Source organism: Quercus robur, chromosome 1, assembly GCF_932294415.1.
Source record: "Quercus robur chromosome 1, dhQueRobu3.1, whole genome shotgun sequence".
Lineage (NCBI taxonomy): Eukaryota > Viridiplantae > Streptophyta > Magnoliopsida > Fagales > Fagaceae > Quercus > Quercus robur.
Genome location: NC_065534.1, coordinates 36,199,090 through 36,266,103, shown reverse-complemented (window position 1 = coordinate 36,266,103; position 67,014 = coordinate 36,199,090). Strand labels below are relative to the sequence as shown.

Here is a 67,014-nt window from a genome sequence, read left to right as displayed (position 1 = left end):
TTTTTTATTTTAATTTCGGACTAATTTATCTTTAAGTTTAAGAAGAATCCGTATACAAAAAATTGTCTAATTTCAATGAGGATTAATTGTTAATTGATTATCCAAAAAAAAAAGTGAAGAAAAAAAGGTTGCATGTTTTGTTAAAACAATCTGATAAGAAAAAATAAACTTTATATATATATATATATATATATATATATATATATCTAAAAAATTACTGCAATTTGATGAACTAACTTGGCACAATTACAACTTCTAAACTTTTACTGCAATTCAGTGAAGCCAACTCAGCCAATAAATTTTCAATTTTCATAATTTGTTGATGTTGCAAATTATGAATAAACATTATTGCAACATTAATGTTGCATGGGACCAATATTGACCTTTTGACATTGATGATGTGTAAATTGTCAGTCCTATAGGTTCGTCAAGATGGAGCCGAATCCTTGTCACTATTCCTACAAAAGCAGGCCAAAGGCTCTTCTAAGGTGGTCATCGGTGTGGTGCATGCCACAACATCTCCGATGCCAAAGTTAGTGTATAGAAGCTTTTTAAGAGAAATAAGAAAGTTTAGAATATCAGAGATATCTGTGTAAGAGTGTTTTTGGGTGAATCTATGTACCTTCTTTGCCTCTGATGAGTGTCTATATATAGTTTCATAGTTTCTAGCCATTAGGGCCTTAATTCTGGCTTTAGTGCTCTTTCCATAACGCCTTAGGGTTTATCAACACGAGTTTTGATGAGCCTTCAATGGTCTGCCAACTAATTGGTAACTGTCCGAGGCATTTAATCTTCTTATTAATGACTCGCTTGCCTTCATCCATGTCGTGCCAAGGTGGACGAGTATATTTGATGAGGTCGTCTAAGAAAAGAGAGTTCGTCGGTCCCATCAGACACCACTCAGGGACGGAGCCAAGACTTGGAGTTAGGGGGGGCGATTCTGTTGCTAGCTGTGTGCGGGGGCTCCAGCCTTTGAGTCTACTGCTTTATTACTAAGGATTTTTGTTTAAAATTTTTTAAATGGCCAAGTTGTTTGTTCTGGGTAAAATTGATTGATTAGGCTTAATTTTTTTAGTTTTATTATTGGTAATTTTTGTTGTTGGGCTAATTTTTTTGGGTTTGTATATTTTGTTTTAGATTTAATCTATAATTTTTTATGTCCTTTAAAAGGTGAAAAATGCTAAAACTACAATTTTTTTTTTTTACAAATTACTAATATGGTGAATAGTTATTGATAAGTAAAAAGTGATGCAAGTATACGAATCAATAATAATTTTCTACCTTAATAGTTTGTATGTTTGTGGCTATAACATTACTCTCAAAAGAATTGATGGTGTAAGGTCACGGTTTAGGGCCTAGCCCCAACAGGTATGGGGTTCTGACCCAAGGAGCCCGAAACAATGAATTTATAGAGAGTGGGCTACAGAACTAGGCCTTAACGAAGTGTATTCTAACTAAAATTGGGCCATGCAACAATTGAAAGTAAGGAAATCCCCTTCGTGTCCATTAAGTGTTCAGTCTGAGGAGACGTGGAGAATGTATATCAGTCCCTGCTCAAAGGTTATGGCTCTAACACTGTTTTTCTGCTCTAAGTTTACTCCCTCTCTTCATGGGGACTCCTCTCTCTTATATAGCCCTCTTGAAGTCATCATGACTCTACACTTGTTGATCATCTGGACCTTCACGTGCCTGTCCCATCGGACATCCCTCACACCCCCCCCCCCCCATCTTTCTATGAGTTGAGGTAGCCAAGGCAACATTGTTCACAATTCCTCTCCACATTAATGCAGCCAGAAAAATAGCTGACATGCATTTAATGTGGCAGCTGCAGCCTCACCCTTGGCATCCTACGCTTTCTTCCTTCTTACGGGCTTGTGGGACTCATCCTTGTTACTAAGGCTCGTTGAGGTGGATCCTTCTAGCAAGCAGAGTGCACGTTTGAGCCACATTTGGTACGTCCGAGGAAACATTTCCCCTCAGAACGCCTTTTAAACATCTTCAGGCCCACAAGAATTGGGCCGGGAGCCCTTTTTGGCACCCACGCCTTCTCCTCGGCCGTGGTCGAATTCTCCATACGGGACCCAAGGCCCATTGTATGATCTTGGGCCTTTGCCCTTACAGATGGCATTATTAAGAGGGACAAAGTGTAATTTTATTGAACAAAATTGCTAAAATTAATACTTATTAATATATAGTAATATTTTTTTTAAAAAAATTTGGGGCGGGGGGAGGGGGGCTCCGCCCATGACATCACTTTTGCTTTTTTGGATGAATAAAAGAAAAGAACAACTACAAGAAAAAGGGGCATCTCCCCTAATAAGACTCAAAATAAGGGGGTAGATGCCTAAAGCAAAGGAACCAAAAGCATTGCACTTTAACAACCATTTAGCTAACGAGTGGGCCAGCCTGCAGGCAGACATATACATTAGGAGAATTGGACAAAAGATTTTGCATATCAATGCAAATGGTCCTTATCGTCAATAAGGGGGAGTCGAGCTTGGGTTAGCAAGAGTTTCATGGCAGTTCTTAGAATCTGTCTCAATGGAAATAAATCCGGCCTTTAGACTACATGACAAAATCAAGACCCATTTAACTTTTATTGTATCAATTATAACTTGTCACCTCAACATTTGTAAAAAGTTTTGTATCCTTAGACTTATTAATAATTACATGCGAACTTTATGTTGATTTGTGTAATTGTGTAGTAAGTTATAGGAAAATTCTGTCCTTATTGTTATAAACATAATTTCTTTCAAAAACATTCTTACAATCCATTATCTGACAACTCAAACTAGTTTTAATCATGTGAATTACTTAGTAGTTATGTCTTATGTGACTCCATTAAATGACTACATAAATCACATCATTATAATACATGTAAATGATTTTATAAATCACATTAAGTATATCTTTATATTCCTTTAACCAGATTTGAAAACTTTATATCTTTATTGTCATTGTTAGTTATTATTGTAATACTTTTCTTCACTGAGAAGAAATGAAAAGGATGAGTAGAAATTGGCAATGGAATCTACCTGTTTGCCAACGTAGCCATTGATTCTGGCACTCGACATAATATTTGAGAAAATTCGATGGAGAAATAGAATTCGTTTTGTTTGAATTCATAGAAAAGGTCTTTTAATGATTTAGAACAATTGATGAAATCATTTTTAGTAAAATTTGCACCAGTACTTTTGTCTTGAGTAAGTTATAATTTGTTGGAATGATTTGCAGTATTTTTTTCCCCTTTCAAAATTGAAGTCCAAAGCTAGTAACAAAAGTTAACAAAGAAAAAGTTGTGGAATATTTTTTGTTCTCGTATTTTATATATCCTGGCTAGATTAAGTTTATTATCGTCTTCCTTGTTCTGGTATTTCCTCCAAACAAATACAAATAATATACCACCAGGCACCAGCTATCATTTAATTGTCAAGAATCTATATACAAACATATATACCATACCCTCTACTGTTCCACTTTCAGAATATACTAGAGGATCACATTTTAGATGCAATGAATGGTAAAATTGTTTAATTTTACAATTCATTACCCTCTTAGCTTTGCCAGGGATTGGACAGGACTCACAGGAGTTAGCTCTGTAAATGTGTAGGTTTAGAGCCAACTGTAGTGTGGTGTAGGAGGCTACATTTTGTTTATCGTAAAATATTTTTAGCTGAAAATATTTATGACAAAACAATTCATTTCACAGTGTTTAGTTGGTGGGGAAAATGCGGCCGAAAACACTAACACCATAACCAAAATGTATCATAGACAACAAGAAGTTACACATAACAACAAAAATTTTGTCAAAACCGCAAGAGGGTGGATTTGTGAGAGAGCTTGGGTCGCACGAGACAAGTGGGTGGATCAAAGAGAGAGAGAGTTGTGTGCAATGGGAAAGGTTGTGCGATGGTGGTGTGTCGCATGACGGGAGTGGGTGGATTGTGAGAAAGATTGACAGCCAAGGGAGAGATAGAGGTTGGGTCGCAATTGGTCTTGTCTTGTCACTTGTGTGGTGGTCGCCGGAGTGGTGATGTGGGTTGTGGCTTGGTCAAAGGTTGCCAAGGGTGGGTTGCAGTGGTAAGGGAGGTGAGAGGAGGAGGAGGGGTGAGAGAGAGGTTGGGTTTTGAGGCGTCAATTATTTTACTCTTGAGAGTGGGTTATTTTACAGCTAACTTGAAATATTTTCAAGTTGACTACTATTTTCAACTGAACTAAACACCCAGAAATAAGAAAAATATTTTCCATCGAAATAAACACAACATAATAAATTAAATTCAACTATTTGATTTTATTGACCAATAGGTGACATGTTAAATTTAGTTGTCTTTGAAAAATATTATATTAGGAGAGAGGTTAGGTTGTGAGGCTTGTTTTACTCGTGCGAGAGGGTTATTTAATTTTATGGTTAACCTGAAAATAAATTTCAATTGGCTACTATTTTCAGCTAAACCAAATAACCAAAAATAAAAAATTATTTTCCATCAAAATAACGCAGCATAACTATTGACAATAATTTACACGTTAAATTTAATTGTCATTAAAAATATAAGTCATTAAAAAGTATTACAGTGCTCTTATTACACTGCTCTTTTTTTTAGAGAGATCTTATTATTACACTGCTCTTATGATACCTTATAAAACTTTATAGATATAATAAAGTCTATAGATAGGATAAGATTTAAACTTATATTTATTTGAGTTTTGATAGATATAATATAATATCTGCTTCATTCTAAGACTTAGATTGTATACGCATACGTCATGGATAATAGAATGGCTTGAGGACATTTTATGATGACATTTTAGAGCCAAATGTATTTTATTTGAGTCCAAATCTTCTGTCTCACTTTCTCTACTCCATTCTATACTCCACAAATAAAAACTTGCCACATGTCTATCTACTTAATTAAATCCTAATTTTGTGGCTTTATTATTTCAGTTACCAAAATTAAATAAATAAAGAAAATAAGAAAAATCCAAAAGTCAACACATCCACCATTGTTCGCTGGAGCCATCAACACCTTCAGTCACAGCCATCCATTGGAACCGGAAAATTTTGGTCGTGATTTTCCTCATCACAAAGAGCACCTCAAAATATAGGGTTTGATATGACAAGTTTTTATTTCTCAAGAACCAAAGGTCGAAAAGATATAACGTTGTACAATTAGAAAGACAATAAAATAAAGAGTAGTTTTATTTGAAAACTATTATAGATTTTACATCACCCACCCAGCCACCCACTTTTAACTGATTGAATCAACCATATTACTGAGAAAGCCGAGAAAAGGAATGACAGAACATTAGACTTCGTTGGAGTTTGAAGGTCCGAGATTTGGCTTGGCTTTGTTTAGAGTTCCAAGATGGTACCTTACTTGGATGGCTGTGACTAGAGTAGTTGGTGGCTCCGGTGAATGAAGGTGGTGTTACTAGTGGTGAGATGTGTTGAATGTTGAGTTTTTCTTATTTTCTTTATTTATTTAATTTAGGTAAGTGAAATAAAGAAGCCACAAAATTAGGATTAATTAAGTAGATAGACATTTGGCAAGTTTTTATTTGTGGAGTATAGAGTGGAGTAGAGAAAGTGAGGCAGAAAATTTGGACTCATTTTATTTGAAGAGATTTTAGGATGACATTTAAGAGTCTGTATTTTAATTTTTAATTGAGGACATTTTAGAGTCGATATATTTTAATTAGTCACAGACAGTGATAATGAAAACCTTGGTGGTAACTCAACTAAAAAAGATAAGGCCATTTCGGATGTATTAAATTTCTTTAAGACCTTCTCGTCTCTCTACTCTCCATGTGTGTAAAAATAATTAGTATTCTACAAAAAAAAAAAAAAAAAAAAAAAAAAAAAAAAAAACTAAAAAAGGATATATACTTTCTTGTGTTCTAATCTATATATATATATAAAACCGAAGCCTCTGCTGGCACCACATTTTTCCACGTCAGTACAATATTTAAAAAATAAAAAATAAAAACATTATAACACTTTAAAACCCTAGCAACCTTACTCCTCTCTCAAGTTAAGAAATATAAAGCTATAGTTTCTACAAACTCTCTCTCTCCAAACATAAATATCAAATTCAACCCCTTTAATTTCTCTTTATATTTTGAGGCTTCTATAGAGTTATAGTGAGTTATGCTGATTTTGTTTTTTTTTTTGTGTGTGTGTATAGATGGTCATAATACTCCGGTATTCCAAGAGAAGTTTGTATTTTCGTTAATTGAAGGCCTTAGAGAGATAAGTGTTGCAGTTTGGAACAACAATACAAAAGACGATTTCATTGGCAGCATAAAGTAATTACTTTGTCTCATATTTTTGTTTTTGAATTGATTTTGTGTGCTTTTTAGACCCTTTTGGATCAATTTTGTTAATTGGGTGTTTTTTTTTTTTTTGATAGGGTCCAATTGGGGAAGGTTCTTTCAAAGGGTTATGACGACCGCACTTGGTGTCTGTATACTAAGAGTGGGGGGTAAGTGCTATAAATTACTAACCCTTTTAAGTGTATAATATGTTTCTAAAATTATCTATAATATTTTGTCCTCCGAAAATTTTATCTCTTTAATTTTAGTATATTGTGTTTCTTAAGCTATAGATAGATTTTCTTTGTTTCTTATTTTCAATAATAAATCATTTTATTGCAATACCGGTAATTGTTTGAGAAATCCAATATGTTCATATCTCTATAGAATAGAGAATAGTAGAAGCCAATTTTATTACAACTACTTAAATTAAGTTGACTTAATTCCGTACAATTACAAAGTATAGCATGAAAGATAATGGAATTAATTGTTGCAATTTTTATTTTCTTTCCATGTTTTGAATTTCCATGTTTTTATTGTTGATGAGAAATTAAGGCTCAGTTGCACAATATGTATAAATTCTTCAAAAGGCTACTGTAGGGACACGATTATTGGACGGCCCAAGAATGACGTTGGGGTCGTACATAAAAGATCCCTCACAATGTGATTTGTAGAGAGTGGGCTTAAAAGGCTTGCCTTTGGTCGTTGGGCAACGGTCTGGTCCTGATTTCAGGAGGGCTCATGTAGAAGGGAGTTCGGTCTGAACATCCAAGCCCTACGACGATGTAGCCTGAAGGGTTGGACTCCTCAGAATTAATCCGAGGAGTATTAAGTTCTTCGCCGTTCTTCTCCTCTTTTTTTCGCCTCCTCTCCTCTCTGAGGGATTCCACTACATTATATAGGTCTTTCGATCTTATCTGAGCCTTACACTTGTTGATCATCTAAGCCCCCACTTGAGCACCTGTCCTATCAGACATCTTTATCATCACCTTGTGAGTTGCAGTGGCCAAGACAGCACTGTTCAGGGGTCTTTTCCTCATTAATGCGGTCAGGAGAATGGTTGTGACTCATTTAATGTGGTGGCGGCAGCTTTCTATGAGATATTTTGGGTTTTATTCATTTTTATATGCTTGGAGGGTGAATTGTAATGGCTGGGGTGAGCTCTTGATCCAGACTTCGTAATGTCCGAGGAGGAGTTTCTCCTCGGACAGGTCTTCTTTACCGTAATTGGGCTCGAACGATGCTTGGACTATGACCTCTCCTCGGACAGGATGCTTCACGGACGGGCCCGTAATTTGACTAGCCCATCATTTTGGGCCAGGCCCCACAGCTACTTTAAATAGTAAGTTAATGTATCTCTTACATTTGGGTATTAGTTAGAATTATTTTCAAATGATTGTATCAATAAAAGTGAATGTGTATAAATTTTGTTTAACTATCCCGTGCATCGCACGGGTTAGCGACTAGTGATTCTAATGAAGAAAACTAAAAAAAGGATATATACTTTCTTGTGTTTCTAAAGATTCTAATGTTTCTAATGATTCTAATGGAGACATTCAGATAAATCCATTCTCCTGAGAATTGAATCATTGGAAAGAATATATATTCGGTATTAAGTTCATCCTAGCAACTAGGTTTGATTGGCGCAAGCTACATATGAATGTGTACATTGCTCAAATTTCTGAAGGCTCTGCTCTTTGATACTGTTGTTTCTGTTTTGGGCATTGGAATAACCAAAACTAAAGATTAGGGAATAATTGCCTGATAGAAGCCTTTCATAATCCATACATCCATGAAGGTCAAATTTTCAGAGAGCAAATACTTTCCCTTATTCACAAGGAAAGAACAGAAGTGGATCTTATTCACGACTCAAGATATAACTCCTGAACAAACCCTGATGAACAGAAACGAAGAGAAAAAAACGAAGAGTGGAATTAAACAACCAAAAAACTAAAACTAAAAGCTGGACAGATAAAAAGCTTCCAGCTAGCCATAGCTGGCCTTCTAATCAAACCATAACCATATCATTCCCAAAAGCTCTTGATGACCTTTGGCTCCCTCGCATGCTCATCTTCCCTTCTCTTAGTCTTGGTGTCCGGAGGTAGAGGTTCCTCCCTTCTCTTAGTCTTTGTATCCGGAGGTAGTATAACCCCGAAGGGCTGAGCATTATCTATGTCTTGCAACCTTTCTAAAGTAATGCCGAATGAAGCCGCCAGCTCAGGGCCCATCATTGCCCGGATCAGTGAGTTGGACCCAGCCAAGAACTGTGGTCGGTTCCTGTGTGCCGATGTTGTGAACCCAAAGAACTCAAGCGGACCAGATCTTGATGCAATTTGGCAGAATGGGAAGTATCTGGGCACAAAAAACACATCCCCTTCTGCAATCTCAGAACTCATAGCATTGGTTCCGTTTGGAAACACAATCTGTATTGTCCCACTTCCTCTTAGCACAATCCCATACTCTGTCGCAGTTGGATTCACATGCGGTGCCATCATCGCTCCCTGTCGCAAAGGTGTTCCACCATGTACACACATCAAAATTAAGATCCAGGTTTGCATGAATAACATATGAAGCTAATATAATCAAATATGCTACATGTGTTACAAGACATGATGCGTATGGGGCTAGGTAGTGTGAAGTATGTTTTACAGACAAAAAACTTAAAAGAGCATAGTTTCTTCGATTGAAATCTGATGCAATACCCACCGTGTGCAATTGCTCTCAACCGTTGATTGCTCTCAATGGTTGAGATTGAAAGTTGAGAAAGTAACATTCCTTCTCATCCATTAAATAAATATAAAAAAGTTAAAAAGGGAAGAAATTTAAAATTAAAAAAAAAAAAAAACTGTAAGAGAAATGAGAATAATTGCCTGAGATGACTGATTATAGTTTCTTATGTATGGTATTGCACAAGATCCTAACTGAATATAATTTCTTATATGTTAAAATTCAATAGGGTAAAACTTATATACATTATTTTGGATGCAATACATTAAGTTCCTCATTAAGTTCTTCAACTGCATTCAAACACTTAATTTGTTTTAAATTTAATTATTCTTGAAAAAAATAACACTATTCTTTATCTTATTGATCAATGCAACTAAATTTTTGAAGCCAAATGTTTGAATTGTTTAAATCAATTAAAGAACTTAATATATTGTACCTAAGGTATTATATCTAAGTTTTACCCATCCAACAACAATGTAACTACATTGATCAAATAACACCTTTTTATGTTGGGCAGACCAATACAACCACAACCACCCCATAATTGAGTGAATTTAATTGAGAACCTAAAGTACAATTCATAAGGAATTGCCATGCCTCTAGAGCCTGCCAAGTGAATTTTGTGTATTGTATGTGACATGATAACTAGGCAACCATATGCATGTCAAATTAGATTGTATAAAATGTAGTAGAAAACATGAAATATATATGGTTTTTGTAATGAATAAAGTTTTTAAACGGAAGAGAAGCAGAAGAAATTGGTTACCGCAGTGAGATTGACAAGATAAATGCCAATGCCAGAGTGTTTGAGAGGGCTATAATCATGTTTATCGAGAGCAACGCTCCATCCATAGTCGTTGCTGAAGTCAGGGTGTCTGTCGTAGAGGTTGTATGAGTCTGGGGTTTTGCCGTTTCCCTTGTCGCTTGTTCCCCTGTCGTCCCTTTTTTTGTTTTCGGTTTCCATTCCCAACATAGAATTCAAAAGCTTCCTCCATGACCAAGTTTGCTCTTCTTTTTGGGCAGGTTCTTCATGGGAGTCCATCAATTTCTTGAGGTGTTGTAGTCTGGCATGCCCTTTCATTTGCATGATTTTTGGCCATGGACTTGATGAGTGAGAATCGTTCAGGTATATGATGGGACCCCTTTTTAGCCCGAAGAGGTCTCTTAGTTCTGCGTATGATACCTGTGATGAATGTTTTGTAAGTAGCAGGCTTTAAGTAAATATAGTTCTATGAAGTGTTTGTCACGTGGTAATGTGTTATTGCAATCTAATTGCTGCTAATGAAGTAGTTTCCTTACGTTAAATGCACGTGAAAGTGTTTCAGGTTCAAATCCAGCAAGAACAGATTGTGGATAGGTTCCTCCACCAATGAAGAAAGACTGCAAAGTGAAAACTAAACAATGTTAGAGATCATAAAGAAAAAGAGGAAAAATTGAAACACAAACCATTAATTTACCATATATATATCTTGTTTGCTCAAATTCAATATTTTCATTTCAGAGTAGTTGTCAGTCACTTTGATACATGATGCATGTTTAACGGAGCAAGAAAGTCTGCTACGATCAAAACAAGCACTACTAAGTATAAAGTAGCTAGCTGATGATGTTACAGTCCTTGTACTTCAAATGGAAAATTGGTAAAAGGGCCAAATCAATCATCCATGGACCACCTAATTCCGTACTAAATCCATATCAAGGACTTCGGAAACTTAATTAGCATCAGCAAAACCTTAAATCCCTATCCAATTACCTGGAAAGTACCCACGCCCAAGCCCTCAGAAGGGTCAATGCTGCAAATAATGTGAAGCTTCTGCCCCTCCGCTGTGTTTACCAAGTAAAATGCAGAGCCAGCTGGAATATAGAACACATCCCCAGTTTTCAACCACCTCTCCCCCAGTTCATCTTCGTATATCAACCCAATCTTTGCTTCCCCTGCAAGAAAATATACATACAAATCCATCATCATCCAATTATCAAACACCCATCAAGGGGAAAAAGATCCCATTTGCTTCTGAAAATGATAGACATGGGAGAGTGCATTTCTTGGTAAAGATTTTGTAAACAAATGTACAAAATCTCCCCATTTTTTTGTAAGAATCTTGTAGTTAACAAATATACAAGAAATGGTCGCTAGAAAGAACTTTAAAATTTTAATTTTAAACAAGTTATCATTTCTTCATAAAGTCAAATAGAAATAAACAGATGGATTTGTTTTGCTGGAAAAATGTTTTCCCAATTCCAAGTACAGCTAAAAATGCTTTTCAAACACCCCCTCCCCCCCCCCAAAAAAAAAAAACATAGCCAGGATACTAGGGGTGTTTGGTACATGTGTTTGAAAACATGTGTTTTGTTGTTTGAAAATATGTGTGAAAATATGTGTGAGTAAAAAAATGTGTGGAAATACGTGTAATATTGTTTAAAAACTGAAAACATATATTAGAGTTTGTCTACCAAACAGCTCCTAGGGAGCTCTTAGGAGACGAACCCACCACGACTTAGTGAGATGAATCCATGGCCACCGCCCACTGACAACAATTAATCCCAATACCCTCCAACGTTTTTTTGTTTTTTTTTTAAATTTCAATTTAATTAAGTAGATTTTGATTATATTTTGTGAAATCATAAGAGATTTGATATTATAGATTTATTGGCATTATGGATTTTGTGAAATTATATTGTTAGTAGGGTGAATTTTGTGTTAATGAAAAATTTGTGATTCCAAGAAAATATTTTCCATTTTCTAAAAGCTATTTTTAGTGGCATTTGGTAACAAATTAAAAAACTGGCTTATTTTACTATTCAGCTTATTTATGTTACTATTCATTGTCCCATTGTACTTTTTGGTACTATTTATGAGTCCTACTATACTATTTCAGCTAATTTTTAGCTACATATATAGTACTTTCAGCAAAAAATTTTCAATTTCAATAAAATAAGCGGAACCTAAACAAACCCTTAGTGGAAAATATTAATTTTACCTTCAAACAAACATATAGAATTATAAAATTTTAAAAGGTGTGACATTATGTCCATCTTAAATCCATGGAGGAGTCAAAATAGGAGGATCTTGATCCCATCAGGTTATTACATTTATTTGTTCATCATTTTGAATGCGTCAGCTTATTTTGAAACCTGAAACCCATGCTATTTTTGCTAACAAAACATTAAACCAAGGCTTCCAAAATGCTAACCATGCTTATCAAAAAAAAAATGCTAACCATGCAACCCGTACAAAAAAGAAAACCATGCATGTGACACCTAGATTGCAAGAGCTGCAAAAGAAATTAGTGAAGGCAAAAAAAAAAAACATGCAACAGTTTTGGCCAATAGTTTATCATACACAGTACAATCCCTTAGAACTGTTACAGGCTAAGAGAAAGAAAGAAATGAATTTATGAAAAGTAATACCTCTGCGGATGAAGATGACCAAACTAGAGTCAAGATACTGAGGGATGAAGAGGGTCTTAGGCTCCATGGTGATAAACCCAATATGCAAAGGCCTATCCACAATTTTCCCAACAAAGCTCCTCACCACCTCCATCTCCCCTGCATCAGTTTTCACTACACGCTTTGAGTTTTGCAACAAAAACCCCTCTTCTGTACTCCACTCCTCTCTCTTTTCTCTCTCTCTCCTCCAGTCTTCTTCTTCTCCTTCTCCCTCTCTCCTCCAGTCTTTTCTTCCTTCTCCTTCTCTCTCCCTCCTCCCGTCATCTTCCCTTCCTTCTCGTTCCCTCTCCCTCCTCCTGTCTTCCCTTCCTTCGCTTTCCCCCCTCCAGTCTTCATCTTCAACAAAACTTACGACCATCGCCAAGCCATAGCAGAGTACAAGGACTAAGGCCAAAAGGGCCACTTTGTTTCCCATTTTTTTCATCGTGTCTCACACACACACGTACACACACTCTCAGTGAGTTTCACGGACTTTCTCTTTGTGATTTCTTAGACTGCTGGGGTAGCTGATGGGGTTTAAGAAGAGAGGAGGGAGAGAATCGTTAGGGACACGTGTTATCCATGCAGAGTTTGTGGGCTCGCTGGCGGGTTTTGGTTTAGACAACAGTTGAGATACGGGGGAGAAGTATCCGATCAGGGACAAAGTCTCTGCTGAATGTCTCAAACCCAAAAGCCAAAGTTATTGTAGTTTTTACTCCAAAAATAAATTAGAGACGTATTCCAATTTCTTATCTTTTCTTTTTTCCTCCCAAAGGGAGTCCAAATATGATTCCACGTTTTCAATCTCCAAAGCGAGTACGGATGTTCATCATTCCAATTTTAAAAATATACAAATTTTCATAACAATTTCATTACAAATTTTAATTAGTAACATGTGTTACACACTTACATGTTGTAATTTGAGTTCACCATCAAATTTTCTTTTTTAACCACCAATAATAGTCATTAACAACTTGCCACTTAGAATTTATTGTAAAATTGTTATAGATTTCTCTATATTTATTATATTAAAATCTAAATATAATCAGAATTTAAATAGAATCTAAATTAGTTTTTAATTTTACTTTAATTTTGTGTCCCTTGTCTAATTTAATTTTATTAATTTTGGTGTTAAAATAACCACCTCACTCACTTAAGTAAAAGATCATGTGAATCGTACCTAAGCACATGTTATAACCTAATTTTTCAATCATTTTTTCGTCCAAAAGCCAACGCAAATATATATTTCACTTTTTTTTTTTCCCTAGATTTCATTTTTTTTTTCCTCTCCTCTCTTCCAACATCTAAATCCACATTTGTTGATGAAAGTATGAAACTCATGGTAGTGCTAGCATAAATATATCCCATGTGGGGCCACAAGCTAGTTTTATATGAATTAAGAAAATAGAAAATCAACTAAGAAATTTAATTAATTCCAAATAATATTATCATCAAAATTAACATAGCAAAATATTAATTACGCAAAAAAACATAAAGATTTATATAGAAAACCCTTTCTCATTGAAGTAAAAAGTCAGGGTACCAATTCCGAATAAATTCACTGTTATTAAGTCAAATACAATATATATCCAAGTTTATGCTTAATTTGAGATTTACACCAAATATTATAATATATTCTCTATAGGAATTAATATGAACTCACATAAGATCTTCACTTACTTTGGATACAACAACTCAATATTTCTTTCTTCTTCTTCTTCTTCTTCTTCTTCTTCTTAATATGAACTCACATAAGATCTTCACTTACTTTGGATACAACAACTCAATATTCTTCTTCTTCTTCTTCTTCTTCTTTAGAATGTCTCATGGCTAAAGAATTAACCGTTTACTTTTTTTTTTGGTTACTCTTAGTGCCCGTTTGCTTTGGACGTTTTGTTGCTGAAGTGCGTCTGCGTTTTGGGCATGGGACCCATGCTACAGTAACACAGTAAACGCGTCCCCTTTTTTTTTTTTTTTTTTTTTGTTTTCTCGCGTTTCACTACTGTTCAGCCGTATATGTTGACTTTTCAACTGTGAACAGTGCATTTGTGCACTGTTCACGGACCCACAAATTCCACTTTTCACAATTTTTTTATTAAAAATGGGTCCCACGGTACTATTCACACATTTAAAAAATATTTTGCTACAGTGTTTTCAGTTTCAGTTTTCAGTTTCAGCAAAAATAAGCTCAATCCAAACGGACCCTTAGTCTTTTTTTTCTCTCTTGACGGCACTGCTCTCTCCTTTTTGCCAATAACTATTTATGTTTGCTTTAAGAAATGAAAACCTTTCTTGTTCCATCCATCTTCAAGTCAGGAAATGTAAGGTTGTTTGGGCCACTGCTGTTCGCCTTTTTTTGTTTAACTGGATAATATTTCTTGTTTTTTGCACAACAGGAAGGGGAATCCATCTCCATCGACGGATCCTTCTACTAAGCGAACAGGAAGTATATCCGAGATGGCGATAGCTCCCACCCTGTTACATTAGACATCCAATTGAGTTATAGAATGGGCTACATTCAAAATTCAATTGTCTAAAGACAAGAGACATTCCAATTACTACAGGTAGTTAAACAACAAGGATTTGGAACATGAAAAACTTGAGCAAGAATTTGCACAGCTGTTCACCATGGTTGGCTTGAGAATAAATGAATAATGCAAGAATTCACAAAGAAAATGTTGGAACAAATGAAGAACTTGTGCAACCAATGGTATCTAATGTTAGATATAGATTTTTTATTGGTGTAAAATTATAAAGAATATAATTCTAATTCCCATTTTTTGTGTTTGATACTTTGATTCTTGTTAATCACTCTTGATTGTAGCTGAGATTTTGTTGTCTGCAGCCAACTACTATTGGTTGATCAATAAAATTCTTTCAATGGTTTCATTTTTTAAATTCTTGAAACAAGTATCATAATTAACCTAAACCAACGCCATTCGATGATAAGTGAATCAAAATATTAGAAAAGATAAAGCATAATTCTGATACCATGTTGGAAAATAACAAAACATAACCTTTTTTTTTATGAACAAAACTTAACTTTGATACTACAATAAAGTGTATGGAAAAATATATATAATAAAATAAAGATAAGAGAGAGATAGGGAGTAGGGAATTAATATGGTTTGTTTTTAAAGGCCTACAACCATGATGACTCAAGGTTCTTAAATATAAATATTGTACGAGGCAGAGAATCAACTCGAGGAATGAAGCTAATCTCCCAAGCTCCCCTACTTGGAAAGGTATGAAGATAGGTGAGGATACTTTCAAGAAAGGGTTAAAGTGGATCCCAGGACACGAGAGCAACCTCAATTTTTGGGCTGATTGCTGGTCTAATCTTGGCTCCATTAGAGCCCTCATTCAGGGTCCTCTCCCTCTAGACTCGTCCACCCTCAAGCTTAAGGATGTGATATCTATGGGAAGATGGGATTGGTCGAAGATCCCTTTCAACCTCCCTTTAGGGATTAGAGAGGAAATCCAAGCAACCCCGATTCCCCTTCTAGCAAGGAGCAATGATAAGTTGGCATGGAAATTTTCTCCAAAAGGGAGTTTTGACATGGGGAGTGCTTATCTTATTGCCTCAAATCTTATGGAAGTAGAATCTTTTGCTGGATCTTGGATTTGGAAACTCCAAACGCTGCCTAGAATTCAGATGTTCATTTGGAGATGCATGCACAATAGTATTGCAGTCAAGGAGGTTATAGCAAAAAGAGGAATCCTTATTGATACTTCCTGCCCGATGTGCCATTCTGAAGCTGAAACTTTAACTCATGCCCTCCGGGATTGTAACATGGTGAAACCGATTTGGCTTAAACTTGAAACCAGCTGTCTGTGTCCTTCTTTCTTCTCCCAAGGCATTAAAGATTGGTTGATTTCTAATTCCAGCCTCAAGTCCTCCCAGAATGCAGCTGGTCTTCCTTGGAACATTCTCTTCCCTTATGCGATATGGATGATATGGAAGCAGAGAAACAATGTTTGTTTTTCCAACAAAAGGCCCAATCCGAATATTGATAAGGTGGTAACTAAATTAGCTACTGAGTTCTTGCTTTGTGGTGCGAAACCAAATCGTAACATTCATATGGTGGTTAAGCAAGTCAAATGGGAAAAACCAGATTTGGGTTGGTTTAAACTCAATACAGACGGTGCAGCAAATGGCTCGGCAGGTAATGCAGCTGGTGGTGGATTGATAAGGGATGACCGTGGCAATTGGGTGATGGGTTTTTCTAGGAAGATTGGAAGAGCTGACAGCTTTGTGGCTGAAATTTGGGCTTTCCGGGATGGTCTCCAGCTTTGCCATCATCTGAACATTGGTGCTGTTGTGATTGAACTTGATGCAAAGTCGCTGGTGGACGTTCTAAATAAGTCTTCTTGCTGCAATACTGTGATTTCTCCCCTGCTGGATGATTGCAAGCTCTTAATCGATCAATTCCCTTAGGTTCGTGTTGAGCATATTTTCTGGGAAGCCAACAAATGTGCGGATCGATTAGCTAAGTTTGGTCTGGCTCAATCTTTGGTTTTTTCTGTTCATTCTTTTTCCCCTCAAGAGCTGATCCCTCTGGTTGAGGCTGACTCCTTGGGTGTTTTCTGTAACAGGCTTTGTCCTGGCTCTGGTTTTTCCAGTTAGTTTTAATATAATTTCCTTTTGACCAAAAAAAAAAAAACATATTTATTATTAAAATTTATATTTTACAATGAATCTATTGAAAAATATTTCTAGTAGAAATCTTAGATAAACTTATAGTTACACTACCTGCACTACGAGTAAGATTATGATTACTTTACTTATATACTCTAAGTAAGATTAAATGTAATGAACATAAACTAGAGTAATATAATAGACTTGGGTTTTCACTAGGATTAATTGGATCTTGATATCTCTAAAATCTCCCTCAAACTTAAGGTGGAAGTTTGAGACAACTTGAGACTGGACAGAAAGTGAGACCTTGTAGGAAATTGTGATTGAATAGGATGTGGAGTAGAACAAGCAAAACCAAATTAAATGAAGCATAAACGACAAATTGGAACAAAGGTAGGACTCATGCAATGATTGAGGCTTGAATGTTGTTGAGTGTTATTGATTAGTGAAGTTGTATGAAATTTTTTTGTGTGAAGATGATAGAGAGACTCGTGAATAGAAAGAAAAACAACTAAGACTACTAATCAAAGGTTTAGTTTGAGTAACGCAACCTAAATATGATAAAGATGTATGACTAGAAAGAAAGATAACAGAGGATGCTATATCAATCATACTTGACCAAGATGGTTCAGAACACGTGATTAAAGGAAAGCTAAAGACCATGTGTAGAAGAAAGATGCACATGCCTATTGAGTGTAGTTGAGATTGTCAAGATTGTCCCGTTAAAAAATATCGAATACGAGAAATGCATATATGAGATTGGCATGACATTGTTCACTATAGAAAATAAATTGAGAGAAGCCTATATAGTGGCTTATAGCAATGGTGTGTGAGAGAACCTTAGCTTTGTCACAACAAAGAATATATTAGGATGAGCCTACAAAGTGACTAGTAGTAGTGGTGATAGATAAAACCTAGATCTAGTTATTAAAGATAGGGATTACTATAGGCTAGATACATTCGACTTTGATATCATATTAAAAAAAGATAAAACATAACTTTGATACAATGATAAAAGTGTATGAAAATTATAAATAATAAAAGTAAAGATGATAGAGGACATACAAATTAATATTGTTTCTTTATAATAAAAGCGGCTATGCTGCTACAGTGCTTCGGCACTATGCATCCAGAATGTTGGCACTATGCAGAACGGTAGCTGCAACAGTGCTTTGGTTTTTTTTTTTTTTTTTCCTTTTAAATATTGATGTAACCTAACATTTATATTGTAATACTAACACAATAAACTTCACAATATTTTCACAATTATTGACGTGATAATTTCTTACAAGTCGAAATAAAATAATAAAATATGAGACTGTAGCCAACCACAACTGAAAATAAATGTTTTATAATAAAAGCGGCTATGCCACTACAATGCTTCGGCACTGTGCATTCAAAGTGTTGGCACTATGCAGCAATGTAGCTCCAACAGTGCTTTGGTTTCGTGAGTCTTTTTTTATTTTATTTTAAATATTGATGTAAGCTGGCATTTATATTGTTATACTGACACAATAAATTTCACAATATTTTCACAATTATTGACGTGTCAATTTCTTATAAATCGAAATAAAATAATAAAATATGAGACTGTAGCCAACCATAACTGAAAATAAATGTTTAAAAAAAATGTTACAACACTTATTGTTATCACAATATTTTCACAATTGTTAAAATCTCAGTTTCTTATATATCAAATAAAAAAAATGCTAAATCCACAACATTTTAACATTAATTTCACAACAAATCATAAGTAAACTATTATTGATGGATAGCACTAGAGCTACAGTACTTTTAGTTTATTCAACTGGCACGGTAGCTACAATGCCTAAAGTTTTTTTTTTTTTTTTTTTTTTTTTTCAATAATCGGTTTGTGTTTTTTTTTTCTTTGAAATATTTATGTAAGCTGGCATATATATTGTTATACTGACACAACAAATTTCACAATATTTTCACAATTATTGACGTGCTAGTTTCTTATAAGTCAAAATAAAATAATAAAATATGAGACTATGACTAACCACAACTGAAAATAAATGTTTTGAGAAAGTGTTACAACACTTATTATTATCACAATATTTTCACAATTGTTGAGATCTCAGTTTCTTATAGATAAAAAAAAAAAAAAAAAAAATGCTAAGTCCACAACATTTTAACATTAATTTCTACCGTGCCTAAAGTTTTTTTTTTTTTTTTTCCTAGTAATCGGTTTGTGTTTTTTTTTTTTTTTTTTTTTTTTTTTAAATATTTATGTAAGCTGACATATATATTGTTATACCAACACAACAAATTTCACAATATTTTTACAAATATTGAAGTATCAATTTCTTACCAGTCGAAATAAAATAATAAAATATGACACTGTGACCAACCACAATTGAAAATAAATGTTTTGAGAATAACAATAACAATGTTATCAGTTTAAAACCAATAATAACTTGTCATTTAGAATTTGTTCTAAAAATGTTATGAATGTATCATTTCTCTCAAATAAAATAAAAAAATATCTATTCGGATCCTAAAAATGAAGATATTATGAAAATATTGTGATATTTTGTTGTATTCTTAGAGCATTTGCAGCAGTGTAGTTATAATGCTAAAATTTAGCTCCACAAACACAAAAATCTTGCTGCAACAGTGGAGCTAAATCTAAAAAATTTAGCTCCACTGCTACAGTGCACATCTAAAAATAGATGTGCACTGTTCATGAGGAGCAAAAAAAAATTTATTATTTTAATCATCCGGATGATTAAAATAATGCCTCTCCCTCTCTTTCACATTCACTCTCTCTCTCTCTCTCTCTCTCTCTCTCTCTCTCTCTCTCATCTTTGAAGTCTAAACATCACTCTCCCTCAATCCGGTCTCTCAGTCCCTCTCCGGTCTCACTCCCTCACTCCAGTCTCTCACTCTCGCACTCCGGCCGGCCTCTCACTCCCTCACTCCGGGCAACCTCTCACTCTCCCTCTCTCAACTCCGATTAGCCAAACCGCCGCTCTGTCACTCCGATCTCTCACTCTCTCAACTCCGATTGCCCAAGCCGCCGATCCACCGCTTCTGCCAACCCAGCTCGCTAATGTGATCGGTGCTTGCTCGTTGTGGGTTTTTTTTTTTTTTTTTTTTTTCTGTGGACTGGTAGTGGTGGTGGTGGTGTTGGTGGTGGTGGTGGTGGTGGCTGTGGTTGTGGCCGTGGCTAAGGAAAAAGAAGATTGGAGGTTTGGGTTTTTTTTTTTTTTTTTTTTTTTCCTGCTGTGGACTGGTGGCCGGTGGTGGTTGTGGATTTGTGGGTTCGATTTGGGTTGGTGTTTTTTTCTCTTGCTATGGACTGGTGGCCGGTGGTGGTGGAGGTGGTGGTTGTGGATTTGTGGGTTCGATTTGGGTTGGTGTTTTTTTTTTTTTTTCTTCTTTCTTGCTGTGGACTGGTGGCCGGTGGTGGTGGTGGAGGATGTTTGTGCTGTGTGGGGGTGGTGGAGGATGTTTGTGCTGTGGTGGTGGTGGTGATATATAATTTTATTATAGTAGAAATATTATTATTTTATTGAAGTAGAAATATTATTTTATTGTGATGAATATATTATTTTATTGTGTTGAAAGGTAAAATAGATCCACTGCTGCGGCATGTGTGTAGATAAAATAGATAAAGTAACTTTTGGTGGAGCTAAATTGCTAAAAATTTAGTTCCACTATTGTGGATGCTCTTAGACTTCTTTTTTAATATAATCAAATTGGGTGAGCCAAAGTTCACGGTTTTACACACAAAATTTATATTAATTTTCTTACTACTGGGGCTGCATGTGCAACACGTGCAGCCAATGCTAGTAATGTTAAAAATCTAAATCTACAGGGAAAGCCTTGATAGCTACGTATTTACCATTAAGGTTTTTGTTTCACTATTGTATTTACGAAGCCAATAAGCCCTTATGCGTACTTGCACTCAAGGGACATAAATGTACTCTTGTAAAGCGCAAGATACATAACCGGATGTGAAAGTAGCTTGAAATAAATATAATACTAATATTTACAAAGCCCAAGCCCAAGAAGTCCATATATGGTATGTGGCAGCAAATTTCAAGTGAGAGAGAAAATTGCAGCCTCTGCTTCCTTCTTGAGCTTAGCTTGTCCCGTAAGGAATATGCCATGCCCTGATATGGGTTTCGTTCAGCTTCTTCTAATTGCTTATTTCATGTGCTTAGCTTGCATTTTCAAATTGCTTGACATATAGATCTTCCCCGTTTGGTTAATGTTCGATGAATGGTCCCACGACAAACTGAGTGTCTCATCATAGTAAAGCATCCTTTCAATCGACATTCTAAAATTGAAAACAGTTTATTTCAAATTTCAATGGGAATACTAAAATTAAATTAACTAGTCGCTAACCCGTGCGATGCACGGGAAAACTATTAGAAAATAATAAAGCATGCATATATTAAAAGACAATTTAAGTTTATGTGTGCTTGCAAGGGATACATACCTAAATAGTTCTTGCAGTAGAAATAAAAGTCTTATCTTTGAGATAAAGAACTGATGTAAACAAACTAACCTTACATAAAACAAATTAAAAAAAAAAAAAAAAAAAAAAAAAAACATAAAACTGATGTCACAGGAAATTCAGCCACATAGTAGTAATATATAAATCTCTTAAAACCTAAACCTAAACCTAAACATAAGGACTAAATATATAAACAAACTAACCTTACAAAAGCTGAACTTTATAAGCTAAAATCTATACCGTGAGTTGTAGATCTTGAATGCTATACCGTGCGTTTAGAGCTTCCTACATCTGGAGAGAGAGAGAGTTTGCAGAAACCAAAGAAAATCTCTCTATAACTTAAGAAACACAATATACTAAAATCAAAGAGATAAAATTTTCAAAGGACAAAATATTATAGATCATTTAAAAGAATTTTGGTTTAATTCTTGAACACCGCAACTCCATAAAATTGGAAATTGATTATATGAGTATTCAATGGTGAACAAAGTACTATGTATTAATTAATATATAAACAAAACTAACCTTACAAAAGCTGAACTTTATAAGCTAAAATCTATATCGTGCATTGTAGATCTTGAATGCTTTAAGGCTTCCTACGTCTGGAGAGAGAGAGTTTGCAGAAACCGTGGCTTTATATTTCTTAACTTGAGAGAGGGGTAAGGTTGCTAGGGTTTTGTAGATCTTGAATGCTTTAGGGCTTCCTACGTCTGGAGAAAGAGAGAGTTTGCACAAACCGTGGCTTTATATTTCTTAACTTGAGAGATGGGTAAGGTTGCTAGGGTTTTGAGGAGTTATAATTTTTATTTATTTTTTATTTTTTATTTTACTAAAATCAAAGAGATAAAATTTTCAAAGGACAAAATATTATAGATCATTTAAAAGAATTTTGGTTTAATTCTTGAACACCGCAACTCCATAAAATTGGAAATTGATTATATGAGTATTCAATGGTGAACAAAGTACTATGTATTAATTAATATATAAACAAAACTAACCTTACAAAAGCTGAACTTTATAAGCTAAAATCTATATCGTGCATTGTAGATCTTGAATGCTTTAAGGCTTCCTACGTCTGGAGAGAGAGAGTTTGTAGAAACCGTGGCTTTATATTTCTTAACTTGAGAGAGGGGTAAGGTTGCTAGGGTTTTGTAGATCTTGAATGCTTTAGGACTTCCTACGTCTGGAGAAAGAGAGAGTTTACACAAACCGTGGCTTTATATTTCTTAACTTGAGAGATGGGTAAGGTTGCTAGGGTTTTGAGGAGTTATAATTTTTATTTATTTTTTATTTTTTAAATATTGTGCTGACGTGGAAAATTGTGGTGCCAGCAAAGGTTTCGGTTTTATATATATATATAGATTATCATTTTTTTTTCAAATGATGTTATGATTATTACCAACTTACTATATAAACCTTATCAATTGTTATGTCATCTTTTAAATATAAAAAAACAATAAAGTTGTAGGGACACGACTCTCAAACGGCCCAACAACGACGATGGGCTCGCGCGTGAAAGATCCCCCACAATAATATTTGTAGAGAGTGGGCTTGAAAGGCTAACGTTGGGTCACGGGGCGTTGGTATAGGCCGGACTTTAGGTGAACCAAGACAAGAAAAGGCTTTAATCTGGATACTCAGGCCTTACCCCTTTATGACTTGAGGGATTTGGCTCCTCGGATCATGTCCGAGGAGCACTAATGTTTTCTCCGGTTACCCGTCGATGGGTTCTCCATGGTGGAGTGCGTATACTATCCGGGCATTCTCATTCCTGGAGTTTTTTCCAAGAAGTGAGATGGGGATCCCCCCTTATTAGTTTACCTTTCCTTTTATACTAGCCTACGTTTGTTGTCCCTCGTCCACGTGTAGGGTCGATCTTTCCAGGACAGATATTTGTCCCATCAATCTAATCCCGAAATTGTTTGAGATGATCCATAAAGCCTAAAAATCCGGCTCTGTTAGGTGCAGTGTCATATCAGTGAAGGGTATTAAGGACAACTTCCCCCAAGATATTTTCTGATCTTTTAAGTTTGCTTGTATTCCACTTTCGTCAATGGGATTTTGGGTCTTCCGAGGACTGAGCGGTCCTCGGACGTATCTTCGGGCCACTTTGAGCTCACTATTTTTGGGCTTGGGCCCTGGTCTCCTTCAGTTAGGGGTTTGTGAACTCCCCATAAGCGAGCGGGCCGAACCCACAAACTATTGGACCCCACATTAGCCCCTCAAAACCCGGCTGTCCAACATCTTGGTTGGAAAGGTGGGTTTTGGTAATACCGAGCCTTTATTGTGGCTCATTTAATTCGGCCCTTGATCAACGTTGGCGACTCTTCACCTCCCCGAGGAATGCGCCGATCTACAAGATGTTTCCCTCGATTTACGCGTGATGCGCTTATTCCGTTTGGTTATCCGTAGCGTGCCTTTAATATCTTCCTTTTACGAGACATCCCAAATCTAACGGTTACTGATAGCGTGGGGGAACGAAACGGATGCACACTTATTCGCAGATTTCCTTGGGAACCAGAACATGTTACGTACCCTTGTCTTCCTCCCCTATATAAAGAGAGAAGACAAAAGGTGATTCTCTCATATCTGAACTCCTCAGGCCCTTCTCAGAGTTCACTTCTTCCATCTGGTTATTCCTTATCCAATAATACATCCACCATAGTAGTCCGCCATGAATAAATCATTCCTTTCTCAGAAACGCCATGCCCTAACAAAGCTTGAGATGGCTCGGTCGGGGCAGGGATCGCGGAGACTCAAGATTTGCCTCCCTCCTCTTTTAGCCAAAATCCGAAGCAGGGACTCGTCACATCCCACTTTCGGTGTGACTGAGTCGAAAACCTCCCTTGTCATCTCCATCCGCTCTCTCATGAGCATACCTAATATGACTCCCCTTTTCCCTCTTTTGCTCCTTTCTTATTTTCTTCATCTCTTCTCTCTTCTTCTCCTCCTTCTTGCTCATGTCCTCCATCTTCTTTTCCTTTTGTTTCCCTCAGCGGCAAGAGCTTGTTGAAGTGTTTCCATGTGTTCCAATTCTTCTTCCTTCCTCTTCTCCTTTTCTATACAAAGTTCTTCTGATATGAACAGTACTGAGACAAAGATTTTAGAGAGACTTTGAAGGCGAGTTTAAAGGACACCTGGCGGTTTACTTATCTGTATTACGGATGTGATTACTGCTTCGGCAGTTCATTTTTTGTATAGGCTTGCTTAAGCCCTTCTTTGTACGTTGTAATAACTTTTTTATATTAATAAAAGTTACTGTTATTCTATTTCGCATGTTTTGTTTATATGTTTTAATAAATTTGCAAGTTCTGCCCGGCACAGTAGTATAGCATTTGAAACAATGACAACTAAGGCCAAAATACTTGCTAATAAAAAGACGCCATAATAACTTTAACAAAATTATTATTCGACATAACAATCCGACCAGTGAGGAACGAGATTTACCTTAAAATTAGTCGAGATGGGGACTAAGTGTTCGATAAGGTGTAAGAAGTAGTCATCCGAGGACATGTCACCTTCCCAATGAACAATTTCCTTAGGCTAACGATCATCAGTTCGTTTCGCCATCTTCTTAACACACTGGCCTTAACTTTTTCTCGTATTTGAGCCGAGAAACTTCTCCATCCGAGCAGTTGATTTCCCAAAAGGCCTGAGTCCGAGGACTTCGCAAAGCCTGGGTTTTGTTTCGGACTTATACTTTTTCTTTTAGGTGCTTGGTTTCCCCATAGGCTTGAGTCCGAGGACCATGCAAGTCCTAGGTTCTGTCCAAGACTTATAAGATATCTTTTTTATGTTCCTGGCTTCCCTCTAGGCTTGAGTCCGAGGACCATGCAAGTCCTAGGTTCTGTCTAAGACTCTTTGAGTTCAGATTCTCCCTTTCATAAGGCATTTCCCAAGTCGCCGAGCAGGGGTTGTCCTCGGCCACGGCCATTGCTCGGCGTGGGCCACAGTACCTGGGCCCTCACGCAAAGCGGGCCTGGGCCGCGAATCCACTTAGCCCATGAATTAAGAGATATTTCTGCAACCTCTGGCCACGCGGTACTCTCTGATGTCATAATGACCGAGGTGCGCCTTTACGAGGCTCTTTAATCTTGTGGTTGCAGTTGATGTTGGAAGTTGAGCCAGAACTGTTTTGTCTGTAGCGTACCTTGGGATGCTGCGTGAGTTGACTGCCACCCCCTTATCTTTTCAAATAAACAGGAGGGGGAGAAAGTTGCTTTATATACGCACAACTCCTTCAGTTTTCTCCCATATCATAACTCCCACTTCCGGAGCTCTCCTCCCTTAACATAACATGTCTAAGGCAGTGGTTGGGAAGAAAGAACTCTCTCCGCCGCAGAAGCACCGTGTCCTCATGAGACTCAAAGTAGTAAGGTATGGGCACAGGAAGCATAAGTTTAGGAGAACACTCCATTTCGACCGAGGGGGAAGGGGGTCTCTCCCTTTTTTAGTCAAAATCCGAAGCAGGTTCTGTCAATGCCAGAATTTTGGTGTGGCAGAAGAAAGGTTTTCCGCCATCAGCGCCTCTGCTTTGCGGCAGGCGTATATTTAGAGAAAGCCCCTCAACTTCCGACTCCCTGCACCTTTCCTTCAACGGTGTCAGGCTCAAGTTGGGTCTCTTTTGCTGTTTGAGTTGTGGGCATGTGAAAGCATTGAGGAAGAACAAGGTCTTGGGGCTGTAGCCAACCTCTCCTCTGACCTACTTCCTCAGCTTCATTTTATTCTCTTGTATCTTCCTTTCTTTTCGGTTATGCAATGAGTTTTGACGCAAACTGATTCCAGCTTTTCATTGTACGCTGTACTATTTCTTTGTTTTAGTGATAATGGAAATTTCTTCACTTGTTTTGGATGCTGTTCCTTTGACTACACTACTCTGTGAGTGAGTGTGCCCCATGCGTGTGTTTCTTTTAGAATATTTAGAGCAAAATAGCTTGAAACATATTTTAACTAACTCCAATTTAACAATACTACCAGGCATTATATCGATAATTCATAGTAAATCAGACTTAGGAAACTAACCGGGATAACAGTCGAATATTCTGTGATAAGCATGTGAACACCGTCTAAGGCTGATAATCTCTAAATAATCCATCCGAGCAATCGACTGGGAAGTAGGGGACTCCGACGGTGCTTTTGTGTACTTGGTTTTCCCATAGGCTTGAGTCCGAGGATCATACAAGGCCTAGGTTCCGTCCAAAACTTACGGTTTTTATTTTGTGTACTTGGTTTCCCCATAGGCTTGGGTCCGAGGACCATGCAAGGCCTTGGTTCTGTCCAAAACTTGTAAGATCTCTTTTTTGTACTTGGTTTCCCCATAGGCTTGAGTCCGAGGACCATGCAAGGCCTTGGTTCTGTCCAAAACTTTTAAGATTTCCTGTTTGTACTTGGTTTCCCCATAGGCTTGGGTCCGAGGACCATGCAAGACCTTGGTTCTGTCCAAAACTTGTAGGATTTCTGGTTTGTACTTGGTTTCCCCATAGGCTTGGGTCCGGGGACCATGCAAGGCCTTGGTTCTGTCCAAAACTTTTAAGATTTCCTTTTTGTACTTGTTTTCCCCATAGGCTTGGGTCCGAGGACCATGCAAGGCCTTGGTTCTGTCCAAAACTTATGAGATCTCTTTTTTGTACTTGGTTTCCCCATAGGCTTGGATCCGAGGACCATGCAAGGCCTTGGTTCTGTCCAAAAATTTTAAGATTTCTTGTTTGTACTTGGTTTCCCCATAGGCTTGGGTCCGAGGACCATGCAAGGCCTTGGTTCTGTCCAAAACTTTTAAGATCTCTTTTTTGTACTTGGTTTCCCCATAGGCTTGGGTCCGAGGACCATGCAAGGCCTTGGTTCTGTCCAAAACTTTTAAGATTTCCTGTTTGTACTTGGTTTCCCCATAGGCTTGGGTCCGGGGACCATGCAAGGCCTTGGTTCTGTCCAAAACTTGTAAGATTTCTGGTTTGTACTTGGTTTCCCCATAGGCTTGGGTCCGGGGACCATGCAAGGCCTTGGTTCTGTCCAAAACTTTTAAGATTTCTTGTTTGTACTTGGTTTCCCCATAGGCTTGGGTCCGAGGACCATGCAAGGCCTTGGTTCTGTCCAAAACTTGTAAGATCTCTTTTTTGTACTTGGTTTCCCCATAGGCTTGGGTCCGAGGACCATGCAAGGCCTTGGTTCTGTCCAAAACTTTTAAGATCTCTTTTTTGTACTTGGTTTCCCCATAGGCTTGGGTCCGAGGACCATGCAAGGCCTTGGTTCTGTCCAAAACTTGTAAGATCTCTTTTTTGTACTTGGTTTCCCCATAGGCTTGGGTCCGAGGACCATGCAAGGCCTTGGTTCTGTCCAAAACTTGTAAGATCTCTTTTTTTTTAGTAGTCTTTTCTCTATACTTATTTATTTTTCACAGGTTAGCCCCCAGGCCAGGGAGGGGAGAGCTGGTTTGAGTCCGGAAGCCCCTAGAGCTGCCCGCGCCGTTAGCAGTGTAAGGCGTAGCCCCTCTCGTGAATCTCTGCTTGCGAGAGAGCTAACTCATGCGCCACCCGTGCCAACGCGCAAGCCTCCCCACAGACGGCGCCAATTGTAGGGACACGACTCTCAAACGGCCCAACAACGACGATGGGCTCGCGCGTGAAAGATCCCCCACAATAATATTTGTAGAGAGTGGGCTTGAAAGGCTAACGTTGGGTCACGGGGCGTTGGTATAGGCCGGACTTTAGGTGAACCAAGACAAGAAAAGGCTTTAATCTGGATACTCAGGCCTTACCCCTTTATGACTTGAGGGATTTGGCTCCTCGGATCATGTCCGAGGAGCACTAATGTTTTCTCCGGTTACCCGTCGATGGGTTCTCCATGGTGGAGTGCGTATACTATCCGGGCATTCTCATTCCTGGAGTTTTTTTCAGGAAGTGAGATGGGGATCCCCCCTTATTAGTTTACCTTTCCTTTTATACTAGCCTACGTTTGTTGTCCCTCGTCCACGTGTAGGGTCGATCTTTCCAGGACAGATATTTGTCCCATCAATCTAATCCCGAAATTGTTTGAGATGATCCATAAAGCCTAAAAATCCGGCTCTGTTAGGTGCAGTGTCATATCAGTGAAGGGTATTAAGGACAACTTCCCCCAAGATATTTTCTGATCTTTTAAGTTTGCTTGTATTCCACTTTCGTCAATGGGATTTTGGGTCTTCCGAGGACTGAGCGGTCCTCAGACGTATCTTCGGGCCACTTTGAGCTCACTATTTTTGGGCTTGGGCCCTGGTCTCCTTCAGTTAGGGGTTTGTGAACTCCCCATAAGCGAGCGGGCCGAACCCACAAACTATTGGACCCCACAAAAGTAATTCAAAATATTATTTATAAAAAAATGTTGGGAATGTTATAATTTTATTTTATGAGTTTTACAAACTGATGTATCAACTTTTAAATCAAAATAAAAATTAATTAAGAAATTACATAAATTACAATTATTATTATGTTAGTTTGTAATTATTTTTTTTTAGTAAAATTGGTAGTATTTTCACTCTTTTTTTTTTCTTGTGTGTAGAAATTGATACATCAGTTGGTAAATTCATACAATAAAATTTGCAATAACCATAACACATTATTTTTTGTTGATTATATTATTAAAGTATCATCAATTAGATTCATTGTTAGATCTTTTTGTTAGCTTTTTGTAGTATAATTAGAGGTAACTTAATAAAATTTCGTCAAAAATACTGTTTTTGTTTCTAAAGTTTGCAATGAAGTTCATTTTTAAACCCTAAATTTGAAAGAAAAAAAAAAATCATCCCTAAACTATTAAAAACGTTATATTTTCTATCTTTAAATGTTAAAATGATTTTTTTTTGTCCCTAATATATTAAAAAAAGCTTCTTCTTTTTTTTTTTTTTTTTTTTTTTTTTTTTTTTTTGTAAACTTAAAAAAGATGTTTCATATTATGCATTTGACTAATAGTTTCTTGCTTCCTATTCAACTTAAGTGTTCCTCTACACTAGAGTTCAAGTTAGACCTGGTGTAACTTTAAGTAATGTTATATTACCCAATATTTTTTTAATTAGATATGAATTTTGATAACTCCACTGCTAGATTACGTTATCTTCATATATTCTCTCCATGCTTGCAAAATTTAAAGATGATCAAAGATCAATAGCAATAGCAATAGCAATAGCAATGTCATCAATAAATTATTTAAATTCAAGTTTTTGTAATTTAAAATAATGCATACAAAATGTGTTTATGGATCGAATGCTAAATTACATCCGATTGGCATGAAATTTGGCATACATGTTAAGAACATATAGAACATGTAATTCAATGGTTGGATTTTCAAAATATGAAATAAAAAATAAGTTATTAGGTAATGTAATATTGCTTAGAATTACAATAGGTATAACTTAAACCCAACTCATCTATATATATATATATATATATATATATATATATATATATAGACACACACGACTTCATGTAAAAATAAGTTAAAAGTTTACAACTGTGGACAAAAGTCAAAAAGGTATAGATATAATATTTATAATAGGAGTCTGAATTTGATAAGAATGGAGTGTAAAACTCATGTTTTATACCATCTAATAAGAGATTGTCACATCAACGTTTTACTTAAAATTCAATACATTATACCATACTTAATAATATCTCAATAAACTTCCAATTTGGTTGGATTTATATATGGGTATTAGAATTAATTGAGTGTGGTTGTACTTTTTTCTTTTTTTGAGAAGGAACACAAACAGACAACACACACACACAAAGGGAATGGGGACAAAGGCATAATATCACACAACTTACCCACTACAAAAGTCAGTAACTCTTGTAGTGTGTATGAAGGCTTTATACCTGTTTTTGAACTCACTCTTAGGCGATGTGGGACTACCCACGTTTTTTTCTTTTGAGAAGGAACACAAACAGACAACACACACACAAGGAATGGGGATAAAGGCATAATATCACATAACTTACCCACTACAAAAGCAAGTAACTCTTGTAGTGTGTATGAAGGCTTTATACCTGTTTTTGAACTCACTCTTAGGCGATGTGGGACTACCCACGTTTTTTCTTTTGAGAAGGAACACAAACAGATAACACACACATAGGGAATGGGGATAAAGGCATAATATCACACAACTTACCCACTACAAAAGCCGGTAACTCTTGTAGTGTGTATGAAGGCTTTATACCTGTTTTTGAACTCACTCTTAGGTGATGTGGGACTGCCCACATTTTTTTCTTTTGAGAAGGAACACAAACAGACAAAACACACACAGGGAATGGGGACAAAGGCATAATATCACATAACTTGAGTGTGGTTGTACTTATTCTTAAATATGTGATAAGATGATATAATATATTAGGATTGAAAAGGTATAATATGAGTTTTACATTACATTCTTACAGAATTTAATCTCTTATAATAGTTGAGAGGTAAAGAAGAATTTTTAAAAGTTTAAAAATATAGAATGAACTCTATACAAATTATAGGAATTTAGGACATGTTTTCGTAAAGTGTAATAAACACATAATGTAATGACTATTCCTATGCTATGCTTCAGGAATTTTTTACTAAAATGATAAAAGTTCATCTCAAAAAAAAAATGATAAAAACGGAAAAGGAATGCTGATATTCAAAGAATCAAAGCAGATAAAAGACGTTGATAGTGCCTACTGTCTACTCGGCTAGCCCGCGCCGTAGAGTTGAGGTATAAGTGTTTCACACGCAAAGGCCACCCTCCGTTGAACTCAAAAATTAAAACATAAACTGATAAAGAGTGTACAAAAAAAGACAATATATATCAAGGTCCTGCGATGACTTGCCCCTAAAGCGTGGCGATCCCAACGGTCATTTCTCCACGCCGAGACTCACAAAATGAGCGAGACCGAGTCACTCTCCGAGTTACCCCTCAACAAAAACAACACCACCAAGAGCTTTTCTTCCGAGATCCCTATCGAGATCGAAATCGTGAGCGAAGAAGAAATGGCTCTACTCGAAGCAGCCTTAGCCTTAGCCTCAGTCCCTGCAAATGCAAGTGCTATTTGCTCACCACTTCGTAGTTTCCATGGCAAAGCGAGGTCTATTCAGTCAATTACTGTCCTTTCCAAGAGGACCTTCTCGGGTCATACCGAACCCGACATCGAGGATTCGGGCAATTTCGCCAGTACCCAGAAGAAGAATAAAAACAATGAGTCTTTTCTCCATCGCTTTCGAAAGAAGAAGGGCTTGTCTGTCACTGATATTACTTCCACGGTATTCAATGGGTTTGTTCTCAAGTTTTTGAATTTTGCTTTTGATATGAAAGATTTTCGTGGTCTGGCAAATGGGTCGGAATGGTTTTTGCTAGATTTTTGAGTTTGAGTTTAGTATGGTTTTGTTTTTTGAAGCTGTCGTGGTGATAAATAGTAAGTAAATGGTTTTTCTATGCTAAATTGCTGATGATATTTGATGAAAATGGGAACCATACTTTTGAATTTTGATAAGTGGAGCAAGTCAAGAAAATCATTTTTTTTTAAAAGCCATTTAACTAATTTTGGCATCTTCCAATAAATTCCATATATGATATATGGTTCATGGTTGTGTCACCACCAGCAAAATATAGTGTGTATTAGATTTGGTTGTAACTTGTTGTCTATGTGAATCAACAATTACTGTGAGTCTGTGATGTATTACAGAGAAAACTTGGAGGAGGCCTAAACTAGTTGTTGTAACTTAGATTATTGAAAATTTATCCGTTCTTGATGTGATCACCAGCGTAAATTTTATTAGCTTTATTATGAATGAATCCACTACAAATACATGTTGTGGTTATAGTTATGTCACCAATAGCTTAAGAGTAAAGTTGAGTTGCTCATGAAGTTCCATGAGCATTTCCCTGGTAAGCATCAGCATATGCGAATCATCATACATTTGGTTGTAGTTTGCTATCAACTTTTTTATTTGTGTGAAGTCCAGAATATAAAGGTTTTAGTGCGTCATCTTGATCTTTTTTTGTGTATTTGATGGCCAATTGGCCGAGGTACTTTCAATGAATTGACCACATAGAATTGACTTCCAGAATGATAGGAGTTTAAAACCTTTGCTCAATCTCTAGTCTTTCAATTCCTCTTGAGTTCATGAATGGAAACACATACTCATCCAGGTGGTTCATAAGTGAGAGAGTAATGCTGATACGAAAGTAGCAGAAGGATAGGATCATAGGGAAAAAAATCCACAAAATAGATCAGTCTTGTGAAGCAAATGCCAATACCTTTCTTGGCCTTTGATTTAGATCAACTGTGTGAAGCAAATGTTACTTATTTCACTGCTAGAGCAAGCACCTACCTATCTTCTGGATGTTAGAAGAAATTGAAGTGAATAAATTCAGCATTTACTAATAGTTTAAGCTGTTAGGACAACTGGTGGTTTATCATGGTATCAAAGCAGGTGGTCTTGAGTTTGAACCTTGTCTCCACCCTCCCACCCATAAAAAGTAAAAAATCCCACACAATTGGCCCCAATATTAAGGGAGATTCTGGACTCTTACATGAGGGGGAGTGTTTGAATAATGATTAAGTGACTAAATTCACCCTTTCTTATTAGCACTTAAACTTTTGGGACAAGTTTGAATTAATCAATGAGCACCTAATATTTGGAAACCCAAATAACATAATTTGATTTCCAATCTCGATGTTACACTTTCTGTGATCAAACCCAATCAGCAGACCTAATCTGATGTTGGTTTTACTCATAATTTTTTACTTCTAGCCTTAGTTGGATTACAATGTTTTAGGAGTAACTGGTCTGCTGGAAGTTAGGACTTTACCCTGAAGATCACACTCTCTCTCTCTCTCATATGCATGCTTGTTTTTGTCTGCAGATTAGGCCCTTTGGTACCTCCAAGATTAATATTATCTGTTATAGTAATTGTTGTCAAACTTTGTCCACACCCTTTTTCTCTTTTACTATTAAGTGTCAGGCTTAGATTACATTAATATATTTCTTTTTAATGTTGTTGGAAGTTAGAATTTTGGTGAACTTTATGACCATATTGCACATTACATTGTTGCAATATTTCATAGAGTGAAGTTCTGTATCTTGTGATGTCATGAAGATCACATTGGTTCTAATTATACTTCATCAACAGGAATGGTGTGAAAAACAAATGGAGTTTGTTCTCCTCCATGCCAAACGCAGAACTAATAAAGCTATGAAAACGGGTAGTGCTCGGCATGCAAAACTTGAAGAAGAGGTACATTTTTAGATTCCTGATATATAACTAATTCTGTTTCTCATAAAAAAATGAAAAAAAAAAAAATCTGTGTTGTGCATGCCTCTTGTTGCCTTGAACTTATGACTCCCTAAGTCTAAATGGTTTGTTTTTCTGGTCAATTTTGATAAACCTTATCATTGCTTGTACACTTAAAATGAGCTTTTATTCCTTTCTTTTAATTTTATGGGCAGACATTTTTGGCTTAAATTCCATTGCATGAAGTTTAGTTTATTAAAAATATTAGTTACTGTACTAAGTGAGAGCATAATTGCAAATTGTATACATTCTTATCTAGCCATTAGCTTGGCCTTGGAAATTCTTCTCTGATACACAATTGTATGTAGAATATTTTGCAGATCATTCAACTTATTTCTATGTTCGTTATCCTGAAATTTGGAGTAGCAAACCTGATTATTTTATTAGTACTTTCTATGTCCGCTTATGTTCACTGTATGTAATTATCCATCCTTGTTGTATATCTGACAGGTAGTGAAAAAAGTGAAAGTTCAAGTCAAATCTAAAGAAGACATATGGGCTCTGAAGTTTTTAAACTTTATTATTGGTGCAAATCAGTTATTGTTTGAAGGATTAACTCGTGAGCTGCCAATGTAAGTTCAGTCATCTTTGGCTATCTCAATTTCTAGGCTTCTAGTTTATCATGGTTTTTGCTAGCCCTCAATGGCCACATATCTATGCTTTTTCTGCACTTGCAAGTGGTTCATTATATAATTTGAAGCACATTGTGATAAATTTGAGTGAAATGTTGCTTTGTTCTCAATGCAGGACATAATTTTTGGAAAGTAAGTTAGATAAGGGTGTTACTATGTTGTTCCTGTAGAATTTAGATTTATCCATATTACTGGATATCATATCCTGATTGGGGGATTCATGGTGTGTAAAGTAGAGTAGTTAATGTATAGCAAATGGTAACTATGTCAAAGTTCCATGTGAATAAGCAGATATGCAGATAACATTTTAGTATGGGTTGGATATGAGTCCCATTTTGAAAAGATTGTTCTAACCATCAATTAAGTGCAAAAGATTTGATTGTTTGTTCGTTATTGTTTTGGCATTGCCCTAATCATGGAATGTACTGAAATCTGTATGGATAACAAAACTTGGAAAGCAATTTACAAAAGACCTCCTCTTTTGTTGGGAAGCATAGAGATGGTGCTTGTACATATGAAATACAATGGTTTTCTAGAAATTATGTGTGTGTGTATATATATATAACCCTTTTTTTGTCTCTCTCTTACTCTCACACCCACAAACACACGTGGAATGCATTTGGACCATTGGTCTTCATGTTTTCTTTCCCCCTTGCTGATGGACTATAATTGCTTATGGAATCAGAATAGGCTTTGCAGAAGGTGTATGGATGGTGGGAGTGATCGATGAGATCCGGATACCTGCCACAGAAACTGATAGAAACCCGATATTAGTTGACACAAAGACTCGTGTTCGAGACACTCTTCCTGCGGAACCGCAAAGAAGGAATGGAAGGTATGTTAGATGAAATTTTGTTAACTATTGTGTCAGAATAAAGTCATGACATTTGCATGTTTCTTGGCAGGCTTCAGTTAATGTGTTACAAGTATATATGGGACAATTTAGTTGCTGACAATTTCCCCTCTCAAAAGTTTTTTGATTTTTTTACGTTAAGTCCTTATTCTATCTTATCTGAAGAACTCAGGGAAAGAACTGCTGACTCAGGGTTCCCGGCAGACGTAAGGACTCTCTCTTTCTCCCTTAATTCATTAACTACATAATTTGAGAGATCAGGCTGCCCTATAGAGTGCATGTGATGTTTTCAACATCATTATGCACATCTTTGAGGTTCTCTGAATACGAAAAACAACAAATCCTTATTACATTGTATAGAGGTACTTAAACATGTTATTGAAAAATAAAGATATCACTAAAGATAATTTTAACAAAGTGAGAGCAGCTTCTTTTCATTCTGTTCTTTGATTTATTTTCAATGGTTTGTCTGGGAGATGTCTACCATGTAATTGGCATGAACCTTTACATAATTGTGAAATTGTGGATAGACATGTTCAGATAATTAAAAGAAGTCCATCCCTGCTTTTATATTTTATAAATTTTTATTTTATTTTATTTTCTTGTTTTCTACACAGACCCTTGATGACATAGTGAGACTCTTCAGAAATACATGTAGCATACTGCCCCCTGCTCATGACCAGCTTTTATTGAGGTGAGTATCTTGTTCTCTCTCTCTCTCTCTAGGCAAAATGGTTTTGCATATTTTTGTAGCTTGAGTTTTAGAAGTTTCTATTAATATACATGAACTACATACTAATTGGGCTTGGAACACACCTTATGAGATGTTGGCTTGAGATCCGCTAGAGTTCTTAGGGTAATGAATGGTAGAATTCTAAAAATCCTATTAAATAACTTAAAGATGCCAAAATAATGCTATTAAATGTTTGTTTCAATGACAAAACCTAAACCACTCATTTAACAATAGACCATTGAGCTCTATGATGAGTTCCCCCATAAACCTTGAAAGATCTCAATTTAATGGACGGTATTGGTAACCACTACAAGAGGCAGCCAATTCAATAAGAATTTCAGTTGGACCATCCTTCACCTTAATATTTTTGAATCAAAGGTTTTTGGTTCCAGTCAAAATTGGTTTGACTGTTAAGTCTACCTGAAAGCAGAGATTTTTTTTTTTTTTTTAATATTTTTATAAATAAAATTTAAAAAAATTGGCTACCCTGCTTTCGCTGATGTGGACTAGGCTTTCATGTGTTACTGCCTCAACGATAGCCATTTTCATCATGAATTTAGGAGGAACCTTTATAAGATACATTGGCAAATTCATACCTAGAGTAGGTTGTAGAGCTATATTGAAATGTGTGGGATACATACTGTACGATTGTGAATATTTTTTGTGATTTAGCAAGATATTTACTTGGTTGCTTTCAAGCAGATATGAATTCCAAAAAGATAATTCATTGCTTGGCGAAGATCACTTTGCCTTTGACTCTGATTGGCTCAAGAATCAAATTCATGGTTGTCTTGAGTTCTGGCTAGGGGAACGAGAAGCCTGTTACACTCCAGAAGAGGAGCGTTGGAAATGTCGGTTCTGTCAGTTTGCTTCTATCTGTCCTACAAACAATGGCCTTGATAGTACTCCAAGCCCCACAAACACCGGCCCTGATAGCACACCCCACAAACATGAACTCGAATAGTACACTAAGCTAGAAACAATGCTGACATTGTTGTAATCTCTCCCAATCCGTTTCCTAAATAACATGCGGTCTGTCTGCAAAGAAGCATAGATTTTTATGAAAGCTTCTTCGTGGTGTATTGCAGACCAGTGTTGGATCTGTCCTCTGGTATGTGCAATGATTAGGCATCAAATTGTATCTGTTGTAGGCAACAATGATTCTTTGTTGTAAAATTGATTGTTGCAAAACAAAATTCATTCTTTTTAAATATATGTATATCAACCTTGTTCTTTTTCTCTGAGTTTGTTTATGTTGCAAAGAGTTGACAGTTAGAAAGCACTTTGGACACAGCCCCCATAAAATTGCATATACCATTTTCAACATTGATCTTCAGCTTCTCTAATGATAGAGCTTATAAACTGCAACATTGATTCTCATATTTGTTTTTGGTATCAGTTGGTCTAGAGTTCAAAAGAATAATGAGATGTGCTCATGCCTCCTACAACACATTCCTTCTCTCCTCTGCACCCTCCTTTCTTACCTTTCTATCTCCGTATTTCATCTTCAACAAACTCACTGCCATTGCTAATCCATGCAATAGATCTCTGTTTCCTATAATTGCTTTTCCTCTCCCTCACATACTGTACGGAGTGTGACCTTCCGTATACTCTCACAATCCAGCGTATAAATGCACTATTCGAAAATAAAGGTAACAAGAGTGAGCTTCCCGTGAAGATAATAAAACAAGTATAATGGTAAAATATCTACAAATTTTATTATAAAATATTTATAAAATGATGTGACAATACATGTGATTGATAAATTTTAAAAACGTAATTAATAAATATTTGAATTATTTTAATGTAATCGATTACACATTATTTTATAAGTAATAGGTTTTGAGTAATGCTACAAATACAAATTATTTTACAACAATTTTACAAACTGTTGTTATGACCAACTTTTTACTGATTTTCATCTGAGCCCACGACCATCACATTTTTATTTACTAATAATCACTCACTAGATCGAACATTTGTAAAAAATTTACTAAAAAAATTTGTATCTCTAGCATTTTTCATAAGTTTTAGGCAATAAAAGTTATAGTATATATTCTATCTCAAAAAACAAAAAAGTCATAGTATATAAAGTTTAGCAACCAATGTGGCATAAATGTTTTAATTGGATTTTGATAATTGGTGACATGTCAATTTGTATCCTGTGTTAAAATGTGGTCTCCTATCATCACATTTAGAAAGAGGAAAGAGGATAAAATGGAGGAAAAAGAAGTCGTCATCTTTGCATGTTCTACTTTTTTCTTTTTTGGTTAACAGGCTTGAATATAAAATAGAACAAAACAGAGCAATATTACAAACTGGCCACAGAGGCCAATGTTGTGGCTATAAGCCTAAGGTCAGACCGACCATTAACATCCGACACAAGCAAATTAACTAAATCAACAGAGGATGGGGCATCAAAAATAACAAAATTTTCCCTCATAAAGCAAACCCTCCTAGCCAAAAAATCAGCGCATTTGTTCACCTCTCTGAAAACATGGACCACCCGGGCTTGTGTGAGCCTTGACAAGAGGGACCTGCAATCATGAAATAAAGGGGAGTGTTTTCTATTAAAACAATCATTGCTGTTAAGCATCTCCACTATTACCTTGGCATCAAGTTCCACTTCAAGAAAGTTTATTCCCAGCTGAATGGCTAAATATAGGCCATCTCTCAACGCCCACAACTCAGCCATCACACTTTGCATCTCCACTATTAGAACAATCTTTGCATGTTCTACTTTGCTTACTTATTAATGTTCCGTCCCTAAGCAAAGTACAACATTAATTTTATATATATATATATATATGAGAGCAGAGTTCTTTGCTTACTTTGCTTACTTATTAAGGCTCCACATAGTTCTTTTCTAAAGTAGGAGCACAAGGACAGAACCATGTAGGACATGTTTGGATTGAGTAATTTTTATCACTTATTACTCAATTCTAATCACTCTTAATCATTTTTTTTTGGGCCTACATCATTTCAACCTGTTAGGCTTGATTTTCTTTCTCACTTTTCATCACTCATAACCAAAAAAAAAAAAAAAAAAAAAAAAAAAAAAAAAAAAGGAAAAAGTCAGAGTGATTGAAAATGAGAACAAATTTTAGTGTTTTTAAATTATGAAAACAGAGTTACAATGGCAATTTAATAATTCTATAGAACTAAGTGGATCCCACCCACATGTTTTTAATTAAAAAAAAAAAAAATGAGAACAGAGTTCTTTGCTTACTTATTAAGGCTCCACGTAGTTCTTTTCTAAAGTAGAAGCATAGGGACAAAACCATGTAGGACATGTTTGGATTGAGTAATTTTTATCACTTATTACTCAATTCTCATCACCCTTAATCATTTTTTTTTTTTGGGCCTACATCATTTCAACCTATTAGGCTTGATTTTCTTTCTCACTTTTCATCACTCATAACCCAAAAAAAAAAAAAAAAAGTCAGAGTGATTGAAAATGAGAACAAATTTTAGTGTTTTTAAATTATGAAAACAGAGTTACAATGGCAATTTAATAATTCTATAGAACTAAGTGGATCCCACCCACATGTTTTTAATTTTAAAAAAAAAAAAAAATGAGAATAGAGTTCTTTGCTTACTTATTAAGGCTCCACATAGTTCTTTTCTAAAGTAGGAGCATACAGACGGAACCATGTAGGACATGTTTGGTTTGAGTAATTTTTATCACTTATTACTCAATTCTCATCACCCTTAATCAATTTTTTTTTTTTTTGGGCCTACATCATTTCAACATGTTAGGCTTGATTTTCTACTTTCATCACTCATAACAAAAGAAAAAAAAAAAAGTCTGAGTGATTGAAAATGAGAACAGATTTTAGTGTTTTTAAATTATGAAAACTGAATTACAATAGCAATGTAATAATTCTACTGAACTAAATGGATCCCACTCACATGTAAAGTCGCCATAAGTGGTAGAACAATAATGCTCACCAACAGGCAGCTATATTACTGTTCACTACCTACCTTTATTTTTTATTTTTCTCTCATTTCTCTTAAACTTTCACTTTTTCTTACCATTTTGAGTGATGAGATTTAAGTGTGGACATATGAAAATTGAGTTACCAAAATAAATAAATAAATATATATATATATATATATATATATTTATACATATATGAAAATTGAGGACCCTCGAACCAAACATGACCGTAGTTTCTGACTTTACACGAGAAAAAGTGAACCAATCACAATATTGTAGCCCCTAAAGTCAAGGAAATCCATAAAAGTAAAAGGCGTAAAGATTCAACTTAATCTGATTAACAAACTTGTTTAAGCCATTAATGCCCCAGGAAACTGCATTAATCGTTTTTAGAAGAGCTTAATAATAGTAGCTTTTTCGACTTCGTTTTCCATTCGTACACGTACAACACAACCCAACGCCAACGGGTCTGAAACTCAGGAACCTTCAGACCAAAGGAAGCTATAAAATGTTAAAAAAGATTCCACACCTGTAACGACTACTTTTACAAGCATTGCCAACGTTCATTTCATTTCTCCTCCTCGACTCTCTCTCTCTCATAGCCTAACTAGCTCTCGCAAAAATGAACGAGTCACACTTTGAGTTACCCTTTAGCACCACCACCAACTACAATAGCAACAGTAGTGGTGTTGACATTCCAACCGAGGTCGTGAGTGAAGATGAAATGGCTTCCATTGAAGCTGCCTTAGCCTTCGCTAGCTCTTCTCTATCTTCCTCTACAGTCGCTGAGCTCGATAACGAAGAAAAACTGGCTTCCATTGAAGCTTCCTTGGCCTCTACTCGCTCTTCACTCTCTTCCTCTGCAGTCCCTGCAATTTGTTCAACCTCTCAGTCTCAGTCTCAGTCTCAGTATGAGTCGTTCCAGAGAAACGCGAGGTCTATTCAGTCAATCACCCTCCGAGTCAAAAGGAGGTTCTCGTTTTGTACAGAACCCTCCGATATTGAAGATTTGGGAAGCCTTAGGAGTAACCAGAAGAAGAAGAGCAGAGTGGCTGGCTCGTTTTTCCACCGCTTTAGGAACAAGACTGGCTTGTTTGTCACAGATATCACTGCAACGGTATGGAGTTCTTTTTTTGGAGGGCTTTGGAAAACGGGTTTGATTTATTTTTATTAAATTTTCATGTTTAATTGTAGTTTGACCTTTGAAGATTACATTGTGACACATTGATTGATTGATTGATGTATATGTCTATATGACTTTGTTTGGGAATATTAGGCTAAATTGCAAAGTACACCCCTAATGTTTGAGAGTGATTGGATTTTAAACCACAACGTTTCAGAACTTTAATTTTACACCCTAATGTTTGGTTCCATTAGCAAATCACACCCCTGGTTAGATTTTGCTGTTAACTGCCAAGTTATCTTGTGGACGTGTTTTTTTTTTTTTTTTTTTTGGCTAAATAAGCTCAAAACGACACAGTTGCAATGGAAATGATGTGATGACTTGACACATGCTAAACGGCACCATTTTTCCCAAAGAGAAAACAAACAGAAAATCTAAAAATCCTAAATCTAAACCCATGAACCAGCCCTTAGCTCCCTAACCCACGAACCCAACCCTCCCTCCCTAACCCTTATAAACCCAGACAAATGATTACCGTGCTTTGATTTAGTGTCAGCCATAGCTGTGGTGGCTTGTTGGTCAACAGACTTGCAGACCGAGATTGAGCTATGGAAATAGACCATTTCAATACAACAAAACCCAAAAATTTAATCAGAAAAACCAAAACCCAACAATCCAATCGAAAAACCAGATTGAACCCACGATTCTAAACACAAAAACAAACCGACCCAGTTGGCCAAAAAGGCCAAAAGATTCAAACTTGAAATTCAAGTCCGGCTGAAAGATCAAGATTTGTCGGTGCCTACATATATAAAATAAACATACATATATTTATATAAATGATCGAAAATGAAGGTGAGAAATTGAAAATTAAGCTAAAGAGATGGAATTGAGTTAGGAAGAAAGAAGCAGAAGAACCAGAGAGGACAAGGAAGAGTCATTTATAGTGCTTTGCTCTAACACGATATCACAAAGTACCCGTCGCCGCCGCTACTACCGCCTTGGAGCTAACTTGGAGCCTTCGATGAACTTGCTCACGTCTGGGTTCATGATGCAAGGAGCTGGTTGCAGAGCCGATGGGTGGTCTGTGTTCATAAGGGTTAGGAAGGGAGGGTTGGGTTCGTGGGTTTAAATTTAGGATTTTTATATTTTTTGTTTGTTTTCTCTTTGGGCAAAACACTGTCGTTTAGCATGTGCCAAGTCATCACATCATTTCCATTGCAATTGTGTCGTTTTGAGCTTATTTAGCAAAAAAAAAAAAAACACATCAGCAAGATGACTTGACAGTTAACAGTAAAATCTAACTGGGGGTGTGATTTGCTAACGGAACCAAATATTGGGGTGTAAAATCAAAGTTCTAAAATGTTGGGGTGTAAAATCCAATCACCCCCAAACGTTAGGGGTGTACTTTGCAATTTAGCCGGAATATTATTCAAAACCACGAATTTAATTAATACTAGCCTCATTTCACATGAAATGAAGAATTTTTTTAGCCAAAAAATGAAAACTAATGTTTTTATTTTATATATATAATTTTTATTTTGAGAATCTAATTTATAATTGAATAAAGTAGTGAATAAAGTAATTTGAAAATTAATAAGAGATGACTTTATTTTTTATGTTATATTTTAGTAGGAGTTAGAGGTTTTTTTTATCAGATTAATTCTTTAGTTTTGTCTATACTTAAACATAAGAGTATAAGAGCATTTTTTAACACAAAAAAAAAAAAAAAAATGAAAATTCCAAATAGAGAAAGCCTTATAAATAGTAGTATAGATAAACTATTATTATGCGAGTGAATTGAGTGTTGCTTCTAGAGTACAGAATAATTACTAATTAACCATCACAATAATTACTAAAGAGTCAAATTCTTGTTTCCAAGACACCGAATTCTTTGGTTTCTTGCTGGAGAAGTTGAGCCCTTGAAATTATCACAAAGTTGCCTTAATAGGTTAGAGCCTTTTGTTTGTTGAAATGGTGATGGTTTTGGGTTGTAACTTGTAAGGCACAAGTTCCCTTTTCCTCCCTACAGTCCACTTTGGTGGGACTGACACTAGGTAATGGCCTTTAGGCTGCTAGATAATTAAGGTTGGTCATAAATTGGTTCTCAGTATATACAATGGAAATCCATGCATACTTATCAGTCAAATTGATTTGCTCATGAAGTGCATTGAAAGTTGTTGTTGTGAATCAGATGCTTCAGGATGTAGTTAAGCAATCGACTTCACCTCCATGAAGTTCAAATTGTATAGGTTCAAGTCTGCCAGCCCATCATCTTGATCTTGCTTGTGTATTGTATGGCCTTACTGTCTTGAATGGTTTACATCAAATTGACTCTTATGAATATGGCATTTCTTTTTCTCATTCCAAACTCCTTGATTAGATTCCTCTTGTCAGTCATCTACTGAGCATCCGGTAAGGTGGGAAAATGTACGCATATAGCTCATAAGTAAGAGAGTAAGCTGATATGAAAAAACAGGAGGGGACATCCTTCATGCTAATTGGTGGAAACACATATTCTTGTGGATCAGACATCCATTTCAGTCGCTGGTTTTGCAGGCATCTTTATGGGATAAAACCCTTTTTCGTCCCTACATTTTCACACGATTCTCACTTTGATTTTTAACTTTTTTTTTTCAATCGATTTTAGTTCCTATTCTGGAAAACGCGTCTCGTTTTTGTCCCCGACGTTACATCAGAGACGGAAATTGCACAGCTGGCAAATGGAAAAAAAAATTAAAATAATTAAAATAATTCCCACAAATGCCATGTCATTTTTTAAAAACAAAAAAAATTAATTTGTAAATTTTAACTAAATGAAAAAAAAAAAAAAGGAAAAAACTGAAATAAAAAAAAAAAAACCCAGAAAAGTAAGAAAATTCAAAAACCCAAAAAATTCAAAACCCAGAAGGAGAATAAGAACAAGAACAAACCCAGAAAATTATTTTTTAATCTCACTCTCTCTCTTCCTCTCACTTTCAGAGTTTCTCTCTTTCTCCCACGCTCTCTCCTCTCTTCCTCTCACCTTGAAAGCTTCTCCTCTCTTTCAATATTGGCTTTTGGGCCTCAGATCGGCGTGGCACAAATCAGCATGGAGGCTTTGGGTAGGTGGGATTCAGATTGCTGTGGTCTGCTCATGGGTAGTCGTGGCTCGCCGTGGGTGAGGTGGTCGTGGCTCATCGTGGGTGGGGTGGTCGTGGCTCGCCATAGGTGGTCTTGGCTCGCTGTGGGTCGGTTGGATTTGATGGGTTGGTTGGGTTGGATTTGATGGTGGCTGGGTTGGCCTTAGTGGTTGTTGGGTTGGTTTAGCTAGTGGGTTTGTGGCTTGGTAGAACTGAAGGGTATGGATCTTGGGTCTTGCGTGGGTCTCTGAAAACTGAAGCGTATGGATTTTAGTAGTTGTTTGTGGCTAGGTAGCGGGTTTGGGTATGAATCTCAGTGGTTTGGGTATGGAGGTTTGGTAGTGACAGTGGTATGAATTTTCTGGGTTTGTTCTTGTTCTCCTTCTCCTTCTAGGTTTTTGAATCTTCTGGGGTTTTGAATTTTCTTACTTTTCTTGGTTTTTATTTTTATTTCAGTTTTTTCCATTTTTTTTTCATTTAGTTAAAATTTTCACAAAACATCAAACACAAAAATCAAATCCAGATTTTCGGAATATGGGTTTGAATATAATTTTTTGGGTTTTAAATTTGTTGGGTTTGAAATTTGTTGTTCTTGCTGGGTTTGGTTTTTATTTCTGTTTTTAATTTTTTTATTTAGTTAAAATTAATAAATTAATTTTTTTAATTTAGAGGTTGACGTGGAACCACGTGGACACATGGTGCATTATTTTAATATTTTTAATTTATTTCGTTTGCCAGTTGTGCAATTTCTGTCTCTAATGTAACGTCGGGGACAAAAATGATACGCTTTTTCCAGAATAGGGATTAAATCGGTGGAAAAAAAAAGTTAGGGACCAAAATGAGAATTGGAGTGAAAATGTAGGGATGAAAAATGGTTTTATCCCTTTATTTATTTGGCAGCCCTTCTATAGGCAACCCAAACTACTAAACTGTATTTTCAATTTCTATTAAATTCTCTTGTACTACCCTACCAGCTGAGTACTCTCACAATGCCTATCAGTGAATAATGTTTGAAATCACACCTAGGAGGATTGCAAATCTAAACAGTAAAAGGTTGTGCTGGCAATTAGGAACTACCCAGAATTTATCCCTCTCTCTTCATATATTTTTTGGCCCTTTTAAGATGTTAAATCATATGTGCCAACTGAAAATTCAAGCTTAATATGTCGTGTTTTGTTGTAGAAAATTTTCTAATTTGTTCATTATTATTTGATTTAGTGAAGCGAAGTTATTAGTCCATGCAATTTTTCAAATTTGAAACATACTCATACCACTTTCATTCTCATTTCATGATCATGATAGGAATGGTGTGAAAAAAAAATGGAGTTTCGTCTTCTCTCTGGACAGAGAAAGAATACTGAAGCTATGAAAACAGGTCAAGCTCGCCATGCAAAACTTGAAGAAGAGGTATACAATTTGGCATATTTAACATTTTCTTTTTTAAGGTGCCCTTTTTTTGGTAAGTAAATAATTGGTGTTAAGTAAGTAATATTTGCAAAGTGACGGAGAACATAGATAGCATACTTGGACATAGTGATTACATATTAGACATCAACTAAATAATGTTCTAATTTGTTCATTATTATTTGATTTAGTGAAGCGAAGTTATTAGTCCATGCAACTTTTCAAATTTGAAACATACTCATATCACTTTCATTCTCATTTCATGATCATGATAGGAATGGTGTGAAAAAAAAAGGGAGTTTCGTCCTCTTTTTGGCCAGAGAAAGAATACTAAAGCTATGAAAACAGGTCGCGCTCGCCATGCAAAACTTGAAGAAGAGGTATACAATTTGGCATATTTAACATTTTCTTTTTCAAGGTGCCCTTTTTTTGGTAAGTAAATAATTGGTGTTAAGTAAGTAATATTTGCAAAGTGACGGAGAACATAGATAGCATACTTGGACATAGTAATTACATATTAGACATCAACTAAATAATTTTTTTGCTACACATTTTGGTCAGCAAACTGAATGCTTTGTTTTCTGTTGGTCACTTTGTTTGTCCTCCCAAACTCACTTTGTACAATAATCTGATCCTGATTGGATTTCTGGGTAGGTTGTAAAAAAATTGGATCTTCATGTCAAATCAGATGAGGATGCATGGGCTGTGAAGCTTACGAATTTTATAATTGGTGCAAATCAATTATTGCTTGACGGATTAACACGAGAGCTGCCACTGTAAGTTCAATCCTGTGTGGTTAAATCTAATTCAATTTCCTGCTCCTCATGGTTTAAATATCTTCCAACCATCACATGGCATATAATTATTTTCCCCTGATTGTGGTTGTTAACAAAATTCTGTTGGCCACAAAAGGGCATTAGGTTAGATTTTTTTAACGGGAGATCTATCCAGACTTTCAAATATCCTGTTTTTTTTCTTACAAGGCATATAGTAGAATATATATAAATATAATGTTCAGGGGAATAATTTTACCCTAAGACCCTGATATGAACTAATGGTACGGCCTGAATGTGAATCTGAGATTGTAAAGAGATGCTGACCTTAAAATTGAGTTCAATGTGACATGTTTCTGTATCTTAATCTAAGAATGATTGTCTTAAGAATGTCATTGGAACAGTACTAATAATTTAAAATCATTGTTTTAATGTTTTGGATATTTAAAATCTATATGGAAAATGAACGGTGAAGAAGAAATTTATAAATCATCCCCTTGCCTTTGGCAAAGCAATGGGGTTAGTTTGGTAATATTATGGTGATGATGATGATTATATACATATAGTTTTTTTTCCTGTTTTTAACTGAGACAATGGTTTTCTAAAATTTGATAAGAGGGCAATAAAAAAAAAATGGAGAACTGATCTTTAATATTTCTTTTTACCTTTCTGATGGACTATACTACACCAGAATAGGCTTTGCAGAAGGTGTCTGGATGGTGGGAATGGTTGATGAGGTTCGAATGCCAGTAACTGAAACTGATAGAAACCCGATCCTAGTTGACATCAAGACTCGTGTGCAAGATACACTTCCTGCAGAACCACAGAGAAGAAATGGAAGGTATGCAAATTAAAATGCTTATGTTTCAGAGTGATTGACGTAAGCAGCTGTTAGCTACTGCATCAACACAAAATCATGATGTGCACATTTCTATCTACAGGCTTCAGTTAATGTGCTACAAGTATCTGTGGGACAATTTAGTAGCTGATAGCTTCCCCTCAAAACAGTTTTTTGATTTCTTTTCCTTGGATCCATATTATACCTTATGCAAAGAAATTAGAGAGAACACAGCTAAGTCAGGGTTCCCTGTGGAGGTAAAGATCCTCTCTGTCTTGAATCATTAGTTACTTCAATCTAGAAATCAGAGATGCCATATTGCATGATGTTTTCTTTATCATTTTATGTATTTCTGGGACACCTTTTTAGGTGGAAATTATAATGTCATATCATAGTATTCAAGGAGTGCTCACAACGATACTCTTACTCTTCTAGCAAAGTGATGGGCGTTTCTTTTTCATTCTGTTATTTGGTTCATGGTTAGTGATTCATTTAGTCACAAACTTGCCAAGCAAATGGAATGAATCCATACATAATTGTAGAATGGTGAACAATGTAGGGTCAAGTTAAAGAGTTTTGCATAACTAACAACTCCAAAATCATGCTTTTATAGTTTGTTATTTTACTTTGGCTGTGCAGACCCTTGATGATGTGGTGAGATGTTATAGAAATATATGTAGCAAGCTGTCCCCTGCTAAACACGAGCTGTTATTGAGGTAAATGCAAAATTAATGTTGGTGATTTCTTTATATGAGTATTGTTTATGTTGAGGTAGCGGAGTTTTGATACCAATTGTAGTTAATATAGTCAATAATAGTGGGTTCATATGAAATAGAATAAAAAAAGTAGAACGAGCAGTCACATGGTGAACATGGAGATTTATGTTGTTCAGCCTTAGGCCAACATCCACAATGGCATTGAGGAGAAAGTTTCACTAAGAAAATAAGGAGATTACAATAGTGGCACAACATGCAAACTCTAAACACACCCAAAGAGCTCTTTTTTCACAAAAGCTCAAGATAAGAGAATTTAGCTTTTGACTATTTGCTGCTTGAGAAAAAAATGAAAGACTGAATATGTATATAGTTGGAGAAGCCAACTAAGTTGGCATGGTGGTATTCTAGTACCACTCAAACTTTGTTAAAATAGCCAACTTCACACTGGACTATTAAATTCATATGTGGCATTAGGTGCAATTAATGCACCTCATTCCTCATTAAGATCAAGCCACGTCATTAACAGGTTGCCCGTTTTTTATAGCTGAAATTATAGGAGCTGTCATTGAGATGCATGAACATGAAAGTGCCTTGGAATGTATTTTAGTTAGTCTTTGGAATACATAATAAAAGATGTTGGATGGGAACCATAGTGGGCCACACTAGCAAACTCACTAATCATACTAAGGAGTTGATTGTATAGAATAAATGAAAGTTTCTTCATGTCTGGGACCTATATTTAGCAACAGCTTATACCATTCTTTTAGCAAGATATTTATTTGGTTGGTTTGGGGCAGATATGAATACCAAAAAGATAATTCAGTGCTTGGTGAAGATCGTTTTGCATATGACTCTGATTGGCTCAAGAGTCAAATTATGAGCTGCCTTGAGTTTTGGCTGGGAGAGCGAGAAGCCAATTGCACTCCAAAGGAAGAGCGCTGGAAATGCTGGTTTTGTGAATTTTCTTGTGACTGTCCTACTAACACTAACCCCGATAGTACACAAGGCCCTATTACTGACAATCCAAATAGTACACCAAGCTAGAGAAGGCGCTGACCATCTCCTACATTGCTTTGATTAGCATCCTCAATAATGTTGCAGTAAGCAGATCATGCAACCTTTCCGCAAAGAGGCTACAGTTTTATTCAAGCTTCTTTGCCGTATATGCTGACCAGAGCCATATGGGCTAGCTATTGGGTCTGTTGTTAGGGATGTGCTATAATTATGTATTATATGTCTTATTTATGCATCAAATGTATCTGTTGTAGGTGATGCTTCATTGTTGTAAAATTGATTAGCTGATTGTTAACTTTTCATTATCATATACATCTCTCTCTCTCTTTCGTGTGGGTGTGTGTGACTGTGTCCTCATAGGTGATGTGTGTAAGCATAAGCGTGCATATCGTGGTTGTCATTTGACTCATACAAAGTTGAAGCTTGGCCTGCATTCAGAAATAGCCCCTTGAATTTGCAATGTAATGTAATTATCGTTGATGCTTTCCTAGGGAGAGCTAATAAACTGCAAGACGTATTTTCATTTTAGTCATTGTAGCTATTTGGGAATATGAACTCCGAAAACCAGAGGGATAATTATTTGTTGGTATAGAGCAAACATGGGTGTGCCTTTGGGAACATTGTAGTTAACTTATTTGCATAATGTTTATTAAAAGATATAAGTTTTTGATAACTTTTATATTAAAAATTTGTAACAAAAAGCTAGACTCTATCTTTTTTTTCTTTTTTCCAATAAAGTTAATTTTGTTAAAAAAATAAAAAATAAAAAAAGGCTGAGGCAAAAAAGTAAAGCAAAAAACTAAAAGCTAAGAACTTTTAGCAACATTATTGAATTCTTTTAAAAAAGCAACTTCTCCTCGTATAGTAAGAGGGACTATGGCACAAAATTTAGAGCCTGTTTGGTTTTTTTTTTTATTTTTTATTTTTTATTTTTTATTTTTTTATTATGGGAAAATGTAGAGCCTGTTTGCATAAAATGTTTTGTGCATCTGAAAATGTTAGACAATAGAAAAAGTTTTCCATAGTCAATGAAAAATTATACAAAAATAGCTAAAAACATTTTGGGCTTTTACTGAGCTCTCTCTCTCTCTCTCTGTCTCTCTCTGTCTGTCTCTCTCTCTCTCAATTTGTTCCCCTTCTCTCATTGTCATAGAGCTTGGAGACTGGAGATTCAAATCTGTCATGCTTCAGGCGTGAACAAAGTTAAAACTAAGGCTGTCAATCTAATGACAAAAATTTCATACAATTCATTTTTAATGTGATGTTCACTCACTTTCAATATCATCTTGCAATGCATGTTTGGATGCAAGAGGAGAGACAATAATAATCTCATGGATTTAGTATATGCATGATGTCTCTCATCGCATGTCAGACCGACCATTAACATCCAACACAAGCAAATTAACTAAATCAACAGAGGGTGAGGCATCAAAAATAACAAAATTTTCCCTAATAAAGCAACCCCTCCTAGCCAAAAAAAATCAGCGCATTTGTTCACCTCTCTGAAAACATGGACCACTCGGGCTTGTGTGAGCCTTGACAAGAGAGACCTGCAATCATGTTGTGCGCGCCAAAGACGAGGTTACTGGACTGAACCTCAATTGGGCTCACAACTTATTTGTATGGTGGGTTTGGGTATCCTACTTTAGGTCGTTCTAGATTTTGAGACTTGTGAGAGTGTCTTTTTTTTCGGGATACTCAGGCCCAAGGATCCCGAGCCTGAATGAGAAAGAAAGGGTTTGGTGGACTGGGCCTTGACTCACCGTAGCTAAATGGCTGTTTAAGAATCAAGTGAATGCAGAGAAATACTCCTGACAACATACAAAAAAAAATGACAAACAAGGATATCGAGGAGTGCCAGAAATTAACAACGTAAGCTCAGAAAGAAATAAAAGCAAGATTAGCAAGACGATAAAAAAAAAGTACTGTGGGGATCCTGGGAATTATGAAACAGTATTTCGTTAAGGCATTGTCTGTTTGATTACAGAAAGCTCACTAAGACGTGATACAAGGTCCAATCGAACTCAAAAATTGCAGCCTTGAATGGCTATTTCAGCCTTCAAAACTTGCGAAGTTTGATTCTCGTTGAATCCAAGTATGTACCATAGTTGCTTTTACAGGATATCGGGAAGCAGTATTTGTTTTTCCCTTAGTAATTTTTCTTTCTGCACAGATTTTCTGATAGTTTTTCCTAAAGAATCTCTTCTTTCTTATGTTTCTTTCTTTTTTTCTCGCTGCTTTCTTCACAACCCATCCCCTCCTTTTATAATGGAGTTTTCTGGGCGTCCCGGAGAACCATTGGTTCCCCTGTTTTGCTTTCCTGCGAACAGAGCACGTCTTGTCCCTGTTGTCTTGGTAAGTCCCTTTTCCGCTTCTTCTTATTCTTTCCTTTTCTTGGTTCTGATTCTTTTGAAAGCTTCTTGTTGGCTATCTTCTTTGGGAGTGCTGAGGTATGCCCTTCTCGGCATCCCCACTTCTGGTGCCTTCAGCTTTTCCTTTTCTTTCCTATTTGGGCGGAATCCCATCCTGCCTTTTTTAAAGATCGTTTGTTGTCATCCTTCTTCCCTGTCTTGGTTCCAGAAGGACTCTTCTGTCTGTGCCGTGAGAAGTCGCTCGCGTTTTTTGTTTTTCTTGTTTTTCTCTTTCTTTTTTCTTTCTCTGTCTTCTTTCTATCGAACTGTCCCGATCTTCCTTCTTCTTTGTGCCTGAAAGGATCCGCGTCTATTGATGGTGCCTGAGGATCCTTGCTTCTTATATTTTGCCGTGATCTTTTTTGGATGCTTTTCTTTTCTGGGCTTCGGGATCCTCTGGACCTTTCGTATAATTCCTTTGGACTTGGCTTCTTTTTTTTTTTCCTTCTGGGCTTAACTCATTCTTTTTGGGCTTAACTTATTCTTTCTTGGGCTTATTTTACTATGATTTTTTAGACCTCAACATTTAGCCCCCCGAGCTCGTGGGTTGCCTGAAGCCCACGCGTGAGTGATTTAGGTTTCCTAAGATTTTCGTGGGATCCCAGCTCGCTTCTGCTGCTTTTGGTCGCCTCCTTTTTTGCGTGTTGTGTTCTCTTGTAATTATTACTTTTCGCAGCTTCCTCTTTACACGGGACGTGGTAGTTGAGTATTTGAGGTAAAACTCTCCTACCCACTTATCTCGTTTCCCATTGCTTCTCATTAATAACTGCTGATTAATCTCCTCTTCAAATTAAATTTTTTGCAACTGGCGCGTCTTTTCATAAACTGTTTTTCCCAACTGCTACTTGCGCCTTTATTGTAGCCGTTTCATCTTATCATTTTGCTTCTCTGAACTTTTTCATTCCCTGAGTTTTTCTTCTTCTCTGTTACTCTGGTCTTCCCTTTTTCGCACTTTCAATCTCTTTTCTTCTCATAGTGTGTGCTGTTTCCATGGCTTCTTCTTCTTCTCGAAAGAGGAGAGAGCGCACTCCTAGTCCTTCTGAGGGTGAAGGTTCTTCTGGTTCTGCTCCGAGCGATTCTCACGAGGTTGCTGAGCGTCCGGCCTTCCCTTTACGGGATCCTTGGTATTCTCTCAGTTTATTTTTTCCTCATATATCTCATGGTGAGGCTCCTCCATCCCCTCACGTTTGGCTATTTTCTAGCCAGGCGGGTTTCGCTGGTTCCGCCCAGGTTCCTGACCCTAGGGAGATTTTCGATCTCCAGATCAGACAAGGAATCCGAGAGGCGGTTCCTATTTTCTTTGATTTTGTTCTGGGAAAGATTCAGGGTTGGCCTATATGGGTAGACAAGGAACTGTCTGATGCTGAGTTTGTGGGTTGTTTGGAGCGCGCTGGCATCCTAAAGGCAGTGGCTATTTCCAGAAACCTTGAGGGTTTCAGAGACGCCAAAGGGCTCAGACATCTGGTACGTCGTTGGTGTCCTTCCCTTCATACTTTTTTCTTTTCTACTGGTGAATTGACAATCACCTTGGAGGATGTGGTTAATAACTTCCTCCTCCCGATGTTTGGTGAAGAAAATCCCTTTGATATTGATCTTTCTGGTGAGGATCTCGTGGTAGAAGAGAAATTATTTGGTCATTTTGGTGGTCGCTCCGCCTCTCCTGGTGGTAAGCCGGCTAGGATAGGGAGATGGGTGATGACCCTCTCTCGTGAAAAGGATAAAGAAGTGAGGTGGGCCGGTTTCCTGGCCTTTTGGCTTAGTAAATTTTTGTTTAGTGAATTCCCTGGGTACGGAGTTAAGTCTTCGTTTTTTCCGTTGGCAATCAAGTTGGCTCGAGGTACCCAATATCCTTTGGCCCCTTTGTTTTTGGGTCATGTTTATTCTCAACTGGACCAGCTTCATGGAGATGAGGCTGAGGGTGACTCTTGCTATGTGATCACTTCATCTCTTCACTGTGCCATTCTTCAGATTTTCATGTGGGACCGTTCTGCAGCTACTTTGGCTAAGTGTAGAAATTTGAAGTTTGTGAAGGACAAGTTCCAAGGATCCCCCGACATAGTGAAGGGTCTTTGTGGCAATTCTACTGATGCCTTTCCCATTATTTTTCGTTGGATTAGCTTGAAAGGTGGTGGCCTCAATCTTGTGGAGTTGTTTGACCAAGCAGGGAGCTTGTATTGGAGATCCCCTCGTGAGTTTGGTCCTGGTTTTGCGTGTGATTCTGTGTTGTCTTCTTTTTTATCTTCAACAGGTAATACCTTTGACTTGCGCCGTGGTGATGAGGGCAGTCTGGCTTATCTCGCCTGCATTAGCCCCTCCTGGCTTCCTGTGCCTTCTTCAAGTGGCCCAAAATATACTCATTATTCAGCACACCGGGTGCTCCGACAGTTTGGTTTTGATCAGGACATTTCGCCAGTTTTTAAGGATGTGGTGCCATCCCTTCCTTCCTTGGATCCTTTCTTGAGGCTGTAGGCCTTTTCTTATTGGTCGCGGAGGAGCCCCCAGTTTGTAGTGCCTAACTCCCAGAGAGGAGTCTTTGCTTCCAGTGGCTATACCAGTTATTGGAGAAGAGTACAAAAATCTTTTGTTGACTATGTTGACACTGGTACAGTTCGGGAAGCCCCGAATTCTAGCATTGTCTCTGCTCCGACAGCCAATAGACGTTTATCCCTTCCTACTGCTGGGATTGTTTCTGCTGCTGCAAGCAGTAAAACTGGGTTTGCAGAGTGGCATGCCTCCAGGGGAGGCTGGGTAGCTTATGGACAGGATTTTCCTGAGGCCTAGCTGGGTGATAGTCTCATCATTGGTGCTTCCTCTGGGGTGCCCATCAAAAAGGGTGCAACAGAGACAATTAGTGTTGCTACTGCTAAAGGTAAGGATGTCAAGTTGAAGAAAATGAAAGCTGCTGATGTTGGTGAAAGTACAGGGGGTGTGGAGATAGGCTCTGAGGCGAAAAGAAGGAAAACGGGGAAATCTCAAGCACACTTGGCATCACAGGAAGGCAAGGATGTCAGGGAACCTTTAGTTTCAAGGACCCGGAAGAAGACCAAGGTAGAGTCTTCTTTTCCCCAGGTTCCTGTGACTGCTTCAGTCCATGGTTCTTTAGGATCCTCTGGTTTGGTATCCCAGCCTCCTTTAGGACCCTCTGGGCGTACTCGTAATAAGCAAAAGACTTCCAGAGAATCTGTAGAGAGAGAGAGAAGGGCAAGACTTCTTTCCTTCTTCTCTCTTTTTTTTTGTTGTTGTTGCACTCACTTTCTATTTTGCTGATGAGTGGTGATTTCCTTTGCAGTCCAAGCGCAAGTCTGATTACAAGAAGGGTAAGAGCCAATCTTCTGGAGACGACGTGGTACGTGTGTTCCCCCTTCTCCTATTCTTTCCCTTTTGCTCTGACATTGTGTTGTTAGCATTCCCTGCTGTTGTGTTTTTTTTTTACTTAGTATTGCCTTCTCTGCTTCTTCTTCCTTTAGGTGGAGGTATCCCCTCCTGTGACTGACAAGGCTCTGGGGGAGGAAACTGTCACAGCTCTTTCTGTCGTTTTTCCTGTTATGGGGGAGGAGCCCCCTACTGATGATCCCGCTGAGAAAACCGGGCAACCGATGCAAGGTTCCCAGGATTCTCAGGATCCCAAAGCTTCTAGGATCCCATCATCTCAAAGTCCCCATCTTGAACGTACTCCTAGTCCTATCAGGACTGTGTTTCCTCAATCCTTGTCAGATAAAGGTGCTTTGGGAGACACTCCTCTATCCAAACAAACAGGTAAACCTTGTTTCCTTGAAATAGCCTTATATTTTTTACTTTCTTTTCCAGTTTTTCTTGAATTCCCCTTTTTTTTTTTTCTTTAGGTCAAACCAGTGAGAAATCTGCTCCCAGTGTTGCCTCTTCTTTAGAATCAGAGAGCTCAAAAGGTGAGTGCAAGCTGCTCCCATCGTGTTTCTTTTTTCTTTCCCCCCCCCCCCCTTTTTTTTATGGCGAAGCCCCCTGCATCTATCCCTTCCTTTAGCCACTTTGCCATTGGTCCTTCACCTTTTCTTCAACTTGCTTTATGTTCCTTCCCAGAATCTTCGGGGAAGTCAGGAAATCAGGAAGAAGAGGTTCTGCCTCAAGAAGCTGGAACCGGTTTGTTCTTCTAAATCTGTTCTTCCTTTTCTTTTTCTTCTTTCTTCCTTTTTTTTTGAATACTGATACAGGCTTTGCAGGTTCTGAGCCTGTTATCCCTGAAGGAATTGTGAGACCTGTTGAAGTTGCTGACCTTCATCCAGAGCAAAAGGCTGCAAGTCCTCCGGTCTCTGCAAGTGGTGACACGGCGATGGGGGATGCCTCGAAGATGGCTGCCTCAGATCTTGATTCAAAGCTTTCCTCTTTCCTGGCTCGCTTTGATCTTTTGGAATTCAACAGTCTTCCTGCCAGCCACTTTCATGTTTTTGGGTCTTCTTATGGCAGCTTCTTGCGCTTTTCTGTTCCTGTGGAAGGCTTGCCGCTGCTAGAGAGCCTGCTCAAGAGTCACGGGGATTTTACCAGCGGCTTCAGGGGAGGCGTTTTTCTAGGCAATATTTTAATGGAGTTGCTGTGTGCTGTGTTGATTTCCCTAAGGAATTCCTCTGTAGATTCGTTGTCTGAAGAAAAGCTTCTGGAGTGGAGAGGGGTGGTGCAGGACCTTCTGGAGGCTAAGTTTAATTTGTCTTTTCTGCTGGATCACTTGCGTCTGCTGGCTCATATGCTGTTTCAAAGGCAATCATTCAAGAGTATAGACACTGAGATAGCCGTTGCTGAGGAAGTTTTGGCTCATGCTCACAAAGTTTTACAAGATTTGAAAGTCAAGCGGCAGAGGATCCTTTCTACTTTGGCTGTTCCTGCTATTTCTCCAGATGCTTCTTTGTTGGCCGGCCTCATTCCTTAGCTTTTTTTTTTTTTTTATTTACATGAACAATTTGGGGTTGTATAAGTTTTTTTTTGAACATTGCTCTGCTCTTTGCTTTCTCAAAACTGCTTCTTATTTCTTAGTATGTGAATCTGCCTTTTTCCTTGGATATATATATTGTCTTTACTTTCTCGTGACTCTTTTCTTTTCTGAGTCCTGGACCATGGTTCCCACAGTCTTCACTGTAAGTTCTGGTCCAGGTACCTGGTGATTTATTGTGCAAGTACTGAACTGGGTACACTAGTATCCTTCTCTATGTATGTTTTTTTTTTTTGAGATACGGTCCCAGTTCATGAACTTTGACAGGTTCCCCCTTTGCCAAGTGCTAGGCTAGGTATCCTAGATATTTTCTTTTATTCTGTGATCCTAGACCTATGCACTTGGGACTGTTTGTGGGATATCTGAAATTATTTGTGAGGTGGATCCTGGGCCATATGTAAAAGGGTATTACATATTCTCCCCTTTTTTTTTTACTCAGGTATCCTTCCTTAAATTTATCCACATTTGGTCTTTGCAGTAAAGAAAAACTTAAATGTTGAAGAAACAGGAATTCCATTAAAACATGATCATTTTTTTTTTTAGGAACAAAGAAAAAGTCTTTTGGTGCAGCATTGACCACAAAGTGTCAATCTATCACATGTTCCTGAACAAAATTATCTTAGACCAGAATTCTTGATAAAGGCTGAAAAATAAAAAGACAAAAATAAAAGGAACTTAGCAGATAGTGAAGCTGATGAAAGGACCCTGAGGTACTGGGGATCCCCTTGTCCTTATGCATAATATTGCTTCAGCCATTTCCCGTTTATGGGTTCTGTCAGGACTGTTCCATCTTCTTTGGCAAGGTAATAATATCCACTTTCATGAGCTGCATTGATGATGTAGGGTCCTTCCCATTTTGGGGTGAACTTGGAAGGCCCTGGCAGGTTCCTCCTCACGTGCTCCGCCATCCTTAGCACTAATTGCCCTTTGGTGAACACTCTTGGGCGTACTGCTTGTGCATATGCTCTGGTCATTCTTTGCTGGTATCTTTGGCTCCTTTTCTTGGTCAGTTCCCTTTCTTCTTCTACTCCTTCCAGATCTACTAATCTCTTTTCATTGCCTGCGTCTTCACTTTCTCCCTGATTTTCTTCAAGAACTACCCTTGGTGTAGGAATGATTAACTCCACAGGGCTGATGGTCTCTGTTCCATAAACCAGGGAGAATGGGGAGAATCCTGTGGCTGTCTTTACAGAGCTCCTACATGCCCAAAGCACATCTGCCAGATGGTCACTCCATTTTCCTCCATACTCATGCTTCATTTTCCTAAGGATTTTTAATATTACCCTATTAGTAGCTTCAGCTTGGCCGTTTCCTTGTGGGTAGTATGGGGTAGATCTTCCATGCTTGATGTGGTATGCTTCAGTTAATCCCTTCATATCTTTGTTTATGAATGGGGTTCCATTGTCGCTGATCAATCTTATGGGGATCCCGAATCTTGTAATGATGTGGTCTCGAATGAAATTTGCTACAGCTTCTCCAGTAGCTTTTTTCAAAGGGATGGCCTCTACCCATTTTGTAAAGTACTCCGTGGCTGCCAGGATCCATATATAACCATTGGATGGAGGATTTATGGGCCCTATGAGATCGAGCCCCCAAGTATGAAAAGGCCATGGCGTCGTCATATCCTGTAGGACATTTGGGTGAGTGTGAATTGCATCTCCTAGGACTTGGCAAGCATGACATGTTTTGACCAGCTCCTCAGAGTCTCTTTTCATCGTTGGCCAGTAATACCCCAATAACAGTAACTGCTTATACAGCCTTCTCTTCCCTGGGTGACTTCCACAATCTCCAGAGTGCACCTCTCTGACTACTTCTCTAGCTTCCTTTGGTCCCAAGCACCTGAGGGGATCCCCATGGTATCCCTTTTTGAACAAAATGTCGTTCTGCAAGAAATACCTGCACGCTAGTTTTTTGAGCTTGTGGGCCAGTTCCTTGTCAGTTGGTAGGATCCCCTGAGCCAGGTATCCTATGAAAGGAACCCGCCAATCTTCTGCAATAAACACTGCGTAGCTTTCTTCTTTATCGATTGCCAAACGACATTCCTTGCATTTCCCCTGTATGATTGCTGCTTCCTTGTCCATATCTGGCCAGTAATACCCCATGCGTTGCATCCTTCTGTATAGGCTGACTTTTTCTGCAACTCCACATGCTTGGGCGTGTAATTCTTCTAGTTTCAACTTTCCTTCCTTCTCAGTGATACATCTGGACAGTATTCCTTCTGGCAGTCTTCTATACAATTCTCCTTCTATCTGGGTGTAATCCATTAGTTCTTTGATGTTCCCTCTAGGGCTCGCCTCTTTCATCCTTTCTTTGACTTCGTCCCTCCAGTCCCACTGTTTGGATTCCCCGGGGTACATCCCTTGGAGGATCCTTACAATAGAATGTTCCTGCCTTCCTATTTTTATCAGCGTATCCCTCCCATTAAATGGTATTTGGGATCCCAGGGTGGCGAGAGCATCTGCAAACCTGTTTTCACTTCTTTGAGTGTATTCTATGCTGAAGGTTTGAAATTCCATCTCCAGCCTTTGTGCCCAAGTCCTGTAGGCTGCTAAACTTTGCTCCCGTAGTGCAAAGTCACCTTTCACTTGGGAGACTACAAGATTAGAATCTCCCAGCACTCTCATATGTTTCACTCCTATGCTGAGTGCTATAGCCAACCCAGTTAAGTATGCCTCATACTCAGCTGCATTATTAGAGCATGAGAAACCAAGTTTGAAAGACAGGGGCATGATATCCCCATTTTCGCAGCTCAGTACAATTCCTACCCCATTTGAAGTTGCTGTAGCTGACCCGTCAAACCTCATGGTCCATTTCTTCCCTGGGATCTCCATCACTGCTACCTCACCAGGGATTTCTTCGCTCAGTGGGCCTTCTTCCTTTCCTGGGAATTGAGCTAGCAAATCTGCTATGGCCTGGCTCTTGACAGCCTTGGGGGTTCTTATACCTATATCATATTGTGAGAGCAACACTAGCCATTGTGCTATTCTTCCCGTGAGAAGGGGCTGGTGCAAGAGTGCTTTTATGGGGTGGGACTTGGTTACCAAGAGGATTTGGTGAGCTGAGAAGTACCTCTTCAACTTTTGGGATGCATAAACGATTACTAGGCAGGCTTTCTCTATTCTGGGATACCTGGTCTCGGTATCCTTGAGTGTTCTGCTTACATAATATATGGGTTGCTCATTTCCTTGGTCATCTTCTTGTGCCAGCAAAGCTCCTATTGCCTGAGAGTTTGATGCTAAGTATAGCAACAGAGGTCGCCCACGTACTGGTGCCTGGAGGGTGGGCAGATGGTTCATAATGCCCTGAATTCTTTGAAAAGCTTCCTGCTGCTCTGTTCCCCAGGTAAATTCATTTCCCTTTTTCAATAGTTTGGATAGGCCTGCTGTAGCTGAGGCTAAACCAGGCACAAACCTCCTGATATAGGAGACCCTTCCTAGGAAGCTTTTGAGTTCCCTAACAGTAGTTGGTCTTCTCATCGTGGCAATAGCTGTGGCCTTGGCTGGGTCCACGCTTATACCTTTGTGATGTACCAGGAACCCAAGGAACTTTCCAGCAGACACTCCAAAGGCGCACTTCATGGGGTTCATACGTAACTTGTATTTCCTGCATCTTTCAAAGACTTGCTCAAGTACTTGGAAATGTCCTGTTCTGGTTTTTGACTTGACCACAATATCGTCTACATAATCTTCCATCTCCTCATGCATCATGTCATGGAAAATGGCTGTCATGGTCCGTTGATACGTAGCCCCCGCATTTTTGAGGCCAAAGGGCATTACAGTGTAGTAGAAGTTCCCAATCGGAGTTCTGAATGCCGTCTTCTCTGCATCTTTGGCTGCCATGCGAATTTGATTGTATCCACTGTACCCATCCATAAACGAGAACATTGAGTTTCCTGCAGCTGAATCTACAAGGAGATCGATATTGGGCAAGGGGAACTCATCTTTAGGACATGCCTTGTTCAAGTTGCGAAAGTCTACACAGCAGCGGATTTGACCATTTTTCTTCTTCACAGGTACAATGTTGGAAAGCCATTTTAGGTGTTGGATGGGTTTGATAAAACCAGCCGTTAGTAATTTCTTGACCTCTTGGACTATTTGAGCTTCTACCTCAGTGTGAAAGACCCTGGCTGGTTGGACTACTTTCCTCACCCCTGGTTCCACATTAAGAGAATGGACTACCAACTCCGGGTCTAGACCAGGCATCTCATCATAAGTCCATGCAAACACATCTCTGTATTTTTGAAGTAAGGTTACCAGTTGTTCTCTTTCTTGAGCCACCAATCGACTGCTAATGAAAACAGGTCTTCGGGATCCTGGTTCTGTTCCCAGGTCTACTTCCTTTAGTTCTTCCTCAGGCTGAATCTGGGCCTCCTTAACTGGTTCTTCTGGGATTTCTTCTTGGGCCATCATGCAGCTTGGTGGTCCGGGACCTTCCTGCACAATGCATTCGGGTCCCGCGTACCTTCACAAACGATAAATTAACCTTCCCCCAGGTTCCCGCACCACCACACATTCTCGGGATCCTGAAGAGCTGGGCTCCCTCTTTTGTCTTTTTCTTTCTAAGAGGTTTCTCAGGTCACGGGTGCCCCTTCCTCCTTCTTCTTCTTCTAGGATAGGTGCCCCCGGGGTCCCCGGGGTGGGGTTCTCATCATCTGGCTCCAACTCATCATAAAACATCGTTTCTGCAAAGTTCACTTCTCCCTGGCTGAAAGGATTATGATTAGCAGGGATCCTTATGGGCCTCCCATTCAGTCTCCCTTTAATGCATTGATGGAACGTGGATGGAATAAGGCGATGTTTATGAAGCCACGGGCGTCCCAGCAGCACGTGATAAGAAACTTCTGCATTAATCACATGAAACCTTGTCAAAGCTATTATTGGCCCTACCCTTAAGGTTAGCTGTACGTATCCTTCTGTTGATTCCACCGATCCTCCAAATCCTGTTATCTCCATGAGGGTCCCTAGGATCCTTCTGTCAACTAAACCAACAGCTTCCAGGGTACTTAAGGCAATGAGGTTGAGTGATGCCCCCGTATCCACCAGTGCTCTTCTGACTTGAACACCGTTTATGGTGGCCATGAGATAAAGGGGTCTACGGTGGTCTGGGTGCTCAATTTCCATGTCTTCATCAGTGAAGGTTATTGCATTGGTTGTTTCCAGGAAAGCTCGACTAGCATGTGACTCAGCTGTAAAGCATTCCATCCCTGAATCTGCTGCTATGCTCATGAGAGACTCTGTGGCCACCCTTCTTGATTCTGGTCTGAATCCTAATTGATTGAATAATGACCTGAACTTAGGATTCTTCTGGAGGGTTCTGACTGTGCTCGGGTGGAAGGATCCTTCGGATTCTGCTGCTTCTGCTGGGTTCCCGTGTATTACTACTGCTACCACCCCTTTCCCTTTGTGGTTAGGCAAGGGGTTCCTCTGCACTTCTGGCTCCTTCTGAGTGAGTTCCAAGGTTTCTTCCCTCAACTTTTTGTGGAAGAGCCTGCGAAGGGTCCAACAGTCCTTAGTGGAGTGCTTCACATAATTATGAATTCTGCAAAATAAAGGATTCTTCCTTTCTTCCTCAGTTGGTGGCCTGGATACAGTGAATGGCCTGACAACCCCATCTCCAATCCATTTGTCTAGGACATGGCTTAACTCCTCAGCTGTGCATGGGATCACTGGTGGTTCCTCAAACACCTTCCCATCTGGTCTCTTCCTTTTCTCTCCTGTTGATGTTGTCATAGCTTGGGACGCGGGCAGCCTTTTTGTTCTCATGGTTTGCGCTGTCCTTCTGGTTCTCTGTAGCAGGTCAGCAAACTGTGTGATACATAAATTTTCAAGGTTGAGCCTGTAATCAAAAAGCATGTTGGCTATACAGGTCTCTACGAGCTCCTTTTCTTCATGGTCTCCATAGCAGTCTAGAGACACATCTTCGAATCTTTTAATAAACTGAACAGGATCTTCTCCAGGTCTCTGCCTCACCATCTGCAGGTTCTGGAAAGTGATTTTGTCTTCACCAGGGTAATATTTGGCGCAGAATTTTTCCATCATCTCATCCCAGGTCTTGATGGACCCGGGTCTCAGCGTGGTGTACCAGGTGTATGCCCTATCCACCAAAGATTTGGCAAATTCCCTTAGACATAATTCTTTGTCTCCTGCATAGGGGCCCATAGTGTGGACAAACCTGCTCACATGTTCCACGGCACTTCCATTCCTCCCATCGAAAGGATGGGACTTTGGGGGTTCGTATCCCTTAGGATATGGTTTGCCAAGAAGTTCTGGAGGGAACGGGGGATCCCGAGAGAATTGCTTGGGGATCCCTGAGAGTTTTTCCCTTTCCTGCTCCAGGAGGGCATTGACGTCTGCCAGTGTCAAATACTGAGGGTTGGCTCTTCCTCCCACTGCTGACCCTCCTTCTGGCTGGGTCCCATCTTGGTGGCCAGTAGGGGGAATGTTGTCTCTGACTTCCTGTGTCCTGCCTTCTTTGAGAAGACGAACTTCTTGCTCCAGATCCTTTAACATTGCTATCATCCTGGCCATTAGGTCCGGTTCCTGTCTTGCGTGTCTTTGTTCCGACACAACCTCCTGTTCCACCAAGGGTATCCCACCTCCTTGCCTGGAGACTTCCTCGTTTTCTCCTACAGGCTCAGAGGCCGTAGGTGGCACATTAGTTCCTTTGCTGTTTCTTTGTCTTGGAGGCATTCTCTGTGAAGGGATTGTTTCTTCCTTCTTCTTTGCCCAGTCCCCAGTGGAGTCGCCAAAATGTGAGAGTGTCTTTTTTTTCGGGATACTCAGGCCCAAGGATCCCGAGCCTGAATGAGAAAGAAAGGGTTTGGTGGACTGGGCCTTGACTCACCGCAGCTAAATGGCTGTTTAAGAATCAAGTGAATGCAGAGAAATACTCCTGACAACATACAAAAAAAAATGACAAACAAGGATATCGAGGAGTGCCAGAAATTAACAACGTAAGCTCAGAAAGAAATAAAAGCAAGATTAGCAAGACGATAAAAAAAAAGTACTGTGGGGATCCTGGGAATTATGAAACAGTATTTCGTTAAGGCATTGTCTGTTTGATTACAGAAAGCTCACTAAGACATGATACAAGGTCCAATCGAGCTCAAAAATTGCAGCCTTGAATGGCTATTTCAGCCTTCAAAACTTGCGAAGTTTGATTCTCGTTGAATCCGAGTATGTACCATAGTTGCTTTTACAGGATGTTGGGAAGCAGTATTTGTTTTTCCCTTAGTAATTTTTCTTTCTGCACAGATTTTCTGATAGTTTTTCCTAAAGAATCTCTTCTTTCTTATGTTTCTTTCTTTTTTTCTCGCTGCTTTCTTCACAACCCATCCCCTCCTTTTATAATGGAGTTTTCTGGGCGTCCCGGGGAACCATTGGTTCCCCTGTTTTGCTTTCCTGCGAACAGAGCACGTCTTGTCCCTGTTGTCTTGGTAAGTCCCTTTTCCGCTTCTTCTTATTCTTTCCTTTTCTTGGTTCTGATTCTTTTGAAAGCTTCTTGTTGGCTATCTTCTTTGGGAGTGCTGAGGTATGCCCTTCTCGGCATCCCCACTTCTGGTGCCTTCAGCTTTTCCTTTTCTTTCCTATTTGGGCGGAATCCCATCCTGCCTTTTTTAAAGATCGTTTGTTGTCATCCTTCTTCCCTGTCTTGGTTCCCCGAGGACTCTTATGTCTGTGCCGTGAGAAGTCGCTCGCGTTTTTTGTTTTTCTTGTTTTTCTCTTTCTTTTTTCTTTCTCTGTCTTCTTTCTATCGAACTGTCCCGATCTTCCTTCTTCTTTGTGCCTGAAAGGATCCGCGTCTATTGATGGTGCCTGAGGATCCTTGCTTCTTATATTTTGCCGTGATCTTTTTTGGATGCTTTTCTTTTCTGGGCTTCGGGATCCTCTGGACCTTTCGTATAATTCCTTTGGACTTGGCTTCTTTTTTTTTTTCCTTCTGGGCTTAACTCATTCTTTTTGGGCTTAACTTATTCTTTCTTGGGCTTATTTTACTATGATTTTTTAGACCTCAACAAGACTCAATAAGATCACTTTTCTCTCTTTCTCTGTGTTTCTTTCTCTAGACTCTCTTTCTCTCCCCAAAATTCCATCCCCTTTCCATTCTTTAGCTCCTCCTATTTATAGCCAATTATTAGTGGGGGGAATTATCATTACCTTTAAAACTAGTGCAATGAGAGGTCCAATGTTGTTAATTGTAAGTGGGTGTTTAGGTGTGAGTGCAACAAATGTGCTTGGCGGCAAAGTTTCCTAAGGCACTGCTAGGCACATACAGGGCGGTATGACCAAACATCTGCATATTGCTCGGGGACAACTTGCCGAGCAATATGCGAGCTGGAATCGGCTGTCTGCTTCTTAGGCATTTGAACAACACCCAGCTTGGGCTCGTAGGTTTTGTGGGCTTGGGCCGGGATCCCGAGCAGAGCAGAGGTTGGGCCCCTGGGTCATACTATTGATCCATGGCCCAAGGCCCAAATGGACTTGGATGTGAAGGGCCGTACACATGTAATAGAGGAGAGTGTTTTCTGTTAGAACAATCAGTGTTGTTAAGCATCTTCACTATTACCTTGGCATCAAGTTCCACTTCAAGAAAGTTTATTCCCCGTTGAATGGCTAAATATAGGCCATCTCTCAACGCCCACAACTCAGCCATCATACTTTGCATCTCCACTATTAGAACAACCTTTGCATGTTCTACTTTGCTTACTTATTAATGTTTCGTCCCTAAGCAAAGTACAACAATAATTTAAAAAAAAAAGAAAAAAAAAAAAGAAAAGAAAAGAGAGAACAGAGTTCTTTGTGTACTTATTAAGGCTCCATGTAGTTCTTTTCTAAAGTAGGAGCATAGGGATGGAACCATGTAGGACATGTTTGGTTTGAGTAATTTTTATCGCTTATTATTCAATTCTCATCACTTTTAATTTTTTTGTTTTGGACCTACGTCATTTCAACCTGTTAGGCTTGATTTTCTTTCTCACTTTTCATCGCTCATAACCAAAAAAAAAAAGTCAGAGTAATTGAAAATGATAACAAATTTTAGTGTTTTTAAATTATGACAATAGAATTACAATGACAATGTAATAATTCTATTGAACTAATTGGTTACTACCCACATGTAAAGTCGCCATAAGTGGCAGAGAAATAATGCTTACCAACAGCCAGTTACACTACTGTTCACTACCCGCCTTTATTTTTTATTTTTTATTTTTCTCTCATTTCTCTCTAACTTTCATTTTTTCTTACCATTTTGAATGAAGAGATTTGAACGTTGAAAATTGAGTTGCCAAAATAAATAAATAAATAAATATATATATATATATATATATATATATATATATATATGAAAATTGAGGACCCTCGAACCAAACATGGCCGTAGTTTTCGACTTTCCACGAGAAAAAGTGAACCACTCACAATATTTTAGCTCCTGAAAGTCAAGGGAATCCATAAAAGTAAAAGGCGTAAAGATTCAACTTAATCTGATTAACAAACTTGTTTAAGCCATTAATGCCCCAGGAAACTGCATTAATAGTTTTTAGAAGAGCTTAATAATTGTAGCTTTTTCGACTTCGTTTTCCATTCGTACAAGTACAACACAACCCAACGCCAACGGGTCTGAAACCCAGGAACCTTCATACCAAAGGAAGCTATAAAATGTTTAAAAAGATTCCACACCTGTAACGACTATTTTTACAATCATTGCCAACGTTCATTTCATTTCTCCTCCTCGACTCTCTCTCTCTCATAGCCTAGCTAGCTCTCGCAAAAATGAACGAGTCACACTCCGAGTTACCCTTTAACACCACCACCAACTACAATAGCAACAATAGTGGTGTTGACATTCCAACCGAGCTCGTGAGTGAAGAAGAAATGGCTTCCATTGAAGCTGCCTTAGCCTCCACTAGCTCTTCTCTATCTTCCTCTACAGTCGCTGAGCTCGTTAGCGAAGAAGAAATGGCTTCCATTGAAGCTGCCTTAGCATCCACATGCACTTTACTCTCTTCCTCTACAGCCTCTGTGCTCGTGAGCGAAGAAGAAATGGCTTCCATTGAAGCTTCCTTGGCCTCTACTCGCTCTTCACTCTCTTCCTCTGCAGTCCCTGCAATTTGTTCAACCTCTCAGTCTCGCTCTCACTCTCAGTATGAGTTCCAGAGAAACGCGAGGTCTATTCAGTCAATCACCCTCCGAGCCAAAAGAAGGATCTCGTTTTGTACAGAACCCTCCGATATTGAAGATTTGGGAAGCCTTAGGAGTAACCAGAAGAAGAAGAGCAGATTGGCTGACTCGTTTTTCCACCGCTTTAGGAACAAGACTGGCTTGTTTGTCAGAGATATCACTGCAACGGTATGGAGTTCTTTTTTTGGAGGGGTTTGGGAAATGGGTTTGATTTATTTTTGTTAATTTTCATGTTTAATTGTAGTTTGACCTTTGAAGATTACATTGTGACACATTGATTGATGTATATGTCTATATGACTTTGTTTGGGAATATTATTCAAAACCGTGAATTTAATTAGTACTAGCCTCATCTCATGTGCAATGATGCCTTTGTTGTTGTGAATCAGATGCTTCAGGATGTAGTTAAGCAATCGACTTCACCTCCATGAAGTTCAAATTGTATAGGTTCAAGTCTGCC

The 67,014-nt window shown here is 37.9% G+C and overlaps 4 protein-coding genes across 6 annotated transcripts in view; 3 read left to right on the top strand and 1 right to left on the bottom strand.

The window, feature by feature from the left end:
* Positions 1–8,108: 8,108 nt before the first annotated feature.
* Positions 8,109–12,935, bottom strand: LOC126714164 (vicilin-like seed storage protein At2g28490). The gene is made up of 6 exons (XM_050414182.1): positions 12,832–12,935; positions 12,445–12,726; positions 10,787–10,968; positions 10,336–10,416; positions 9,803–10,219; positions 8,109–8,810 (listed from the first exon to the last, which is right to left on the bottom strand). The coding sequence occupies exons 1-6, from the start codon at positions 12,905–12,907 to the stop codon at positions 8,334–8,336; spliced, it is 1,515 nt and encodes a 504-aa protein (XP_050270139.1). The 5' UTR covers positions 12,908–12,935; the 3' UTR covers positions 8,109–8,333.
* An 18,403-nt stretch (positions 12,936–31,338) lies between these two features.
* Positions 31,339–37,326, top strand: LOC126733394 (exonuclease V, chloroplastic-like). The gene is made up of 7 exons (XM_050436697.1): positions 31,339–31,829; positions 33,703–33,807; positions 34,315–34,436; positions 35,182–35,331; positions 35,402–35,555; positions 35,967–36,043; positions 36,785–37,326. The coding sequence occupies exons 1-7, from the start codon at positions 31,452–31,454 to the stop codon at positions 37,044–37,046; spliced, it is 1,248 nt and encodes a 415-aa protein (XP_050292654.1). The 5' UTR covers positions 31,339–31,451; the 3' UTR covers positions 37,047–37,326.
* A 3,105-nt stretch (positions 37,327–40,431) lies between these two features.
* LOC126733376 (exonuclease V, chloroplastic-like) lies at positions 40,432–49,540 on the top strand. Of its 3 annotated transcripts, XM_050436654.1 has the most exons (8): positions 40,432–41,139; positions 45,570–45,674; positions 45,947–46,051; positions 46,326–46,447; positions 47,136–47,285; positions 47,386–47,539; positions 47,922–47,998; positions 48,796–49,540. In XM_050436654.1, the coding sequence occupies exons 1-8, from the start codon at positions 40,645–40,647 to the stop codon at positions 49,040–49,042; spliced, it is 1,455 nt and encodes a 484-aa protein (XP_050292611.1). In that variant the 5' UTR covers positions 40,432–40,644; the 3' UTR covers positions 49,043–49,540. The 3 variants fall into 3 exon arrangements, with proteins under 3 accessions (XP_050292611.1, XP_050292632.1, XP_050292621.1); XM_050436675.1 differs by lacking the exon at positions 45,570–45,674; XM_050436664.1 differs by lacking the exon at positions 45,947–46,051 and having other exon boundaries at positions 40,433–41,139.
* Positions 49,541–65,907: 16,367 nt separating this feature from the next.
* Positions 65,908–67,014, top strand: part of LOC126733383 (exonuclease V, chloroplastic-like) — a 5,162-nt gene continuing 4,055 nt past the window's right edge. The window contains exon 1 of the mRNA XM_050436687.1: positions 65,908–66,723. Within this exon, the coding sequence (XP_050292644.1) occupies positions 66,148–66,723 (576 nt within the window). The 5' untranslated portion in view covers positions 65,908–66,147. The remainder of the gene's footprint in view (positions 66,724–67,014) is intronic.

Excerpts from the sequence above, each read along its gene's own strand:
- LOC126733376 (XM_050436654.1), top strand. The coding sequence starts at position 40,645 with ATGAACGAGTCACACTTTGAGTTACCCTTTAGCACCACCACCAACTAC. Across the intron at positions 46,052-46,325 it reads ATGCAAAACTTGAAGAAGAG|GTTGTAAAAAAATTGGATCT; the intron begins GTATACAATTTG and ends ATTTCTGGGTAG. Across the intron at positions 47,286-47,385 it reads CCACAGAGAAGAAATGGAAG|GCTTCAGTTAATGTGCTACA; the intron begins GTATGCAAATTA and ends TTCTATCTACAG.
- LOC126714164 (XM_050414182.1), bottom strand. The coding sequence starts at position 12,907 with ATGAAAAAAATGGGAAACAAAGTGGCCCTTTTGGCCTTAGTCCTTGTA. Across the intron at positions 10,417-10,786 it reads TGGGCGTGGGTACTTTCCAG|TCTTTCTTCATTGGTGGAGG; the intron begins GTAATTGGATAG and ends TTCACTTTGCAG. Across the intron at positions 10,220-10,335 it reads CACTTTCACGTGCATTTAAC|GTATCATACGCAGAACTAAG; the intron begins GTAAGGAAACTA and ends CATTCATCACAG.
- LOC126733394 (XM_050436697.1), top strand. The coding sequence starts at position 31,452 with ATGAGCGAGACCGAGTCACTCTCCGAGTTACCCCTCAACAAAAACAAC. Across the intron at positions 31,830-33,702 it reads TCACTGATATTACTTCCACG|GAATGGTGTGAAAAACAAAT; the intron begins GTATTCAATGGG and ends CTTCATCAACAG. Across the intron at positions 35,556-35,966 it reads ACTCAGGGTTCCCGGCAGAC|ACCCTTGATGACATAGTGAG; the intron begins GTAAGGACTCTC and ends TTTTCTACACAG.